Source organism: Pistacia vera, unplaced genomic scaffold (genome assembly GCF_008641045.1).
Source record: "Pistacia vera cultivar Batoury unplaced genomic scaffold, PisVer_v2 Contig498, whole genome shotgun sequence".
In the NCBI taxonomy this organism is placed as follows: domain Eukaryota; kingdom Viridiplantae; phylum Streptophyta; class Magnoliopsida; order Sapindales; family Anacardiaceae; genus Pistacia; species Pistacia vera.
In genome coordinates, this window is record NW_022196332.1 from 1,250,105 (window position 1) to 1,322,193 (window position 72,089).

The window sequence follows — 72,089 nt, forward strand, 5'->3', positions numbered from 1 at the left end:
AGTATAGTTAGAAACTCAATGTTTCCTAGTTCTGCAGCAACATATCAGTTGTCGGGCAGTTTTAATAATATTTGAAATGCAGGTCATCTGACAATATGACTTGTTCCAAAGGGTCGGATTAGTTCAAGTGCTTTTGGAGGCAATTGGCGTTGGTACCTGAAACTACAAATTTGATTAGCCAACATCAGCGCACATAAATCTTTAGGCGGTAACAATGACAGGTCATTTCAATTTATCCTAAATAAGTAAAAGAACATAGGAGATTTACTACCTAAACAATTCGAAAGGGAAACATTTTCTAGGCAATCTAACTATATATGTAATGGTCGAGGTTAAATTCGGAATTTGATTAATACACCGGTCACACAATAAAATGTCCAACAATGTAACTACAGTAACCACACACCACCACTTCATTATGCTACAAAAGAAATCACAGTATTGCATAACTGCCATATGGCCAAAATTTTTATTTGTGAAAAGTTCGGAACAAATTCATATTGCAATAATCAAGATAAATTAGCAGTTTGAAAATATATTATAAAATCCTTTAGTGTCAGACACACTTGCAAATGATTCTATGGCAAAAGGTGCTGGTAATATAAGAATATTTGTGAGTATATCAAATTCAACTTGCTAGGAAAATATTTAGTAATAGCAGGTTTGCAAAAATGGTTCCTGAAACAAAAGGAAAAATTAAAACTGAAAGGTTAAAGTGCAAATTTCATACCTGTTCGCGCTCCTAATCACAATTGTCATGTAAACATATATTTCAACTATAAAACCAAAAACGCCAACTTATATATTAAGGCATGCTGAATATGTCAAAGATTAAAGGAGACTAACACAAATTGACACATTGTTTCCAAAATCCTTGCTGAATTTGAGAGGCAATAGGCATTCGAGCCAAGGCAAGCAATGCTGTCCTCATTCCATCACAAGTGACGGCTACTTTGGGTGTTCTCTAGCAAATCCAGTGCAACATCTGAGAACACAACAACCATCATTAGAGATGATATAGTATCAATTCTAAATAGTGGAAGCATGCAGTTGCATTACATAATACTATATTAAAAGTGCATACAAGGAATTTCAGATTTGTATTCACCAAGCCACTTGTGTTTGAAAGGGTTCATTAGTTTTGTCAAATCGTATGTCTCATGATGGGAATAACAGTGCTTCTTAAAAGAATAATGGGACATTTTAAAAAAAAAATGTATATTAATCTGACCACCAACATGGAATTCAATCCTATACCAAAGGTTTCAATCTTACATAATAAATTTGATTAAAGATAAAGTGCGCTACAATTAGCCAAAATAAAGAATACCTCTACATACCATACAAACCATTGCTTATTAGAGTGATAAGCAATTCCATGGGTCATTTTCATATAAGATTCGTCATCAGTGGCTTCATAAAGGAACTGTACATCTCTTTATGGCCAAATAGAGCGGCCACGTAAAGTGGTAACATCTATTTCTACCTCGGATCATTGCTAAGTTTCTAATCCTTCCAGGACATCAGCTAAGTTTGTATCTCCTCTATCATGTTGGGAACTTCCACCCTCGGGACTCAGCAGAGAGACAATAAGCTGTTCTTCCAGCTCCTTCTTTGTAGTTAAATATCTTTATTCATCTTATTCATCATCACTTGAGCAGTTCCACATTTCCAGACACAGCGCAAGACAAAAAGCTGTATTGCCTGCATAATTTGTAAGCTAAATCTTATTTATATTATCACCAGGTTTTTTAAAAAATCAGTTTGCCAGCTGCAGCTGCAATATTGAGGAGCAGTGTCCCCTTCCTTTGATATCCTCGCTCTTATATCATTTTTATGTTTCTTATAAATACCCTCAGCTATGCTCCAATCACCACTTAGTGCAGCTGATACAATTGTAAGTGTCAATTCTTGGTTGCTTGTCTGTCAAGGGAAGGATATAACAAGTTTCTAAATTGTTAATTCTTTAAAATATGCACCAAAAAATACACATAGCACAATAGCAAGTTTTATCAATCTATATTAAATAGTAGCTAATATCATGCCTTATTTATATGGAAATAGTTTCTTGCCAAGTTGGCAAAGTGATTGGCAATGAAGCTAAAAGATTTCCCATGGTAAAGAATCCATCTGAAGAGACACAATAGCACAGACGTAACATATGTTATAAAATCTACGCATACCAGCCAATTGACCATAAGGTGAAGCAATGACAATTTCAACTTCTTCATTTGAACCATTCGGATACAGAGGTATCCCTCATGATTTCAATAGTCGGCATTTGTTGTAAACCGACAATGAACTTTATATTGTTAGATAAGTTGAATTTGTATATTTCTTGTTTATACAAAAATAATACTTCATCAAATTTTCAAATAGTAATTGATTTGTCAACATTTTAGTTAACATTACCAGATAAAATGAATGATGCGATAATATCATAGAGAAACAAGAGGCTGCATTAGTTATCATATCCATAGTAAAGAATCGTAAAGCAAGAAGAAAATTAGATGCATTTCATCAAATAATGCATAATCTTAGAAGTTCAGGATGTCATTACATTTTGATGTTTTAATAAAACTGATAGTTATATTACTAATTCTACCACAACTACAGAGTACATAACAATGTAAACTGGCGCTTTACATGTTTGAGGTATTGACATGACCTCCCCTATCCTTTGGGGAAAGTGTCTAAAGATCTAAAGCTTTTAATGTAGAAAACACTCCCTTCAAGTTCATTAATTAATGAAAAAACTGTCATCTTAAATCATCTTAATAGCCCTCAATTTTTTATTTACATTGTAATAATTATAAAAGGCTTGAAAGGAGGTCTCCTTACAATTCAACAACTTATGGTTCAGCTAAACATTCCCAAACCTCAGAGAGGTCACTGCAAACTACCTAGTCCAAACTTTACCTTCTCCCCACTACATGATATTTCAATCTAGAAGATAAAAATTTCTGAAAACTTTTTTATTAACTGCACATATTGCACAGGCAAAATTTAAGTGTAACTACTGAGTTATGCAAAAAGTTGGACAAATATTAGCATAAATTTAAGGATACAAGGAAAATTCTACAGAAAATGAAAAAAAAAATTTATAACTTTTTTGCCTCTTCGTAAGGCTGATAAGTATTGCCATGCCCCAAAGCTATTGACAATGGCAGTCCTAAAACAACCAAAAATTGAAACTGAAATACAAAAAAAAAAATATCCATTAAAAAGAAGAACTGGTTTCAAAAAGCTTACCTTTTTGCGGCTTAAGATGCAATCTCTAGCTCGAAATGGGAAAATGAAGAAAGAAAAGCTTCAAGTGAAGAGCAAACAGGAGAATATGAGGTTGAAAGCTGGAAAGAGTGAAGTAAGCAGTGGCAGAGAGAAGAACAATGGCACACCATCACCACCTCAAACAGAAGTCTCAGCAGCTCTTCTGTAGCAGCTCGAGAAAATTTAGCTGCCGGTCCCCAAGTCTGCATTTAAGAAAATGGCCTTGTACTGTTCATAAAATATTTTATAAAGAGAAGATGACGTGGCATAGTTAGGATTAATTAAACACGTAAAATGGGTTAAATGAAAAGATTAAAACATATGTGGGCCGAATCAGAAATAGTGAAAGTTTTCAAAATTTGAAATTCGCAAAACAGCCCCACACTCTATTCACGTGCTTAATCGAAATTCATCAGTTGAAAACGCGATTTCTTGAATGAAAGGAGACGCGATTTTTTCCGATCCAACACCAATGATTTGCAACCCTAAATCAATTTCTGAACCCTAAACCGAAACAGTCGCGATTTTCGGCGATATAGTCGCGATTTTCGATCGATTTGTTGAACCCTAAGAACGATTTCTTCAACTATAAACGGAATCTGCGCGATTCCGGCGATACAGCCATATTCCAATCCAAACTACAAATTTCACACCAAATTCAATCCAAAACCATGGCTGACACTCACAAGACGACGACAACCCAAGCCACTTCGAATCCTAGATTCCGGTGGCTCAAGCAGTTCAAGGCTGCTCCGGTGATCATCTGACCATTGAAGGTGGTCGAACCGTAGAGAGACGCCGGCGGCACAAGAAGAGAGTGAAGAACCAGCACAGGGGTCTGAAGACGAGAGGTCAGGCGAGACTTCAGGCCAGAAGGAGGATTCCGAGGAGAATGCAGGCCAGGAGGTGGATTCCGGCGATAATTCAGGGCAGAGGAGTCGCGGAGGATCCAGGCGACGAGGAGAAGGCCGGCGAAGATAGGGTACGTAGTTTTGGATGTTGCGTTAATTTCGCTTAAGCGATCATTAGTATCGCTTAAGCGAATTCTGGTTTTACTCGTGATCGCAGCAATGAGCGTTAAGAGATATGAGTGTTTACTCTTGGTGGCTTAAGCGATCTTAGGTCTGGCAGAATCACAGATTAAGATTCTCAGTTAACTTTGACGCTTAAGCGATCTTGCATGAGACAGTAAAGACTCTTAAGCGATCCATGATCGCTTAAGAGACTACAATGGTTTTGGTTTATTTTGTTGATGACATTTTTATATATCAATTGTGCAGATTGTGCGGACCGTAAGGTGTAGAGAGTAGAGTGGAGCCTATAAGTGAGAAGGTACCCTACTTCCTGCAGGGTGACGGTGAGGTCGAGCTGGGGGTTTTTGACAGAATAAGGGCCATTTTAGCTAGAATGAGGCATGGTGAAAGAGATTTTGGTGACACTTGTTTCGGTCAGTTTTTAAGAATTGGAAAAAAGTGGAAAAAGTCATTTGGGGGGGAGTGCATTACATGTTGATGCACTCAGTAAAAAGCAAGAAAAAAAATGAAATGTGGTTCGTGGTGGAGGGAAAGCCACTACGGTTTGGTATGAGGAGTATGCGTTGGTGACGGGCTTAGGATGCGGGAAAGTGCCAACTAAGGCGGAGGCAGACGCAGTAAGGAAGAGTGCGGGAGCCATAACTTTGTAAAAAGGTTTTGAAAGGGGCAAAGTCTATTACAGGAAAAGTTTTAGAGAAAGGCTATCTACAGTTCGGTTTTAGTGATGCAGAGAAGATAAAAGTGTGCTGATATTGTTTTTGCATCTTATCTATTGGCTGGTGACTAACAAAAGCTATTGAAAAGATTGGTTGCTGTTTGTAAGCGACTTGGAGTTCTTAATTCTTATCCGTGGGGACGGATATCATTTGAGCGAACCATCAAGAGCCTGAAAAAACCAGACTGGCGTTAAAGCATGCCGAATGGGGGGAAGGCTAAACCAAGCACGTATAATTGTTTGGCTTCCCATGGGCAATGCAGGTAAATATTATAGCTCTATGTTATATTTTTATAATATGTGTGTTTGAATAATGACAGGACTGTTTTTTACATGTAGGCTTGGATGTACGAGGCCATCCCTGTCTTCGCCAAGGGGGGGGAGGAGCAAGAATGTGAAGTGCAACAGCGATTTCCTAGGATGTTGCGGTGGCATGTCGAGAGCTGTAACCATTGGGATTATGGCCAATTAGAGATTGAGATTCAAGCAGCTGGGGTAAGATTGAAGGATTAAGCTTTTGAATAGCAGTTGCTTTTTTATTTTGCTTCAATCTGATTGATTTTTTTTTCTTATTGCAGGGAGTCGTCCGTCCCTTTTGACCCTATTGGGGATGAAGCGGAAGAGGACTATGTCACATCTTTCAAAGCAATGGAGGATGAAAGGGATGAACAGATAGACCGCCTGATGCGGGACCTAAAAGGGGTCACGCATGTGATGGCAGTTGCAGGGGCCATTGCTGACAATGTCGTTGATGCTGAGGATAATGAAGCTCGGGGGGCCGAGGATGAGGAGGAGAGAGGAGGAAGAGGTTCGTAGCCTCAGCAAACCGGTACAACAAGTACCGCTTTGCCGAGACATCGGCGTAGGGAGAATGAGGTTGTTGACCTCATCAACGGCCTGTTTGAGAGTTTTACAACAGCCGTTTATGCAAAGCTTGAGAAGATGGAAGAAACATGAAAGGGTGGAGAGAAAGTGGATAAGTGGGAGGGAAGTAGCTAGAATGGAGGGCGAAGTTGGTACAATGGAGGAGGAAGTTGGTGGAGAATAAAGGCGGTTGAAGTGAAACTGGCTGAAAAGAGAGAGCCGAAAGAGCAAGTTTGTGAAATCACCTTACATGGTAGTGACACAGGTAAAGAAGAAGAAAATGAAGAAACAAATGGAGGAACACAGAAAGGGAGGAGGTTGAGGAGGTTGGTGGTGGAAGTGGGGCGGTGATAATGGAGGAGGGGGATTGGAGGCGAAGGAAGGGCGGGGATGTAAAATTGGAGGAAGGGGAGGAAGTGGGGAAGGGAAATTGGACTCAAATGTCGATTTGTATAGGCCAAAGAGGAAAGGAAAAACTCTTTTATGCCTATTACAAGGATCGGGAATTGATGGCCATAAAAGTGTAAGACAGGGGATTACCCCGGGAATGGTTTCAGAAGTTGTTGACGATGGGGACGTGGCTTGAGGACTCGGTGAGTTATGTTCACTTAATTTTCCTTATTTTTCCTGTGTTTTCCATACTTATCTTGTTGTTTTTAGTGATGTAGCACATCGATGAGATATTGGCGCTGATGAGGCTACGACAGACTAGTGATGGTGATCTGTTGTATCCTGACTGTGCTATCACCGATGGGCGTTTGGGCAAACGCTGTTTCGGCATATCGGTCTTAATTAAAAATGCCGTTGCTAGGGGTGTAGCAAAAGGACCGAAGCAAAAACGATTGGCTGCACCAGAGTCGGATTGCATCCCTGATGATTTCCGTTTGATGATAGGATTATGCAGTACGTAAGGGGGGAGGCCCAAATATGGCCACGGTTGGGCCTTTGTTAAAAGAGGTGTACTGCATCATCCTCGTCAAACAAATGCACTGGATAGCAGTCGCTGCGCATCTAGAGGAGGGGTGTTCTGAAGATCCTTGACTGCAACCCAACCATTTGTCGAGACAAAGCAGTTGGAGGTCGAGTTGGAGCCACTGTCCAGGTTGTTCCCGCGGCTGTTGCGTGACAGAGGGATGTTTGGGCAGTTGGGTGATCAGGTACTAACCGGAAAGTGGCGAATTCAGCGCTCTACCTGCCCAATAAATGAGTCAAGGTAAATTTTGTTTAAAACTAACTTACATAATACATTGTTCTATAAGTTTATTATAATGGTAATGTCTTCTTCCTATTGTAGCGCTGAATGTGGGCATATGCCCTGAAATTTATTCAGTTCGACATGACCAACAGCCCGATGGACAGCTTGAATGACGAAACAATGATAGAAGTCGGCGCGTGGGCTGTCGACTGCTTCCATGGGCAGATGGATCCGTTTTGAGTGACCAGAACCCAATCAAAGGGTATGAAAGTGGACGCTGAATTGTGTTATGTGATGTTGATTCATACTTGGGTTTTTGAGTTGAGTTTATGTGATATACTGTTATAATTATCAATAAGGGTGTATATACATGTTCATTTTCAATGGTGTTTTGATGTGTACTTCAGAACTGCTTATTAATTGTTCTCATTGGCTTGGCTATTTTCTAATTATGCTTCTTCCATATTATGGTGTTTTACACTGCAGGTACTAAGATGGAATGGTCAATCTCCACAGAAAGTCACCGAGGCACCCATATTAGCCGCCCTGTAGATATCATCTTGAATTTGTTGTAGATATCATGTTAAAGAATGGATCTGATATTTGGATATATTTTGTTTGTCCATATAAGATAATTCATCAGCAGTTTCAATTTACTATGTATGGTTGTAGATATCATATGTCTTTTAGTAATAAGATAATTCATCAGCAGTTTCAATTGTTGTAGATATCATATGTCTTTAGTAATAATCGCTTAAGCGACACGAGAGGTCGCTTAAGCGATCATGGTCTTTTAGTCATAATCGCTTAAGCGATATAGGTGGTCGCTTAAGCGATCATAGTCTGGGCAGATGTCATTCTGCCTCGGAAAAGATCGCTTAAGCGATCATAAATCGCTTAAGCGATCATGCGTCTTTTAGTAATAATCGCTTAAGCGATACAGGTGGTCGCTTAAGCGATCATAGTCTGGGCAGATGCCATTCTGCCTCGTAAAGGATCGTTAAGCGATCATCAATCGCTTAAGCGATCATGCGTCTTTTAGTAATAATCGTTAAGCGATACAGGTGGTCGCTTAGCGATCATAGTCTGGGCAGATGTCATTCTACCTCGAAAGGATCGCTTAAGCGATCATAAATCGCTTAAGCGATCATTCGTATTTTTATAATACGCTTAAGCGATAGAGAGGTCGCTTAAGCAATCATAGTCTGGGCAGATGTCATTCTGCCTCGGAAGGATCGCTTAAGCGATCATAAATCGCTTAAGAGATCATGCGTCTTTTAGTAATAATCGCTTAGCGATATAGGTGTCGCTTAAGCGATCATAGCCTGGGCAGATGTCATTCTGCCTCGGAAAAGATCGCTTAAGCGATCATAAATCGCTTAAGCGATCATGCGTCTTTTAGTAATAATCGCTTAAGCGATATGGTGGTCGCTAAGCGATCATAGCCTGGGAGATGTCATTCTGCCTCGGAAAGATCGCTTAAGGGTTTACGATTCGTTCAGAGCACTTGTTCCGTTATTACATTTATATCAAACATATAGTTCCTTTACACGTCAGAAGGATCGCTTAAGGGTTTACGATTCGTTCAGAGCACTTGTTCGTTATTACATTATATCAAACATATAGTTCCTTTACACGTCAGAAGGATCGCTTAAGGGTTTACGATTCGTTCAGAGCACTTGTTGTTATTACATTATATCAAACATATAGTTCCTTTACACGTCAGAAAGAAGCTTAAAGGTTTACGATTCGTTCAGAGCACTTGTTCCGTTATTACATTTATATCAAACATATAGTTCCTTTACACGTCAGAAAGATCGCTTAAGGGTTTACGATTCGTTCAGAGCACTTGTTCCGTTATTACATTTATATCAAACATATAGTTCCTTACAGTCGAAAGATCGCTTAAGGTGTTACGATTCGTTCAGAGCACTTGTTCCGTTATTACATTATATCAAACATATAGTTCCTTACACGTCAGAAAGATCGCTTAGGGTTTACGATTCGTTCGAGCACTTGTTCGTTATACATTTATATCAAACATATAGTTCTTTACCGTCAGAAAGATCGCTTAAGGGTTTACGATTCGTTCAGAGCACTTGTTCCGTATTACATATATCAAACATATAGTTCCTTTACACGTCAGAAAGATCGCTTAAGGGTTTACGATTCGTTCAGAGCATTGTTCGTTATTACATTTATATCAAACATATAGTTCCTTTACACGTCAGAAAGATCGCTAAGGGTTTACGATTCGTTCAGAGCACTTGTTCCGTTATTACATTATATCAAACATATAGTTCTTACACGTCAAAAAGATCGCTTAAAGGTTTACGTTCGTTCAGAGCACTTGTTCCGTTATTACATTTATATCAAACATATAGTTCCTTTACACGTCAAAAAGATCGCTTAAAGGATTACGATTCGTTCAGAGCACTTGTTCCGTTATTACATTTATATCAAACATATAGTTCCTTTACACGTCAAAAAGATCGCTTAAAGGTTTACGATTCGTTCAAGCACTTGTTCCGTTATTACATTTATATCAAACATATAGTTCCTTTACACGTCAAAAAGATCGCTTAAAGGTTTCACGATGTTCAGAGCACTTGTTCCGTTATTACATTTATATCAAACATATAATTATTTAGGAAATATCAGTATATTTTTAATTAATTTTCGACCCATTAAGTGAATTAATTCATAATACCAAGAAAAGGTTCAAAAATTAACAAAACACCCCCACCCCCCAACTTCCAGATTCTGGCTACGCCGACAGCAACGAATGACGGAAATGGCCGGTAATGGTCAGTTGTGACCTTTTCCGGCCATATCCACCGTCGAGTGGCCGGAAAAGGCCACATCTTCCCGTCATGACTTTCAATGAAATGTCCGACTTTGACGGTCAACGACGGCCAACATTTGGCCGTCGTTGACCGACAACGACGGCCATATATTGGCTGTCACAGACGGCAACTCTGGATTTTTCCGTCCTCTACGGCCAGTTCTGACGGATCGTGGGCCCTTTTTCGGCCACATCCGTGGTCGATCTGGCCGGAAAATGCATATAGAGGCCCTATCGGCCAGATCCGACCACTGTGCATCGAAACGCCCTTCCCGGTCAGATTCCGGCTCTGGTGGCCGTGGGTAGGTGGGGGTGTATCTGTTAAATTTTAAAACCATTTGCAGAAGAATCGGTTAAGCGATACAATGGATCGCTTAACCGATCATGTGATTGGCAGAAGCAGATCTGCCCAGGTCATGATCGCTTAAGCGATCGTGATATCGCTTAAGCGAATATTGCCTTTTTCCCCTGGTCGATTAAGCGATCGGGGATCTCTTAAGCGATCATGCACCGGGCAGAATCATCACTCCAGGTGAAGGATCGCTTAAGCGATCCTTTATCGCTTAAGCGATCCATCTGCGAAAACACTTTGTCGCTTAAGCGATACACTTAGTCGCTTAAGCGATGGTGGGCAATAATACATTTGCATCTTTTCTCCTGAATTTGACAAACTAAAATTACAACACGTATTAATTCCATACTTTTCCTCAATTTGACAGCCTAATTCCAAACTAAAATCACCAACAATATTTAGACCATGTATAAGAATACACAATATAAAGGATATTTTATAAAGGTAATAATAAAATTTAAAACATCAAATTTCATCCTTCTTCGAATCGACCCTAATTACTTCTGGCAACTGTCTCTTGTGACCAGGTTGCTTGCAAATGAGCACTTATTCATCTTCTGGGGAACCTCAAAGGCTGATGGAATACGCTTAACCCTTTTTCTCCCCTTTGGCGTCTTCTTCAATGGCGGCTGGAGGATAATGTCAGCCACCTCTGGCGGCACTACCACTGCTCTCTGGAGGCACCGGATATATGTTTCTGATATGCTAGCATGTAGTGATCTGTCATATAGAAAGGGGAGCAAAGTTCCATGTAAATTCTTGAACCAAAATCCGGCTTCCGTGGTGTTTCAGTGCTGCTAGTGCATGAGGACAAGGTAAATGTTGAATGTCAAGCACTTTACAGCTGCAAGTTTTTGTAACAAGGTTAACTAGGGCATCCGGACCATAGCCACGCACAGTAAACTCTTGAGCATTAAGAGGATAGGCAAACAGTGCATTTGACAGTTCCAATGTTCTGCCAATATTTTTCAGCTGACGGAACAAGGGTTGTAGTAAAATATCTGACTCCATACGACGCTCATGGAACCACCGCGACAGTGTCCTTGGATTGCATCAAAGTGCAACTATTGGAAACTCTCTTTCTATTAACAACTTCGAATTTATGGACTCAGCTATGTTCGTGGTCATGACATCAAACCTTCTTCCAGGAAAGTAAGCTCTACTCACTCTCGAAACCAACATCATGCTCAAGATACTTAGCAACTCTAACATCCTTGATTCGGATTTGCTGGAAGTGTTCCTCGAACTCATCAACCCGGTAGCTTTTGCTGCCATGTAGTATGTCTGAAGGAGGCAGCACACCTTAAACTTTTGTTTTATGTTCTCACCAAGGTGCCTCATACAGAATCCGTGATGTGCTTGACGGTAAATAGTGGCAATCCCCTTCTTTATAGAGTTGTGCCTATCGGATATTATGACAACTCGTCACTGTCAGGCACTCGTACGTAACTGCTGAAAAAACCAAGTCCACGACTCGTCATTCTCAGAGTCAACCACACACCATGCAACAGGATATGTGTGATTCTCGCTGTCCTGTGCAGTGGCCACCAACAATGTACCCCATATCTTCCCGTTAGAAAGCAACCATCAACAGCAACACCTTTCTCATGTTTACAAAACCCCTTATAGCAGCACCATAAGCAACAAAAAATATTTAAACATCATATTCCGTCCCACTTCAAAGCCGTCTTGCTCACTTGGTTTGTCAACTCAAGCATATAACGGTACGCTTCTAATACTGCGTACCCGTGCTCCGGCGTGCCCCACAAAATCTTGTGCATGTTGTCTACCTTTCCAGCATTTCCAGTAACTAACAACACATCCCAACTCTGTGCGCACAAGTCTCTGAATGTCTTTAGGAGATGACCTTTCCCTTCGACGAACCGACTTTTGACAATTGTCCAATAACATCAGCGGACGCTTGTCGATGCTCACCTGAAATATGTCCCAAACCACATGTGTGCTCACGGGTATAGTGCTAAGAATAAACTTTTCCGACTCCGCAACCTTCTACAATAAACCCGCCACTTGCAGTTTCGGTCACGACATGCAACCGTCACAGCCAATGAATTTGACTTTTTGGTGATGAACTCAAAATTACCTTTCACAGCAACAAGTTTTAGCTTCCTCACCACTTCCTCTTGTTGTCAAATAAATACCCTATGCGCAAGTCCGATCCATCCGTAAAGACATGAGCTGATCCACTACTACCTCCAATGCCCCCTTTGAACTTGCATAAACGACCATAGTGTTCTCTTCCTCACAATCTACGCCTTCTGCATAATCTGTATTTAAAGGAATCTCTACATCTGTGGGACATCTACGGGGTCCTCCCTCAACATTTTCATTCTGCCCCCCATCACCAACCTCTTCTATAGTGTCCTCCTCACCACCCAATTGACCGTCTACTCTTGATTTTCAGCTAACAAATCAATGGCCTGTAGTTCAAATTACAACAGGCAAATCTCCGCCTACATCCTCGTATCCCTTCCTTGGAACCAACTTCCAACGGTTTTCTACATAAGAAACCCTTAAAATCGGCCTCGAACCACTATCGGCCATATCAATAATAAAAGTTCACACTTTCATCCGACTTTGATACAGCAGGAGGTACCATAATTTTCAGGAGCTCTGCTTAAAACATACCTCACAACTATATCACTACGCGAGCAACTAAATTACCTCTTCTAATATTTCATCAATCAACTCATCAAAACTAACCTCTGTGCTCACAGCAATTGGTGTAACTTCTTTGCTCTTCCCAATCCACTTCCACCTACTTTCTTCCTCCACCCACTCACCAAAATATTCAACACCCAAAACAATTTTTCTCATGTATAATAATAGCCAACTACTGTAATGCAAGAAAACAATATTCTTAAATGCTGTACTAAGGGTTCAATAGTTTAAAAAGAATCTGCACATTCGCATATTGGTCTGATGTATCGCTTGAACGATCATGGTTTTTATACTGGATCGCTTAAGCGATACACCTGATTGCTTAAGCGATTAAGATAAATAACCTTGATCGCTTAAGCGATCTTATGCCATTACTGATCGCGTAACGATCTGCTCCCATACAACAGACTTTAACCAGATCGCTTAAGCGATCTTATGCCACATACCTGATCGCTTAAGCGATCTATCTGCTGCATTACCAGACCTACCGGATCGCTTAAGCGATACACCGGATCGCTTAGATCCATCGTGCCCAGAACACATTTTCAGTCATTCCACCTACAATCGATCCATACCCAGAAAATAAATACCCAGAACTAATTTCAACAAATTTCACTCCTTTCAACCTACATTACATCAAACACAACCCAACAACCTAAACAACTAATCAAAATCATAACCCAAACCCCATCCATTATTAAATCTTTGTAAATCTAATATAAAATGTTAAAAGGGATACACATACTTAGGCGAAATGTCAGGAGAGGAGAGGGGGATCTTTGCCGGGAGAGAGTTTAATGGTGGAGGAAGAAGAAAGTGTAATGGCGGTAGAGATGCGGGAAGAGAGATGTAGAGGAATGAGGAAGAAGAAGATGTACAGGAAGGAGAGAGAAGAAGATGCAGAGGAAGAAGAAGATGTTGACGACGCAAGAAGAAGAGAAGAAGATGCAGGTAGAGATGCGTTAATGGCGGGAGGAAGAAGAAGGTTTTTGGGTTTATTTGTAACAATTTCGGATTTATGGAAATATAGATAATTTTGAAAAGATTACATTAATCCTAATTAAGCACTAATTACCCTTAATCAATAATATAGCTATTTAGTTCATATTTCAAAACTTGATAGCCTTTTAATTAAATGTAAACTTCAAATGTCTTTTTAATAACTTCCCCCGTAGCAGCTCTCTTTCTGTTGAAACCAAGACCAAGACCTACACGGTAGCTATTCACAGAAAGAAAAGGAACGACCTTTACTGATTAACCTTCCGTTTTCAGTATATTACATCTGTACCACTGAAACTTGCCCAAAAGAATTTTTTTTTTTCTTCTACGGTCGACCTTTTACAATAAAATATTCACGGAAAGAAAAGTAACGTTTGACTAAGATGCTATGCTTGTCTTCGTCACTTGTCAACCCTCAACACCGTACGAATGTGGAAACACTGTCTCTGACCGACTCATAATTTTTGACTCTCCAAATCGCACTACACATGATCACAACATCTCTTCAGATCTACATTTAAGCTTTCATCCTCTGCTCCCATGACCAAAGCCGTCAACTTCTCCACCGCTCTACGCACACCCTCTTCTTGGACCCCTGCTCTCCGCAGATGGATGGCGTTCAAGCGACAAAATCTCAGACCCACTCGCCGATGTCGTTCATTAAGTCCGACATTGACTTCGAGCTTCAGTCTCCGTCACGGTGAGGAAACACTGTTCGAAGCTCAAGACGCCGGCATTGAAGGTCAGAATCGCAACTGGAACATTTTGCTGAACTGCTTTCCATTTAGAATTAGTGAAAATTTTCTTCTTTTGGATTAAAACTTGAATTTTGGTCTTCAATTCAGTTATCAAATGGAGGATGCCTTTTTCTGAGGGAAATCTTTAGTAAAGTTCATGGCTTTTTTTTAATTGGAATAAAAAGGTTTTAGTTTTAAGTAATATTGTTATATTTAACAGAGCATGAGCAAGTAGTGGCGGAAAGAAATATACTTAGGGATCAACTGGCTCGGAGAAATGAGGAAATTAAAAAGTTTAAAGCAGTTGTTGATTCTGCATTGAAGGAATTGAGCAATGTATTTACTCGTTTAAAGGAAGTTTCTCCTTCTAATGAAGAAGAAGATGGAAGAAAAATAACTCAGCAGCCGATATCCCCTGAAGTGAAATCAGCTGACAAATGTGAACAACAAAAAGTTGAGCCAAAAACACCTGAAGTAAGAGCAACAGGAAAACGCAGAAACTATATATGGGGACGATCAAGTGGAGATGATTCGTTGCCACCTTCAAAAAAGTCTCATCTCAGCCGGAGCACAGGTAGGTCCTTTCCTTAGTTTTGGATTTTCTTAAGTGTTAGGGGGTTCTCTATGGAGTTTGAAGTTATTTTGCTAGGGAGGATTTTCTCATTGTACTTTTACTTTGTTTAATGAAATTTTGCCTTAATGTAACAGCACGGTCATATTAAATTTCTGGGTTCTAAGTAACTTCTAAAAAGCGTCAAATGATGCATGCTTAAAAATAAAAAATTAAAAAAAAAATTAAAAAAAAAAAGGGTTGCAGCTTGCGGTTTGATTATTATATATTCAAGCTGAAAGCTGCAAATAACCTGCAACCATATATATATATATATATATATATATATCTTAAAATGCTTACTTAAAATGCTTACACAGTTATTTAACCAAATAAGTTCAGTTTTTATAATAAACAGATAGAAAAACCTTAAAAGTACAAAATCATATCATAATTGTACAATTATTTTCTTGTGCAAACATTCAATTGTAGACCTGTTAAGTTCAATTGTGTATGTTAGAAAGTGGCATAGCGAATGGCTGATGCAAGATTAATCTGAAGAGAAAATAGCATCATATTCTTCTAAATATTGAACTTTTGGTTGTTTCAAATGAGCCACACTAATTGTTCTTTCCTTTTTTAAAATAATCCTCTTCTCCTTAACAATTAAATTTAATAAGTTTGTGGAGATGGCAATCTGCAGAATCCCACATATTGAAGAAAGTACTATAAAATTCAAGAAACATTTTGCAAACGGCTGTATAGTTAGGCATGGTTTGAGCAGAAGATAGGAATAACCAAATTTGTGAATTGGAAGAGCTTGTTGTAGCTAGCTTCTGGTAGGCCTTATGCGACTACTGAAATTGGGTCCAAGATGGGTCAGGATTATTAAAGGCATGCAATCTTATGGCAAAATCAACATAAAGTTGGGCTGGGATAGAGATTCGATGGGAAGGTCTGGGTCCTTGAATTAGACTCTTGTTAATGTCAAATTTGGTGTGTCTTTATTTCGGTTGAGATTTTGAGAAATTTTGACTCACTTTATTTGATGGTTTCTTAGTACATTTGATCACTCTTTAGAAAATACTAATACTCAAAGAACGATGCATAGGAATACAATTATTCCTAAAATGATAAGAATAACCTCCTTTTATATATAAGTAGTTCAGTGGAGGAGTCAGCACCTTGGAGTTTCCTAAGCTGATCAGAGTTTTGTTTACTGTAGATCCAATAACAGAAACAAGACTGTGGAATTCACTAGATATGTTCTCTAATGCAATGTATGAAGAATGTGCCTGAATTTAGTGATGAAATAAAGATATTTTTTAGGCTTTGTTAAGTACATAGAGAAGTACTGCGTTTAATTATTATATCATTGCATACCTATGATAACATCAAAGATCTTTTATTCTTATATAGTACCAGATGAAGATTAGGTTAGGTTAGGTTTGCACATTGAATAGATCATTTGTCATGGATTTGGGTAAAACTCTACATTTAGAGACAACTTTGGGACACATTAATATAAGAAAATGATCTACTAGTGTCAAAAAAGTCTCATCTTAGTCAGAGCACATGTAAGTCCTTTCCTTAGTTTTAGCTGTAGAATTTTAAGTCCTTTTGCTAGACAGTATTGTTTCTTTGTACTTTCACTTTATTTGAGAAATTTTTACCTTAATGTAACAGAATATAAATTTAAATTTCTGGGTTTTGAATTTTAAATAATATCAGTGCATGTTTAGAGAGAAACATTTGCAGGTCGGCATGCGGTTTGAGTGTTTTGTTGCTGCTTAAGAAGAAGCTTATTCTAAGCAATTTTTCAGAAAAAACTTGTTTGTCTGTATAATCATATGCATGGGTTGCACGCTTTATGAAGCATTTTAAAATATAAGGGATGAATGGTTCTGTTAAGTTCCATTTTATACATTAGAGAGTGACTTAGCAGATGGTTGAAGCAAGATGAGTCTTAAGGGAAATAATGCTAAGAAAAATATTCTTCTGAAGATCGATCAATGTCGATTATATTTAGGGTTTAGAGTTTGGGGTTTAATGTCTATTATACTTCATTGTCCGTGATTATATATAATAGTAATATTAGCGTTTAGTCTGGCTTATTTGTTAGATTTTGATTCTTCCCCTGCAAGGAATTGTAAATGTATTTAGATCTAAGTTTGATTTAAATGATAAGACTAAATATTTTCAGATGAAAGGAGACATTCAAGTTACGTTGAAGAAGTGGTTTTGAAAACTTACCTCGTTTGGAGCATGGCTTGCTGTATATCTTCAGCTTTTAAAGGAAAAAAATCGGATGAAAAGCCTTGATAGTTCAGTGAAAGACTTGAGGTAACTAGCTTATATACACTTCCAAAGAGAAAGTGATTATGTTTAACAATTTTCTCTGGTGGCATGTTATGTATTGACCAATTACTCAACTGAAAATTGGTAGTCATTTGTTAATATTGATTGTACAACTCATTTCAAGATATAACACAATTAAATATTATAAGATAGTAATTTAACTAATAATTGTGTCCAGTAATGTTCACATTGAATCAAAGGACAACTGTTCACTGGATAATATTTAAATTTCTTGAAGGAGTTTTTTAAATGTTGGGATTTTAAAACCAATCCTTAACAGCCAGGTGTATAGTAGCAATATTAATTAAGAAAACTCATCTTTACTAATGTTCAATTTTTTCTAATACCAATAAAAAATTTTCAATAAAATTTATGTAGATAAAATTTCTCTAGCTTAGCAAGAGAAACCAAATTTATAAAGTACTCTATAGAAACGATGTTACATGAAATTCAGAGAACTTAAATAGAATACCTAGTGACGGAGCCCATTAAGAAATACGAAGGGAACAACTATTTTAGGGTTTTCAAAAAGATAGAAAAGACATCAGAATAAATATTTATTTATAAGAGGTTAATATATAGAAGGGTTTATGTATTATTATTTTGCTTGCATGATTCAAATGACCACTAAAGAAACAATAAATATAGACAACCAACCATAGTAATATATATATATTTTTATTTCATTTAGCAAGGTAAAAAGAGACAACTCACTTCAGTATTGGCTAGAACAAATATATAGAATTAATATGTCGACTTTCCCAGCATGATGTTGTTGATTAATGATAAGATAAGTGTTGTTACATAAATTAAATTATAAGTTAATTAATATTAAAACATAGTATGAATTAATTATAGAACAATCAATCATGTGTAGTTTTTGTTACAAACGAGGAATCCAATCCCATGGATCCTTGGAAATTATTGAGATTTGAATACTTATAAAAAATTTCCTTGAAGATAATCAAAAGATAATATGAATTTCAGTTGGGAGGACTGTTTCCCTACCAAGGTTTGGAAAACGACACTTTCGTATCCTTCAATGTTCAAAATGACACTTTCCTACTCTTTTTAGGTTCTGTTATGTTTTCGGTTAATATTTGATTGAAAAGACAAAAATGCCCTTAAATATTTGACTTTATAAATTTTTTATTATTTTTTAATTAACCAAAAAAATCATAATAAAAAGTCAAAAAAGAAAAAAGAGTTAACCCTAACTAAAAAATTAGGAATAATGCTATGAAATTATTTAAAGTCAAATGATCTTAATATTTATTTATAATGTCATCAATACCCTATCACTATTATTCAATAATTTATTAAGTTTATAATATTTTTTATTTTTACTAATTGATATAGGAAATCAATATTTCTAAATAATTAAATAAACAAAAGGAAAAAAAGTATTTTTTATATTTAAATTAATAAATAATCAAACAAAGATTTTATTTTAACTAAATTTTAATTTATAATAAATTAATTAAGAATAAACTATTTAAGAGTGTTTTTGTCTTTTCAATTAAATATTAACAGAATATACTAATAACACCTAATGAAGAGAGGGAAAATGTTATTTTGAAATAATTTAAACCTTAGGTGAGAAAATGTCGTTCTCCCATTTCAGTGTGATAATTTAAAAGGTACGAGACGGTTGACTTGTCAATGTCATGTGCTTTACCATATATTGTCACATGGCATTCAACAATAAATAATTAATAAAATAAACAAGGATTAAATAATTAATAATTATTAAGTGTTATTATATAAGATTATGAGTCGGTGTAAAGCACGTAGTATGAACTATTGAATGCTGTTTTGTCAGCTCTATTGACTTGTTTGCAAATGACAATTAAATAAGTAATCACATGGAGTTCTTGAGTTGTTTAAATATTATAGTAAACAATTTATGTTAATTCACAGTATAAATTCATCGATAAATAATGCATGTAACATCTATAATAATCTTTTATTAATAACACGATGGGCTGTCTTATAATACCACACAAGATGAGTCACAAATTAAGACTTATCTTATACAAAATGAATCATACAATTAATTAATACACTGAACATCATCAATTTTACAAATACAAATTTGAATTTATGAATGGTAAGATGGATTTTCTTGTTCTCTCTCAATATATGTATTGACGAGGCCCATGTCAAGGATTTATATGTTATCTTAATGATCTTTTCAATTCATCTATTAAATATTAAAACCTTAGGGTGGTCTCATATATATAATCACTGTTTTAGATTTGGAATCAGCATTATTTTGTTCTTCAGTTGCAGAACAAAGATGGCGGACCATTAGATTCTCTATGGCCTAACATAAGGGGTTGCTCCCACTTTGCTTCAACTCGACGGCAACTTTTTGTTCTTGTTAGCTGCATCAAAACAGAGAGTTGTGTTCCTCTCCATACCTCATCTTATTAACCGTTTTTAAGTTTGAAGCAACACCTTTATGTGTTAAAAGTATTTTAAATGGGCTAAATATAAATTTTTGAAAATTTATTTTTAATAATATTATATACTGTAAGGGATATAAAGGCAATATAATAATTGATAAGATTTATTCTCCAAAATATCAATATAACTGCCACTTTTAGTTATAGAATTAAAAATTCAATCATAATATTCAATTGTAATTTTTTTTAAAAATTTTTTTTTTTTTAAGGAAAGCCAAATAAAGGTAACATAGTAGTACCATTCATCATAAGATCAACAATCAATCTAATTAGTAGGACATGGTTCTAATAAACAGAATATAAAGCGCCACAATTAGGTAATTTATTTCCTACTTAATAAAACGGAAAAATGAGTATTACTTCTTATAACATTCATAATAAGAAACAATGAGCGACTCATTTGTTATATTACATTGATGTACAGTAAGTAAATAATGCCACCAGTTTTCAAGGACCCAATGTAACACTTCTCCAGAGGCAGTACTAGTTTTATGCACGTACATGGAGATTGTGAAAATAGCCGTTACCGTAAAAAGAATAGGCATCAATAGCATCCCATCTTTGAAGACAATGAACATAGTTGCAGAAAACATTACCATCATTGCTATTACGGAGGATAGAAGAAAGCTTAATCCCAAAGCCAAATCAAGAGGTACCCGCGCAAAGAAATCTGCTTCTTCACATGGGGAAGAGATAACAACTAGGAACATTACTAGGGACAAACATGACAATAGTAATGCTAAAGTATCTGATATTGCAAAAACTACGAAGGAAGCTCTTCGAACAAAATGTGGAGTCCCTGTGTTTTCATTGGTGCCACCTGGTACAGTGAAAAGTGCAGCGAAAACCACGGTGGCAATAAGTGCTGACCCCATGATGCATGCATTCGCAATGTCCTTGGTCCATTTTTCAGCTTTTTCCCTTAACTCTTTGTGTTGTTCAGTAAATAAAGCTCTAGGAGTTTTCCCTTCATTATTTTTAGCTTCAGCTACCACTGGATGTAAAATTCTCTTCACTTCCTGCAATACTTACGAAACATCTATCAATCAAGGGAAATAAATATTATTTTTTCAAACCAAAGACGGGAGTAAATTAATATTCACCTTGAACCACCCCATCTCCCATTTCATTTTAAAATGTAATGCAAGTGATTCAACATCGGGTCTATCTACTGGTGGCAACTTTGCAGCCAAATGCAAGATATTGTTCCCTTCTTCATCTGTGTCACGAACTACCAAATCCTTAAATTGATCGATGCCACACACCATGCTGAAAATTCCACGGCGACGATACATAACAGCAAAATGAAGTATGGTGTAAAGATTTTCGTTAACTTCAAACATTAGGTCAGGATATGTGCAGAAAATTATGTTTAGGAACCGAAGGTTTCCTTGTTTTGTAGCCTCGAATATTAGAGACCGGGGTTTTCTAATAATTTCCAAAATCCGGGAGTCATCCAGAAGCATAACTTGTTTCCAAAGACATTCGACTAGTTCAAAAGCTGACTCGGGAATCTCTTGACCACTAGCTGAAACAAGTTTAATTAAGCAACATTAGTTTACAGAAAAGTTGAGGATGAGGAAAATATCAGAGAAGCAATTAATTAATTCTAAATCGATAGAAGAACATAATTAACTTTTGTTAACTGAAATTTACTTTCGTCAACATAAAATAGGAACTTGATTTATCTTCTTAATGACACACTAAAAATGCTCATAGACAATAACTAACTTTTGTTAACTGAAATTTAATCTCTATATTTTAAGTTACACATGAGAATTTTCATTTGTATTTAATATTGGCGTGATTCTAGTAGTGCACCCATAAATACCCACAAAGCAGTTGACGACTCGTCTCATATATCCAACACAACCAGCCCAGCCTTTTCGTCCTCCGTTGCTTTCTCTCATTCATCAGTTGCTCCCTCTCATTCATTCGATCCCTCAAGCTCAGCTCATTCCTCACCTTCACCCGCTGCCTCCCAAACAGTGAATGATATCTCTTTATCACCTCTCTTTTTGCTTCATTATCTGCTTTGAAACAAAATGAAATTAACCACCCTTTTTCCTTACTTACAATCATATATTTATATTATGATTAAAAAAAAAAAAAAACTAATTAAGACAATCTGAAAGTGTTAATGATTAGAGAGAACTAACATAGGTAGATAGCTGAATTCGTGCAAATTCTAAAGAGGTTGAAATCTAAAACACTCGTCAATACATTCATTTGTGCCAAGAGATGCAATGCTGTCTCCCCATATTTATCACGAGCTAGAGCTATCTGTGGGTGCCTCTCCACCAAATCCAATGCAACATCTAGGAAGACAGTGATCGGCATATAATTATCTTTGTAATTAGTATGTGATTGAGGACTGTTAAGTTGAATATTTATATGATATAAATTTACCAAGCTGTTTATCTCGAGGGCTCAACCGGGTGGCTTGCCAGCCTAGTTTTTTGGCTGACCAACCATGTTCGATTCGTAAGATAGGATCAGGGAACAAAAATTAGAGTATGACTCAACTTTTAAAACTCGTCTAATTAACTAGCCCAAATATAAATATTAAAACTTACCATACAAACCATGGTTTATCAGATTGACAAGCAATTCGAAGCGATCATTACTATCTAACAACTCATCTCCCGTGGCTTCATAAAGGTACTCCACCATGTCTCTGTCTCCCACTAGAGCTGCCTTGTGAAGCGGTAACATACTATTGTCTCCTCTAATCTTTACTATGTCTTTGTTCTTCTCCATCATATCCTTGACAATTTCAACCCTTTTGGACGCAGCTGCAAGAAAAAAGGCCGTATTGCCAGCATTGTTTTTTACGGCTAAATCCTCTTTATTCATTTTTTCAAGCAGCTTTTTCACAAAACCAGTGTGCCTTGCTGCAGCTGCAACATGTAGAGCGGTGTTCCCATCCTTTGATAGCTTAACTTGTGCATCAATATTATCTTCCTCATAAATTCTTTCGGCAGTGTTCCAATCACCATTCAATGTAGCCACGTACAATTTGAAGTGCCTATTTCTCCTTTCAATTTCTGTCAAGTTGAAAAAAGAACAAGTTTATGAATAAAATTTTTGCTACACGTAATAAAAGAGATGCTATAGCCTATAATCAATATAATAAAAAAGACTTTACCTTCCGAGAATGAGATAGAATTTTGCAACAGTAGCACTGTTTCTTCTTCTATGGTGGAAGAGTCCACCGATACGGTCACATTAAACTCTGATGATTAAAATTAACAGAAGATAATTAAGTACAACTATCAAAGGTTACATGTAGGGTTTTGATATATAAAAAGTTTATTATGTTAACTTTGTCACATTTATAAATCCTCTTGCCAAAATTATTGAATAGACCATTACAACCTATTAAAACAATTTGTTTTTCAAAAAAAAAAAAAAATTTCCGGATAGATTGTTAGCCATATATATATATATATATATTTTCTAGAATTACAAAGGAAATAATAAATGTAATAAGTGACACCAATATGTCTAGGTGAAGATGTCAGGGACACCCTATAAAATAAATAAAATGGTCACATGGTTTGTGATCTCAATTTTAATGAATGTTTTCATTGTAAGGTAGAATTATATCTTGTGTGCTAATATGAATCTTCTATCTTTATTTCCTTAACGAATAAAGAGCTAGCATATCATTTTCCCCCCAAAATTTAAAAAAAAAAAAAAAAAAAAAGATGTTTTTTGCCTTTGATTTATATGAATCCGGCCCATTTTTTTGATCTAGCTATTGTACTATTCACTATTTTGTTAGTCAAAATTTTGTGATAAATCTTGTGTATTTATATAAAAGTAGGTAAACAAAGTTTATTTCTTTTTTGGTGTAGGAAAAACCAAAGCGATTGTTAAAGAAGCGAAAGCATGTATAGAATAGTTTAACATTTAGTTTACATGGTAAGAAGTTTGCAGAAGTGAAAATGAAAGGAACACAAAACGATGCATCTAGTGAAAATACAAAATAAAATAATAGGTAATTTAACAGATAATATTAAATCGTACCAAGCTGGCCTTCATGAGAAATCAATGTGTCATTCTCAATTATTTCATCTGATGACTCATTCTTTGACACAACTGTTATACCACTCACTATTTCATTAGTCAAAATTTTGTGTAAATCTCATGTGTTGCACTTATATAATACTAGATAAAAATTATAATTTTCTTTTTGTTGTAGAGAAACCAAAACGATTATTAAAGAAAATTAAAGACACGTGGAAAGATCTATCGAGACATTACATCTTTAAAAGTATGAAATAATATAACATGCAATTTACAAGTTAATATCGAATCATACCAATCCGTTCTAGAGGAGGAGAACGGATTGGTATGTATTTCATTAGTCAAAATTTTGTGTAAATCACATGTTCATCCATTCTTTCATGTTCCTCATTTTCTTGTGCAATGTTAATCATCTCTTCATCAATAGACATATTTGTTGTAAACCATGTTAGCAACTTTATGTATTTATAGATGTAAGTCGAATTTAATGTGTAAGATTTTCCGATAAATAAAATTTAAAATGTTTCAGTTTTGAATATTGTTAGTATTAATTAATTAAAAAACTTATCAATAATATCAATTGAATATATGCATGTATATATATGTATAAAATGATAAACTGTTGATTCAATGCAATTTAGAAAAATAAAAGTACAATATAATAACATGACACCAACTCAACAACACAAATAGGAAGAAGAAAATAATTTATGAGAAAACTATATTCCGCATTATTACTTCTTATGAATAAAGGGACATATACACGCCTTAAGATAAATCCTAAGTTCCCCTTAATAATCCTTGTTGAAATTGAAAGAATTTTATGAAATAAACTCTTATTAATCTTACAAACTCTGAATCTCTTGTTATAGAAAGTAGCTGCTAAAAATGCAAGGAAAGTTTGTAAGCAAGTTAGCACCGTTTGCTTACAATTTCACAGAAATTAGCATAACAAAATTATTACTGGTAATAAAATATATAATTTTAGTTTATTTGATTTCCAACAGTCAATTTAACGAATTTGAGGAAAATGTGTGAGGAGGCCTATTAGTCTAATATATATTGAAACCTATTGGTTTAAGGTTTTAAGTAGAATGACAACTTAAAATTGATAGTATTAGAGTCAAAAGTCTAAAGTTCTGATCCCTACATATAAATTGGATAAAGAAAATAAAAAAAAAATCTAAATTTGATGTGAGAGGGTCTATTGGTCTAATATATGTGGAGCCCTTATCTAATCGTTTAATATTTTAGGTGAAATAACAACTTAACAAAATGTTAAAATATATATATATATTTTTAAACTAATATTAAATGATTATGAGAACTTTAAAAATTTTAAAATGAAAGGATATTAAAAACATTTCATCTTTAAAAATATAGACTGAAAATAATAGACAAATTATAAACTGTACGTAACATCTTGATCTTGAGGAAGAGATGTCCTAATCTCAACTATTTCTTCATGAGACAGCTGATTTTGTGATGCAATCGTTGTATCCATCACTATTTGATTCCACAACATTTTGTTATACTTATTATGCGCTTATACATATATAGTATAAAAATACAGTTTATAAGATAATATTGTTGAATCATACCATTATGTTCTTGAGGAGATGTGACAAGCTCGTTCTCAATTTCATGTAACTCATCCATTTGGGGTGGAATGTCAACTGTCACTTGATCACTAGTAGCCATTTTTGTGATAAAGCCTGCAAAGAAATTTAGATAATGTAAAGTTGAATTTAATTTACAATAAGACTATATAATTTCAGATGAAACTAGCTGGACTTTAAAATTGAAGAAGTCCAGTAAATTTATATGAATTAATTATAAAGGGATGCAGACTATATATACAACTTAGAATTCACAATAAAGCAGAATATCAAAACGCATCAGCACTTTGTTTATGAGGTTGAGAAATCACTATCTTAATTTCTGAAAGCATTTCTTCACAATTCACATATATTTAACACTGATCTAATTTAAATATTTGGTAGCAATTTATGGCAATCTAAAATAAAATTCAAAAAAAAAAAAAAAAAAAATGATCTACCTCTTTTAATATGGCCTGGATGCAATTCGCAGCTTCAAAAAGAAAAATTCAGAAGGAAAGGATGAGTTCAATTCTTTCAAAGATTCTCCAATGAAGAGCAAAATTTATAAAGAAAGATTTCCAGTGCAGTGGAGGGAAATTACGTGGATAACCCTCAATTCCAAAGGCGCCATGACCCCACCTTAACACCCCAATTATATTCGAATTAATTATTAAAAACTAAGTTTTCACTCTTTTAACCTAATCTTTCAAAGAGTAAACAATGAGAAATGTCAATGACATTAAGAAACTCCGATCTCATATGACCAAAGAAGGATTTTTCTTCAGCACCGTCCATTCGCTACCAGATTATTATATAGTATTGGTCAACTACTTTGTGGTTTTAGTAAAATAAAAATAATGTGAACACAACTGTTTGCTTACACGGTAATAGATAATAGAGTATAGTAGGTTGGGTTGGCGTATTCATTACTGTCAATCAGGGGAAAAAAAAAAAAAAAAAAACAGAGTTTGAGCATGGAGATACCATGAGAGTATTGAAAGTCAGTTCAGTAGAAAAAGAAAAAAAATTGAGAAAGAGATATAGATTAGAGACCTTGGCTGCATACACTCAAAAGTCAAAGACTTAAATGCGTAATGGATCTTTTCAGAATTGACATATATATAACTTATCATAATTGGTTTACTAATCGTGGATGTTTGATACATACAGACTGAGTTGACTTATGTGTAAAATGAAGCTCCGATACACTTACTTGGTAAGAACACTTGAGCTGGTGGTATGCTTCCATTTCCATACCAAGTTTCAAGATACACTTACTTGGAAAGGACTTCGAAGCTGGTGGTATGCTTCCATTTCCATACCAAGTTTCTTCTTGAAATCACTACAGAACAGTGAGATCAAATTACATGTAATTCTAAAATATTATATTTACAATATATAGTACATTAGTATATATTGTTGTGATGTTCGTCAGTTTTGGTAAACAAGGGAAAGGCCAAAAGAGATGAAATGATAAAGAACCTGCAATCTAAACTTCATGCTTTTAACCAAAATGTGAGAGGAAAATATAGGGGAAGAACAAACCACAATTTTAGAATGTATTTGCCATTGTTTGGAAGGTCTATAGAGAATTGAATATTTCTTTAACATCATTTAATTGGTCTAATGCTTTAGATCAACCATAACAAGTACAGGCAAAATGCATATAATTGAGCTCAGATGTTTTAACTGCAGAATTTGTGGAATCCAAACGGACCTCATCATCATCTGAATCAACATTACCTGAAGGAATGCAGAGGAAAGTTGGAAAACCAACTGATGTTATATTCCTTGTTATTAAAAAGGGGAAGCTGAAATGGATGAGAAAATCATACGAACACTAATATACACAAAAGCCTTGGAATTTAAGACGATAGTTTCTTCATTCATGTAATCATGTTTGTATATTTACTGAATGTGTTGGCTTTCAATTCACCAACTTTTTTACAATGCAAAGTCATTACCAAGAACAATGAAAGAGCGGCTCCAATTTGCACCCAAATTCATATTCAACACTCATTTTTCCAAAGTAAAGTCATTACCAAGAGCAATAAACGCATATTCAGAATAACGTAATGCCAATACTACAGTCAGATATGTTATATACGTTGACGGCACAACCGAAAACATACTAATGTGCACTTGTGGTCGCTTGGGACTTTTGTCGAACACCTTATGGACTATCCCAAATAATACATTCAGGACCTTGTTTGAGTGGATTTCATGAACCAAAGTTCTCCAAATGCCATTAATATCACAACCAACAAGCAAACTACAATCAAACACAATACAGTGAATACACAATCGATTTTCACTAAAAAATTACGTCAACAGGAGACTACCTGTTTCACTAGATTAAAGGGATCTTAATTACTCAAACTCTTGCGAAGCTTGTTCTATCATTTGTGGTTAAATATATTTTCTTTGTTGAAAAGAGTGTGTTTTCTTGAATGGAAGAGAGTACTGCTCATATACCAACGAATTACTTGCCAAAGGGGAATTGTTGCTTCAAGAACCAGGTGAGTGGGACAGCAGCAATTATATAAACAATGATGACAAGCGCAAGCATTCCTTGGTCGAAGACAATGAATAATGTTGAACAAAATATCACCATCATAGATGCTATTGACATGGAAAAGTGTCAAAATTCCAAAGGCCAACTTTGCAGGTAACCAGAAAAGGAAATCTTCTTCTTCATAGCTGGAAGTATAAAGGGATAGGAAGATCATAATTGAGGTTAAGTAGGATATCAAAGATACGGCAAATGATACTTTTTGAATAAGAATATGAACTCTTGTATCTCTTTTGTTGTCGATTGGCACCTGAACAGATGTGATATTTTGTTGTTGCCTTCCCTATCTAGAAATGTAGCTGTCAAATCCTAAAACGAACCTATGTCATAAACGAGTTTGAAGATTTATTCATGACGATGTCTGTAGAAATCATAGTCAAGTTTTAATATCGAGCCAGGATATTCATTTGTACATTTGTACACCTAAGCAAGCCCCGAACATACAATGAGCGATAATAGATTTGAGGGTGGAAGGAGAACAAAATTAAATAAGAGATAGGTTGAAATAGTTCCCTCTTTTGGTAGCTAGCTAGGATGCAATCTGCTGCTTTAAAAAAGGGAAGTTTTCACGTGGAGAGTGGAGACAAAGACTGACTAATTAAAATACTCTTTCAGGGGCAATATTATACAAAGACTTCAAAGTCAATAGATGGGGCCATAAATTAATGTCTTTCAATTATATATAGAAGCAGGCTGATGATATTGATGAGTGTGGGTCTATAAGCAAGAAAGACCACATTGGAGCCATCAACCTTATCTATTTCAAACAGAAAGCGCCAAATGGTATTTAATTTAAACATGAATGATGTTATACATTTAAGAATTGTACATCAAGCCATCCTATCACTCTAAAAGCTTTTGAAGCATTTCATTGATGCAATACAAGTAGTAAAAATAATTAAATTTAAAGTGCCATTCTCTGAACCCGTAAATAAAGAGGAAAATCCTAAGTGCAAGCTTTCACAACTCTAATGTTTAAGTGATTGTTACACTTCACTCTTCTCTGGACAAAATGGTAAAGCTAAAGAAAATGGTACTCAAGTACGAATTTCAACAGAATAATTCCTTTGAGCCTGGAAAGTAAGTTTAATTAGAATACTTCATAATTGTGACGGCATATATAGAAAGATAATTCAATCACGAAAAGCAGAACAAATTTATATTATATACTCTGTTCTTTCAAGAAACTAATGTTATATTCAAAACTAGCTACAATTTAGGGTCCACTGTACTGTTGCCTTCCAATTTTTAAGGTTCCATGGTTTTTCTTCGTCGTCATCATCAGCATCAAAAAGAGAGCATTTACTTGTCTTGGAAATGCACTACATCATAAAGAAGTCGCCACTGTTGGTTGGTGAACAGAATGACAGGCAAGGAAGCAATCATGCTAACAAGAGTAGGAATCCTAATCTCTCCATCTTTGAAGACAATGAAAATAGTTGCACAAAACACTACCATCATTGCTGCTATTGACAAGAAAAGCTTTGAGAATCCAACAACCAACTTCCTAGGCAACACATAATGAAAATCTTCATCTGCATATCGTGCAGTGAGAATGGATAAGAATGTTATTATAAAGCAAGATGATGATACCAGCCATATTGCATCAGATATGACAAAAATTCTAAAGGGAAGTTTCTGAATGAAGTTAGGAGTCCGTGTCTCTTCTTTGGTGCCAGGCATTGTAAAAGCTGCAGCAAAAACCAAGGTGGCAACTGATAGAATTTGAGGTGCGCTTGACTTCTCATTCAATAAAACCTTATTGAATATAAGAATTACCCCTTCTTATAAACCAATAGGCTTAAGCGTGTCTAGTCAGTGTAGGACTTCAACACTTTCCTCACAGTCAAACCCATATGTTAAGTCATACCTATTATTGGAGGTAGTTCTCGGCTCTAATTTCTCACCCGTTGGTCAAATACTGAGCTCAAGGCTCTGATAACCATCATCAATACACAAACCTCCTGCCAAAAACCAATTAATATTTCAACCAGTTTTCGATCACAACCCAAACAACAAATCCAACCTCCATCTTTAGCCGCTGCAAACAACAAAAAAATACCCAAGAAATATTTTTCAACCTCAACCAATCAAACCAAAAACACCACTGCCATATCCATTTCATCTCAAAATCTCAATCGCCAGAAAGCAATTCTAGCGATCTTCAACTCTCCAACCATCGCAACTTCAACACACCCAAATAATAGCAGTCAAAACCACAATTCTTCACTTAAACCATAAGTCATTTTGCTACATTTCCAGAAAATACCCAGAAATCCATTCCAATCGGAAATCCAACCCATACCACCAATCTGTTCGAAGCAACTCACACCACCAAGACACCCAATCAAAGCCATCAAATCCATACCATCAAACCCAATCTGAAAAACCAATCGGAAATTCATACCTGAAGCCAACGCCGGTGACACCATCAAAGTCTGAACGTTGCCAGCAGAAACTCGAAGCTCATAGTCGCCGAAAAGAAAACCAATCGCAAGCTGAAACTAGATCGACGCTGATTTGCTGCTGCCGTCATCTCCATTCGCATCAGAAATTGAGTTTGTCCAGTTTGCCTTTTTTCTTTTTCGTTTTGTTTTGTTTTCTGTTTCGTTTGCTTCCTTAACTCTTCAAAGGGTAGAGTCAGAAAGTTGAAAAAAAAAATAAAAAGTCCGTAAAAAAAAAAAAAAAAAGAGGGTCAAATAGTTCCAAAAAAGGGTCAAGGTGAGTAAAAAAAATGGGGAGGATATGTGGAGAAATTCTACAAAACCCGGTCTCAAATTTGGAAGCAAATTACTTAGAGACTACTAAACTCGAAATGCTCGATAACGACAAAAAGCATAAAAGCAGTATTGTCATCACCATTTTTAATAGCCAAATCGTCTTTCTGCATAAAATTTATTAGTTTTTTGACAAACATAAAGGACTTTGCCGCAACTGCAATGTGAAGTGCAGTGTCCTGTTTTTCTGATATCCTAGCTGTTAAATATTTTGAATTTTTCAATGAATCTCCTTTAAAAACTTCCTTATAAGTTGTATTCCATTCATCTTTCAATGCAGCTTTGTATAGTTTTTTAAAGTCTTCATTTATGCTTTGATTATCTGTCAATGTGAAACAAGAACAAGTTTTATGTAAGTAAGCAACTCATTCTACCTAATTCTTTATGCAAATAAATGAAAGGTTGCTCAAAACAATGCATCTGTAAAAGTATAAAATAAAATAATTGGAAGGTAATATCAATACTTACTAGCCAGGTCTTGAGGAGGAGGTGATTTCCCAGTGTTATCTTTTTCTTCAGTACAATCATTTCCTGCAGCTGTTGTATCCCTCACTTTTTCATTAATTAACATTTTGTAATATTTCTTATGTGCTTATGATAAATAACTAATGAAACAAATCAATTTACCAAAGCAATTATTTAAGAAGTTTAATAATATGACTTAGATTATGCTCAAACAATGGATTATTTATTAAAAAATAAAATAATATAACATGTATTTGTAAGGTAATATTGAATCATACCAGCCTGTTCTTGCGGAGGAGATGTCACAAGCACATCTTTCTTGGCATGTAACTCAACCTCTGGTGCGAGGTTAATCCTCACTTCATGATTCAACATCCCTACCAACACATCATATACACTTAAAGTAGAGACACAAAGAGAAATTATCCGAAAATAACGTGAAAATAAAACCAATCCCACCAACTAAAGAAGGAAAAAGAAGAAAAGAGAACAGGTTAAAAGAGTTACCTCTTTGGGTAGCTGGGGTTGGGATGCAATAAGCGAAAAGGCAAATTTGGAAAGAAAGTTGTAAGTGGAGTAGGGCTGCAAACGAACCGAACAGTTCGCGAACGTTTGTTGTTCGTTCGATTACTGTTTGATTAATGTTCGCGAACAGTTCGATATTTGTTCGATAATATGTTCGATCAAGTTCGAACAGGGGTTGTTCGTTCAATTATGTTCGCGAACACTATACGTTCAACTAATCCATCCGTTCGCGAATAATCGTTCGATTGTTTGTTCGTTTATGTTCGAAAAACATACTATGCATTATTATAATTAAAATTTTTTTTTCATTTTTATATTATGTTTGATTTAGTTTGGATGAATTTTTTTTAATGGTAATCAATAATAAAATATTATGATACTTTTGTTTTTCTTATATATATAATATGTTTGGATTTTTATGTTTCCAAATGTCATCAATAATTAAATATATAAGTATATAGCATTTTAATTAAAAAGTAATAAATTATTATGATACATAGCATGACAAATTTAATAACATAATAAATTGTATAATCAAGTGATATATAATATAGTAAATCCAATAACATAATAGTTTCATATTTTTCTAAATGTAATCAATAATTAAATATTATAAGATAACATTTCAATTAATAAATAATAAATATAGTATGGTAAATTGATAAACATAACATATTGTATAATCAAGTGATGTATAGCATACCAAATTTAATAATATAATAGTTTAATTAAATCTAAATTAATCACACATTTGTACTGATCATATATTATAATAAACTCTCATATCACTATGAATTTATAGGTGTTGATACAAAATAAATATGTAGACAGTAATGATAATATATATATATATAAAATTAATCGCACATATGTATTGATCATATATTACAATAGATTTTCATTCTATAAATTTATGGTGGTGTGATACCAAAATATATTGTAATATTTAAATATTATGATAATTTATGTATGATAATAAATATATGATAACCTATAATTTTGGTAATTTCATAACATATTTAACCTTGATTAATATATGTATGATATAATTTTGTATATACACAATTACACATTATATATAACAAATTAATCACACATATTTTGATCATATATTATAATAGGCCATCATTTCACTATGAATTTGGGTGTTGATACAAATATATATATAATATATATAACAATCAATCACACATATGTATTGATCATATATTACAATAGACTTTCATTCCACTATAAATTTATGGGTGTTGATACAAAATATATATGTTATTTAAAATATTTAGGATAATTTATGTAATGATAATAAATATATATGTAAACAAATTCCTTTTGTTTATGTCATGTTTGATATGGAACTAAATTTGTTTTGAACGATTTATTGTTCTATTTAATTTATTTTAAAGTTTTACTATTTATGATGGTTAGTTATTTTAATTTACTGAGTTTTTAATGATTTGTTTAAAATATAATATAGATAGAGAGTTGATTTATTTTCAAATGTTGAATTAAATTATTATGAATTATAAATTGTTGCATATTTGTTTTTTAGAGCATGAATTTGAAAGTTGGTGTATATTTTTTATTCGAACGAGTTAGTCGAACAGGTATTTACAAATTATCGAACGAGTTAGTCGAACGAATTAGTCGAACAAGTTAGTCAAAAACAAGTTAGTCAACGAACAAGTTAGTCAAACGAGTTAGTCGAACGAGTTACGAACGAATACAAATGAGCTTTTTGTTAATCGAACGAACAGACACGAAGCAACAATTGAACATGCTTACGATGATTTTTGAACGGCTTATTCATTCATGTTCGGTTCGATTGCAGGCCTAAAGTGGAGTAGTGTGGAGAGGAAATTAAGCTTAGATACTAACAAGAAAGAGGGCTATGATATTTAGAGATGAAGAATGACGTCAAGTCAGAAACAGTGAAATTTTTAAATATATATATATATTATATATATATAATATTATTATATATATATATATATTTATATATATATATAAGAATGACGTCAAGTCAAGAAACAGTGAAATTTTAATTAAAAAAATATATATATATATATATCTTATTCAACCTGTATCACAAGGTTAAAAACTTTTAGGGTTTTTTTTTTTTTTTTTTTAAAAAAATTTTTTATCTCTCTCAATACTTGTAAAATATTAACCATAAATATAAATCATTTTCTAATCAACTTTAAATCATAGCTATTACATCATAACTTGCTAACGTAAGGTTTGTTTTACTAGGAGATTTGCAATTCGTATAATATGTGATATTAACTTTTAAAGATATTAAAAAAAAAAATCATACTGAAATATATTTATTTGAAATTCTTCAAGATGAATATTTGATGCTATATTAAAAGTTAACCGGACCTGTAACGCCCCACTGAGGTACGTAGTTATTGTTTCCGTCTCTTTCGCTCTTTCTTTGAGTTGGTTTTTGGTAATATTGTTTGATTGAGGTTGTTGTCGAATGCTTTGCCCTGAAATTGGTTGAAAATAGAAGAAGTTTAGTGTTTCAGTCTTCGCCGGGGCGAAGAAGAATCTTCGCCGCGGCGAAGGGTGTTGAAGCCACGGGAAACTGCTGGACATTTCGCCGCGGCGACAGAAGTTTCTTCCGCCGCGCGATAGGCCGTTAAAATGTTTGTTAAGTTTTAGATATTTTTCTCCCTAAGGCTATTTGACCATTCTACCCCTAATTAGCAGGAAAAGTGGGGAGTTAATTGTAAGGATTTTTCATGGAGATTATGTTGATATGGGGTGAGTTTGTAATGAATCAAAGGATAAGTGGAATTCCCAAAGAAAGTGAGGGCAAAATGGGAATGCTTTGGTTTAAATTTCATTAAAAGGAATTAAGAGTAAGCAAACCCCTCATTCTTCTTCTTCTCAAAACGCAACTCTCCATCCTTGCTCCTCTCAACTTCTCTTTTTCTTTTGATCAGGGTTTCAAAGGGTTTTTGAAGTGATTTGGGTAGAAAAGCAACCTAAGACTCTCTAAGGTAATGATTTCTACTTAAGTGTGTGATTTGTGAGTTTTAGTTTATTATTTGAGTTTAAGGTTTTTGTTATTTTGGTTAAGAGTAGAGAAAAGCCAAGCAAACAAGTGAAAGGAAGAGTTGGTGAAGTCTCTCCATCCAAGTAAGTAAATCCTAACCCAAGTTGGATTCAAGATTTTCTTGATTAGGGTTTTGATAGAAATGATGTATGTATTGTGATATGCCATGTATGAAGGCTTAATAGAGATTTATTGCCTTGTGATTGTTAATACCTTTCAATATGAGAAATGAGTTGTTGGGTTGGAAAGGTAGTTTGAAGGAATTGAAGGGGTGTATGGATCCCTTTTTTGGAGTGCTTTCTTTGACAGGTTTTGGTTATGTGAAGGGGTTTTTCCCCATTTTGGATGGTTAGATTGAATCAGAGTGATTTTTATTAGTGCACATGAGTTGTTTGATGAAATGCCTAATAGAGGTTTGAGTATGAGTAATGAACCTTAATTCTTGCACTTGCATGTTGCATTTCTTTAAGTGCATTGTAGTATGAACCATCCATAGACCTAATTGTGCATTGAAAAGTGACCTAAGAAAGTGTAGGAAATTGTGTATGCAATTACCCTATGAGTGAGAGCTTGGTGGGTACAACTACCTTAAGGGTAAGAGAAATTGAAGAATGTTAGAATAGAGTGAATTAGAAGAGTAGTATATTGGGTTGATGCTTTGTGATCATCATCCGACATTATGGGAATCGGTTGATGCTTTGTGATCATCACCCGAATAGCCCTTAAGAGGGTCGATGCTTGTGATCGTCACCCGATGAGTAGAGAAATGGGTAGATGCTTGTGACCACTACCCGTTTAGTTGTTAGAAAGTATTGATGCTTGTGATCATCATCCAACATTTAGTAGAAGTGGGTTGATGCTTTGTGACCATCACCCGATAGTGACTAGAGACGGGTTAATGCTTGGTGATCGTTACCCAAAATTCATGAGGAACGGGTAGTGCTAGTGATCTCCACCGATAGTTAAGAAAATCGAGTAGGTGCTTTGTGATCCTCACTCGGTAGTCACTAAGAACGGTTTGGTACTGTGTGAATTCCACCCTAGCCATGGAGGTGAGATGGTGCTGTGTGAATGCCATCCGACCGTACCTCCGGTAAGATGAGGCCATGATGTTATTAGAAACAGAAATAGAATGAGAAATAGCATAAGGAAGAATTAAGAGTTGTACATACGGGGACAGACAGATAGAGGGTTTTACTTACTGACACATTATTTGTGCTCACCCCGTTATTTTTCTTTGTGGATGCAGCATCTAGTGTTGATGCAGTCGGAGGGGCGTCGGCAAGCGAGAGATAGCTACACTGTTTTCCCCTGTTTTGTCTTTTAAAATGAATCTTTTGTAAACAGTACTCTTTGTGTATAAAAGACTTATGCATTATAATGAAAGAAAATTTTGGGGCCCAATTTTATATTGTTATTATGCATGCATTGTACTAGTTTTCAGCAGTTGTTACAGGACCTTCTAGATATTCATGAAAAAAAAAAAAAATTAAAAGATTATAAATCATCATACAACACATTTTCTCTTCTTTCCAAGACATTTCTTTCTAATATTTTAAATTAAAAGCATTATTCTAGATCTAGAAGAAGGTCAATTTATTTTACAAGTACCAAGGCCATTGGCATGAGGCCTCCGCACGCGAGAACTGCCAGTGATTCTCAGCAAAGCATCAGCTATTGCCTGAGCTGAAGGCTTATATATTTCTTACGAAACAAACAATCTAGAATACTAAGCAATCATGTTGATTATTCATCATGCTTACCGACACCATTTAATATTTGTTTGTTCTAACATGTGTCTCTAAAAGATCATAAAATATTTACTTATCTACAATGTAATATCTATAAAAGACAGAAAAATTACAATTTCTAACAGATGGCAATGTTAAATGTTTTGTCTTCTAATATCTTAATGTGTGTCTTTTGTGAATGTGTTAGGATAATCTGAAGAAAAATTATTTTTCCTTATAGTATAAACGATTGAGAGGTAATTAATTAATGAGCAATACTACGATCCCAAAATTCACATAAAAAATTATATGTTATCTTATTTGATAATATTATGTCATATATGGATATGTGTGGATGCAAGAAACAGCTAGCGAAACGCCACCTCAAGTCAAATTAAGTGGAGCCCTTGACCAAAGTGTGGGGCTATAAGCATGAATCGCACGAGCTTATATCCATATTTTATGCATAAGTGGATCCATCAACCTAATCTCTTTCACATAGAAACGCACCACATGATAATATTTAATTTCTGCATGAATGATGCTATACATTTATTGCATAATAATGACTTCTAATTCACTATTGTATTCTGTACTTAGCCATTGTACCCTTCAAATTGTATTTGAAAAATATGTATTTGTAATGTTATGCCTAAAATCAGGGTTAACTTAAGTTGATATCAGTGAACACCAATCAGAGTTCAAAAAGTCTTTGCACCGTTCAAGATCTACATCTGTCCATGCATGAATTTGGTTCACACACATATCCAATCCCTATTTAATTTAAGAATATTTTTTAAGTTCTCAACAAATAGGGAGACAAGAGAGATTTGCACGACCCCACAAGTCTATATCTTAATTGCCCCACTTCAATTCTATATCTTGATTCTAAGTTCGCTGGCATACACGTAGCTCAATCATTTAAGTAAAGAAAAACATAGGTTCAATCAAATTCAGGTGGCAGACAAAGCAGCAGCTAATTTGGTGAAAAGGATTTTGACAGGATGGATCTTTTTCTCATCACTTTACTGGAGAATTTCCATCAGAAAACGACCTTCAACCAAATCTAACGCTGGATTGATTTGCCCCACACCATACGTTATTCCTTGTCATCTCCTAGTTACACAGAAACTTGCTCCCCATCTTCTCATTACTTTACTATTCTTTCTTTAATCAGCCCACCTTTTCTATATATAAATATGACACCATTTAAATTGTATTATTCAAAGTTTTATATCCTATTATTAATTTATGTAAATGTTCTTAAATTAATACTTCTTAAATTATCTTTAAATTTGAAAGATTACTTCAATGTAACACTTGTTCTTGTTTTATTATGTGGCAAAAAATTCTTGTGTCTCATTATTGATTTTCAAATTTACATCCTTAGCATGCAACTTGACAAGGAGTTTAATGTTTAATTAATAGTGCATAATTAGTGAAAAAAGATGTAAAGGAAAATAGGATTATGGTACGTAAATGGGTGAGTAAATTAAGTTTTTTTTTTTTTTTTTTTCATTTATTAGAATCATTTATCTTAAAATAATTTACATTGTCCTTGATTAGAGAGTACTTGTGGGCGTTTTAATAATATAAATTTCGAAGTTTTAATAAAATGAATAATTATTGAATAATATTATTCAGAAAGATAATTTTATATTTGATAAGATTTATTCACTTAAATATTAATTTTCAATTTTTTATGATTTACATTTCATCTTACTATAAATGCTGCTTTTAGTTATAGAATTAAAAATTTCATCCTAATATTCTATAGCATTTTTAATTTTCGAAAAGACTAATATAAAAGCGCCCGAGTGGCGAGTGCTGGGCGGTGCACAACGGCACCCTTGGCTCGTATTCTGCGCGCCCAATACGCCCTTGGCATGTGTTATTTTCTTTATGTTGCTCTGTTCAATTCCCTGCCATGGGCGGTGCAAGTAATTTTCCCACAACAGTAGTCATTATTGATTTTCAATTTCTTATCCTTAACATGCATTTTGACAAGGAGTTTGATGTTCAAATTCAATAGCACACATAATTGTTTAGAGAAGATGCCAAGTCTAAAGAGAAACAAAATTAGGATTTATGAATTATTACAAGAAGAAATGGGGAACATTTGGAAATTTTTTTTTCCAATTTTTCATTTTATTTTATTTTATCGTCAATGAAGCCAATTTAAGACATCTCTTCATATTTTATAAGAGTCAAAAGTAATGGTAAACCAAATGGTAGTCTTTTTTTGGGATGAACAAATATCTTAAAAGCATACATTTAAATTATTACTATTCTAATTGTTAAGTACATCGAGTTTCTTTCCACCTTTAAAAAGGCTCTTCAGCAGAGGACTTGAAGAGTGAACTCCTGTTATTAACTTATTATTGCTAAAACGCACTACATCTTCAATGATAATTAGAACTTTCTCCAAGAACATGAAGCTCATGAACGCAGAGATACTCCTGATTCAATATTGGGCCTATCAAGTGGTGGTAACCTTGCAGCCAAATGTAAGCTACTGTTCACTCCTTTATCTGTGTTCTGGATTACCAAATCCCTAAATGATCTTATCTCATGTATGATTTTGAAGATTTTATGGTGGCTATACAAGACAGCAAAATGAAATATGCTGTCATGATTTCCGTCAACTTCAAATATCAGATCAGGATATGCACCAAAAAGTATGTTTAGAAACGCAAGGTTTCCTTGTTTTGTAGCCTCAAATAGTAGTGGCCAGGGTTTTCTAATAATTTCTGAAATCTTGGAGTCATCCAAAAGCATAATTTGTTTCCAAAAGCCTTTGATAAGTTCAAATGCTGATTGGGGAATCTCTTCACCGGTAACTGAAAAAGCAAATATGATTTAAGCCAACATTAGTTTACCAAAAAATGCAAAACCACTCCTCATGTACAATCAAGAATGTAAGATAGCTACAATACAATACAACCCAGTGAGAAATTATTTTGGCAGAATATAATTTAGAAAGAAAAAGTTTGATGCTTAAAAATAGTACACCAATATATATAGTTCTCCTTCTCTACATTTCAATGTTTTATAAAATCCTGACTTGGAACTCTTACAAAAGAAAGTTCAATTCTAGATTTTACATTCATAATTAAAATTTTTGATTTTATTGGACGGGACAGTGCATCATAGATATCTTAATTTTCACTTTGCATGATTCCTAATTATTAAACAAAAAATTAATATAAAATCTCGTCATATCAATTTATAAAAAATTAAAATAAAAAAGCAAACAAATACCCACAAATAATGTGAGATGTCAACACCTTCACCCGATCCCTCCAGCCCAGCCCCTTCCTCCTGTGTTTCTCCCTGTCCTTCACCTGATCCCTCCATGGCATCTCATTCCTCTTCTGTTTCTCCTTTCCTTCAGTTGTAGCTTCCCCCAATCTGAATAAAGTGTCCTTATCGTGTCACTAGTATCTTTAATATCTGCTTTAAACAACATGAAAGCACTTTTGTCTTTACGTGCAATTGCTGTGGACCTAAAAAGTCAAGTGTCCAATAAACCTCCTCATGTAAAACTTGGATTTATCTTTTATATATTTAGTGAAAACTTTGAATCCAAATTTCACTTGAGGATCAAAGTTGAGATCTTTGATTTCAATACCATTCTAATACCATGTTAAGTAACCACACTTTAAACTTAGATTATAATAGGTGAGCAACATTAATATTTAAGTCTAATAGATGGAAATATAAATTCTATGGTAAAAAAAAAAAAAAAAAAAAAATTAGGAATAAGAACTAATTCTGACATTCTGAAGGTGTTATATCAACAACACGTGTCAATAGCCAAGAAGTGCAATGCTGTCTCCTCATTTTTATCTCGTGCAGTGGCTAGCTCTGGGTGCCCCTGTACCAAATCCAGTGCAATATCTAGTAATACAACAATCTACATCATAAAAGATATAGATTATACCCTACAATATCAATTGGATCCTACCCTTCTTTAGCTCACCAATATGATCAAATAATAAAAGCCATTTTCAAACTTGTACTCACCGAGCCTAAATTAATATGGAGGAAAAGATCTAGAATACCACAAGACTATCATGTCAGATATTTATGCTACCAATGGATACTTAAAAGTCTAATGGGCCCAATATAAATAATACTACTTACCATATAAGCTGCGGTTTACCAGGCTGATAAGCAATTCGATGCGATCATTATCATTATCTAATATTTTATCTTGAGTGGCTCCATAAAGGTATTGTCCAATCTTTGTTTCCCATCAGAGCTGCCTTGTGAAGTGGTAACATGCCATTATTACCTCGGTTCTTTGTTAAGTCTCCATTCTTCTTCATCATGGCCTTGAGGATTTCAACCTCTCCAGACGCAGCAGCAAGAAAAAAAGCTGTGTTAGCAGCATTATTTTTGATAGTAAATCCTCTATTTTAATCTGTTCAAGAAGCTTTTTGACAAAACCAGTGTGCTTTGCTGCAGCTGCACTATGGAGAGCCGTGTCCCCTTCCTTTGATAGCTTGGTAGTTAGGTCAACTTTAAGTACATTGTAAATTTTTTCAGCTGTGTTCCAATCACCTTCCAGTGCAGCCCGATACAATATGAAGCATCTATTTCTCGTTTCGCACAACAACCTTGCAATCTATGTGCCAAAATCCAATAGGGAAAAAATAATATTGATTAATCTAATGAAACACATTACTATTTTATTTACTTGAGAAAATAAGCCGACATATGAACTTATCAAAATTATGATGCTACAATCATATAATAAAAAGACTTCAGCTCTTAGAGTATCAAAAAACAAAAAAGTTCATATAATCAGAAATGAACGACATTAACAAACTTAGGAAGTGTATATCACATTAGCCCTTGGATATGAAATTTGTAAAAGGGTATTCAGAAAATGTATCTTAATATACAAAGGGAAAAAAAAAACGAACCATCCATTTTTTTATGAGGTGGAGCAATCACAATCTCGACATTTTCTTCAGTTGAGGTACTTCAACATTATCCTTCATTATTTATTTGCTCGTTATTCGTTGTAAATCTACAATGTACCTTACAATGTGTTAGTATTAGACAATGAATTTAGTATCATAAGATGAACCTTATGTTATTATTATTATTATCATCATCATCATCATTTTTGCGAGTATCTATCATTTCAATCCATTTTAACGGATCGGGTCATGTACATAAAGAAACATGCGGGTTTGTTTAATAATGTGAAATCTCAAGGGAGAAAATGTAATTTTTCCTTAGAGAGAAGTGATTTTCTAGGTAAAGATGAAAGAAAAAATAAATAAAATCTTTGACTTCATAGAATGAGTGTTCGAAGATTTAGCTAAACTGGATTCAAATTGGGAATGAATATTATAGAATAACAATCATTTATGTCAAGTACTTCCAGATCTTAGCTACTATAAATTCAATCATCAATATGTTGGCAATGTAGACAGATATAGTAAACTGAAAAATACAAATTAATGGACTTAACTTAAGACTCCACAAATCAAGGAAGAAGAAGAAGAAGAAATGGGTTGAAAGACTCTACCTCTTTAGACACCTTGTATGCAATCTGCAGCTAGCTTATTTAGAAGAAGGGCCTGAAGAGTAAGAGAAACAATATCATATACTGAGGCTGAAGGAACAGCAAGATGATATTTAACTATGAAAAAAAACTAATTCAAACTTTTTTGTATTTTGTAACCTAATTTTTTACTTCAATTATTTTAATTTTTTAGTGGCTAACTGTTAGGTATTTTGTCACCTAATACAAAATCATCTGTATAAAGGCCAAGATAACCCTTGAGAAAAACTTGAAATAATAATTAAAAAGAAAAAACCACAAACAGAGTTTGTTTCTTCAAATTTAACAGAGCACAATCAACTTAAAAGACAAACTCCAGAGCTAAAAACCCTGTAACAACGAAATTGAAAAAGAGCTACAAGAATAAAAGTAAACCAGGATTAGATCCTCCACCAAAAACAAAATCAATCTAAATTGCATGTATTGGTTATATTCAAATCAATAATCCAGCACAACAACTCATTTGAAACAAAATCCACCATAAACCGCAGAGCAAAACCCATAATTTTTACCCATTTAAACAAAACCATCAGACTCGTTTCTTCACTTACCCCACGACTCCGCTAGTGCGCAGGTCATGCATATGCAGCTCCCCACAGCCCCACCCCATGACAGCCGCTCTCCCATGCAGCCTACCGTTGCCCATAACCCACCCGTTATGTCGGACCTCGCAACCTCCATCTCACTCCACTCCCGTCGCATCTCCACCTCACTCGACCCTCTGTTGCTAGGTTTTGGTGATTTTGAGTTTTGATTTTGAAATTTTTTTTACTTTATACAAAAAAATTATAAATTTAGAATTTCGTTAAGCTGTTGGCTTTAAAGGGTTGAGGTGAGTCATGGAAATCAATAGATATGATGTTGTTTTTGGTGGAGACTGTGGCCTGACGAGAGGGATGGCGTGGCGGCCGGGTTTTTGCCGCGGTGATTTAGAATTTAGGTGAAATATATATTATGTATTTATTTTTTAAATAAACTTATATTTCGTTATATTATATCTGAAAAGTCTAATTAGCCGTAAAGAGACGAATATACCCTTTTTTTTCTGTTTTTTCGGTTGATTTTCGCAATAATGTTTGTGAGTTTGAAGGACAATTTTGAGAGTAGAAGAGTGCGATGTCCTTGAGAAGTCATCACTAAGAGCAATGAAAAGAGTGGCTCCAAATGCTGCCATCTTGGTGGCTATTGAGATGAAGACAGCTGCAAGCCCTATCATCAGTCTGTTTGGTAATGAATGCAGGAAATCTTCTTCTGCATAGCCCGAGGTGAGAATGGAGAGGAACATCAATATTGAAGTGGCGGAGCAAAATAGTGCCAATGCATCCGATATGGCGAAAACCAAAATGATCCGTCATGTAGAAAAATAGGCCTGCCTGCAAGGTGGTTGTTTCCACCTGGTAAAGTGAAGGCTGCAGCAAACATCAACTTTTTGTCAAGGATTGCCCTGAAGCATGGAACTGAATGTGCTGGACATAGTCACCCCTTTATCCAAAACGTTCCTTTTGTTTTCAGAAGGAATAAACATTCATATAATGGGTAATGCAGAAGAGTAATGGCGGTGACGAATGGGCAGAAATGGAGTTCCTAACAAGAGTAAATGCACCTCTGCCAAATTCCAAGCTGACTTCCACTAACAATTGCGGAAGGCTTCCGTGCCAATATATGAAGAGCCATCTCTCCTTTTCCATCTCGAGCTAAAGCTAATTCAGGATGATGTTTAATTAAGTCCAAGGCCACATTTGTCAAATTAACAAAAGACAAGCATCATCAATTTGCTCCTCAAGAAGATATAATGTTGGAACAATGAATGAGATTTGATGAAAACTACAGAAGTTCAATTCGATCTTCTTCTTTTAGATACTCTGCCTCTGTCAATTAATAAAGATACCAGACCATTTCTCTGTGGCCTAACAAAGCAGCCATAAACAATGCTGTCGCTCCCTTACTGCCTCGAATCGATGACAACATTTTGTTCTTATTAACCATCACCTCTGCGATCTTCTTGATTCCAGATATGGCAGCAAAAGCCGCAAAACAGAGAGCTGTGTTCCCAACCTTGTTCTGCAGCGCCAGGTCTTCAGGTGTCATGATATTTACAAGCTCCTGTACAAATACTGTATGTCTAGCTCCTGTAGCAAAATGGAGAAGTTTCCTGGTTTCTTGTGATCTTGGCACATACTGCTTGTGGATTCAAAATCACTCTCTTGCGAATTCCAATCACCTTTAAGAGCCGCATTATGTAGAGGAACAAAAGCAGTAAAGCAGGAAAAAACCACAAACAGAGTTTCTTTCTTCAAATTAAACAGAGCACAATCAACGTAAATGACAAATTCCAGAGATAAAAAGTAAAAACCCTGTAACAACGAAATTGAAAAAGAAAACCAGGATTAGATAACCAGACACAATCAATCTAAATCGCATGCATTGGTTATATTCAAATCAACAATCCAGCACAACAACTCATTTGAAACAAAATCCACCACAAACCGCACAGCAAAACCAATAATTTTTACCCATTTAAACAAGACCATCAGAATCGTTTCTTCACTTGCCCCACGGCTATCGTCGCCAACCACGGCTCTGCTAGTCCGCAGGTCGTGCATATCCAGCCCCCTACCCCATCACAGCCGCTCCCCTGCGCAACATTTCGTTGCCTACAACCCACCCGTTATGTCCGACCGCGCAACCCCCACCCCTCCTAATCTCCATTTCACTCCACTGCCATCGCATCTCCACCACACCCGACCCTTCGTTGCTGGGATTTGGTGACTGAGTTTTTTTTTTTTTCACTTTACAAAACATTGTAAATTTAGAATTTTGTGAAGCTGTTGGCCCTAAAGGGTTAAGATTATTAGTTGTGACTTGTGATGCTGTTTTCGGTGGGGAGTGGTGGCCTGGCGGGAGGGATGGCGTGGCTGCCGGGTTTTTGCCGCTGTGATTTAAGAGATATATATTATTTATTTATTTGTAAATAATAATATTTTATTTTTCAGCTCCAAAAAGACGAATATACGCTTTGTCTGTTAATTTTAACAGTAACGTTTGTGAGTTTGAAGGACGAAAATGTTTTTGACCCTAACAATTGTATATAGTATATACGTGTGTTGACTCATAAAGAAACATCTCTAAGGAAAAACATTATGTCTAATTAAATTCCCATGTGAGACACATTAAATTCACAATAAATTTATACACATGTTATTTTTAGGTTCTATAAATATACAGACAAAAGGATTTTATAATTTTATGTAATTGATAAGGATTTTATCTTTTAATAACTATTATTATACTATAAAGATAATATTATAATTGATAAGATTTATTCACTTAAATATTAATTTTATTTTTATATAATTTGTATTTCATCCTACTATAAATGCCACTTTTATATTTATTTATAGAATTGAAGATTTCATAAAAATATTCTATTGTATTTTCTTTTTTCTCACTCTTATTTGTAAGATATGGTTCTATCCTACAAAATTACTATTCTGTTAGATAAATGGCCACAAATATGAGTCTACGAAATAAGTTCGTGTCAAATAAAAATTGTACATGGGTACCTAATTTCAGGGTTTTTTTTTTTTTAAAGGAAAAACCAAAAATAATTATTGTAAAATCACACTACAATAAATAATAACAATAAAACAATTGAGTGACTCGTTTATTGTACTACATTGATACAGATAATGAGAGCTAAAACATAAATACTCATATTTCATAAAATAATGCCGTTATCATTTTTTGTGATATTGTGAGTTGTTTCTCTTCTTTTAAAAAACTCTCACCTGGTATAAGGGCAATATGCATTACATCTCCAAAGCCAATCCAAATTCTGTCGAGGCTTATAGATTGTGAAAAAAGACATTGCCGCAACAAGAATAGGAATCCATAACATCCCATCTTTGAAGACAATGAGCATAGTTGCACAAAATGCTACCACTATTGCTTCTACTGAGAAAAGAAGTAAGGTTAATCCCCAAGCCCAATCAAAAGGCACCCGTGAAAGGAAATCTATTTTTTCACAATGGGAAGAGATAAGTTTTTAAAATGCAAATTGATAAGTTTTTAGGTTATAATAATAAATTTTTTTAACAAAATGCACTAAAATATTGTATCAATAAATCATTTATAAAAAAAATATACCAAACAAATATTCAACTCAAATAACAAAGTCAAAATACTCTACTAAACACATTTTATTCAAATCATATTCTTGTAATAATAACCTAACCCAACTCAACAATATTATTTCAAAAATCCTACCCAAAATAACAAAACAAACACATCCTTCATTTTATCATATGTGCCATAGTTGTGTTTTATTTTCTGTTATAAAGTTTATGTTTCTTCATCATGCATTTATTTTATGTTTTGGATTGTAAAACATATGGAAAAATCTGATATCATACGTTTCATTTTGTAGAAATTCAATTGCATTTTTTTATTTGTAGATGATTTTATATTTATTTGTGAGAAACAAAAAAGAGTGCTTATATAAATGTTTTAATTAGAAGAGTTTTCTAATGTTTTAATTCATAAACAGGTTTCATAGTTTTCCCACATGTCATATCTCGGTTACTCGAGTCTCATGGGTGTGCCCGAAGCTTATGGGATACGAAGAGTTGGGATGTGTCATGTCAAAAATAGTATATTTGACTGAATAATATTTACTTCAATTATCAAGTTATAAGCATATCTATAGTAAATTAGTAATTATATATGATAAATTGAAGAACATTAGTACATTACTTAATTAAATGATTAGATATTTAATTAACTTATGGACAATTTCAAAAACTTCATTTTCACTCTAGTAATTATAATATTATATAATATTTGTATTTTTGGATAATAAAGTTAAATAAAATTTAATTTCCAAAATTAATTCCACAACTATACTTTGATGTAAAATTTAATAATATATATATATATATATATATTCAAGGATCTATGACTGTGATTGGACACAAATGATAATTTTTTAGGGGTGTATTTGTAAATTTTTTAAGGTTTATTTGTCATTTTTTAAATTAATAGGGGGGTCCTTGAAATTTTACAAGGTACCGGGTAAGGAATCAGAACCTGCATTTCAGGTTTCGATTCTAGGAACCTGAGAACCAAGTTTTAGTTCAAAATCTTTGGAACTGGTTGGTTTCGATTCCGGTTCCTCCAAAAAGTGTAGGGTGCTTGGAACCGCTTACCCCTATAATCATATACAATTGTTTTGTCCCATCGTTGATTCATTAGGATTACATAAGCATCCGATGTGATTCTAACGCTATCAATCACATACCTCTCGTTGTTGCGATTTTGCATCAACACATGTTATTTTTAGGTTCTATAAATATTTAATAAAACAATTTTATAATTTTATTTATATTGTTAAATTCTTGAATAAAATTAATAAAATGCTTTATCCTTGTAATTGTGATTGTGAATTTTGAAATAATACTTCAATTTAACACTTATTGTTGTTTAATTATGTTGCAAAGGATTCTTTTGTATCCCAAAGTTCTTGGGAATTATCATTTGGTAATTTGTATCTCGTTATTCCATTTCAAATTTATATCCTTGCATGTATCTTGAGAAGGAGTTTGATGTTCAACAGTACACATTATTAGTTAAAAGAAGATATCAAGTTTAAACTAAATGTGAAAAAAAGAAAAATAGGATTCGTTTATTGTAAACTCATGCTAAAATAAATAATTAGTAGTAAAACAATGACTGACTCGTTTATTGTATTACATTGATATAAATACCCACATTGTACATACTGGCGCTATGATTTTTTCTAATATTGTGAGTTGTTTCTCTTCTTTTAAAAAACTCTCACCTGGTATAATGGCAATATGCATTACATCTCCAAAGCGAGTCCAAATTCTATCGAGGAACTTGTAGATTGTCAAAAAAGTGTTGGAGTTGTTAACTACTTCAGCATTATTGGGTTACGCAGACGCATTCGAGGGTCTCGCTGACCGGTCAACGGGTGGGGGCCCTGCTCCTCGATGAGTGGGCGGGGTCGTGGGGGCAGCGCCCCAAGCCCGTAGGCGATTTGAGCCTTTTCCATGTATAACCGTTGTAGGATTTCTTTAAGTTATTAATTCCTTATTGGGTTAGGCTTAAGAATAGGAATCTTGTAAAACTAGGTTTTGTCACTTAAACCTAGTATATAAACATACTTTTCTCTTGTTATGAGTGTGATAGTAAATCATAAGGCAATTCATTCAAGGTAATGAAATATTGCAATAATACTGACTCGGCTGGACGTAGCCCATATTGGGTGAACCAGGGTAAATCGCGTGTATTATTTTCTCTATGTTTATTATCTGTGATTTGCTTTATTGTTGTTTTGTTCTCGCTACTGTCTCTATTTCATTCAAAAAGACATTACCGCAACAAGAATAGGAATCCATAACATCCCATCTTTGAAGACAATAAACATAGTTGCACAAAACGCCACCGCCATTGCTTCCACTGAGAAAAGAAGTAAGGTTAACCCCCAAGACAAATCAAAAGGCACCGGTGAAGGAGATCTACTTCTTCACATCAAGAAGAGATAACGGTTATGAGCAATTAGTATGGAGAAACAGGACAATAGTAATGCTATAGTATCTAACATTGCAAAAACTATGAAGGAAGCTCTTCGAACAAAATGTGGAGTCCTTGTTTCTTCATTAGTGCCACCTGATATTGTGAAAGCTGCAGCGAAAACTAGTGGCAATAAGTATTGCCCCTATGATATTTGCATTTGCAATGTCCTTAGTCCATTTCTTAACTTCCTTTCTTAACTCTCTATGTTGTTCAGTGAATATAGCTTTAGCAATTTTCCCTTTGTTATTTTCAGCTTCAACATCCACTGGATGCAAAATTCTCTTCACTCTCTACAATATTACGATATATCTATCAATAAAGGGAAAGAAATATTATTTTTTCAAACGAAAGAGCGGATTTAATCAATATTCACCTTGAACAACCGTATCTCAATAGACATTTTGAAATGTGCTGCAGTTGATTCAACACTGGGTGTATCTTGTTCTAGCAACTTTGCAGCCAAATGCAAGATGTTGTTCCCTTTCTTATTTGTTTTCTTAACTACCAAATTTTCCAACGGACCTATGGTGTAAATAATTTTGAAAATGTTATACTGACGATACATAAGAACATAATGAAATATGGTGTAATTATTTTCGTCAACTTCAAACATCAAATAAGGATATTTGTGGAAAATTATGTCTAGAAAATGGATAGCCCACATCTCAGGACGGTCTCAAAAATCGCCACCCATTCGGGTGGGGGATTCTTTCGAGAATAGTCCTTCGAAACCATCAAATTAAGTTGCGGTGCATAGACCACTCTTATGCGATCCAGGTCCCTAATGGTAATCAAGGACCGTGGTTCTCTTCGTAGCTTATGGATTGGAGACCGCGTGGGCTAACCTAACTGTATCAAAGTGCGATTGGAAGAGGCCACTGTGTTGGGATCTGAGCTTTGTGCGATGATTTCCTAGGAGACCTCGGGGGTTGAATCCCCAAGGACTGCCGAGCCTGTGGGCGAATCGAACATGCGATCGATTGTATGACTGCTAGAAGAAGACATGGTTATAGCTCACTTGAAGGTACATAAAACAGAAGCAAACATATGTCAGAGCTCGAAAAACTCGACGAGCAATCCACACTTTTTTCAGTTCAGGCACCCAGAATAGCTCGTATCACATAACGAACGCATGCAACCTACCAAGGATTCTAACAATCGTAGGAATAAACCCTTCCTAAACCCAAGATCGTTAAAGATGCACCCAAAAACCCTATTAAAACCTTAGAACATTCAATGTGGAGACAATAGTAGCCATCATTTGATGCGAAAGTTAGAAAAACGGATAAAGAAAACAAGAAGAAGCCTTATCGGAACAAGAGGAGTGCAAGAACTCACCGGAAAAAGCACCATGACAATGATGAAACAGCAGCGGCGGAATACACAAGAACGCCATAAAACTTTCGTGATTTGGATGAATATTTTGACGACTTCACCAGCTTTTATAGTGGTTTGCATGGGAAACAAAAGGGCGGGGTTCAATTGTAGCCATTGATCCACGGTGAATCTCGATCCTTCATTCATCGGACAATCTCAATCCTTAGACGTGACCACGTGTCGACCATCCACGAGGAGCGATAAACCGTCAGACTGTTACACTGGTAACCATCGCTACACGTTGCCTCGACTTTGCGCGTGGACAGTTGTAGTCGCCCATGTGTGACGAAACGTGACTAACAAAAGCGGCCGCATTTAATGCAACATGACCACACAAAAATTACATAATTGCCCTATCTTTTCATATTCTAAATTTGTCAGGTATCGCAGGAAATGAAAATGCAAGTGTGAAATATGTCAACTAGGTACGAGGTCGACCTTTAAAACTCGACCGAACTTGCATCCGGTGGTCTACTGATGATGCCGAGCTTGACATCAAATCAAACATTAATCTTCGAAGCCTAAAATGAGCATCGAACACTAGAGGGCAGATGTTGTGTGTGATTTTCCCACCAAGCTCGGGCCGGTGCGAGGATGTAGCTCAACTCGGGATCAATCTGACTCTACCGGTTGTCTGACCCAACATAAGCTCGTCGACATATAGCTCGACCCAGCACAAGCTAATCGCAAACAACCCGAATGATCATTCAATCAATTCCCAGATAACTTTAGATCCTAGATATTGCGGGAATGACTAAATCAATAGCAATATTTGCACAATCACAGCGCCTAATTGCGAGAATATCGGAATTGCAGTTCAGATCAATTGTAATTGACAGGCTTTTCGCAAATGTACAAAATCGTACAAGTAATAAAGCTTGAGTAAACGAGTGTCAAATCCCAAGAGAACTACCTACCAAGTACCAAACTAGTCTATTTTATTGCTATTTGATGAAATAGAATTTTAAGAATGAATTTAATGAAAAAGATAACAAACTAAAAATTAAACAAAGGCAGAATTCTATTAATACTATGGTAAAGAAATCAATATGACTAAACCTAGGGCACATATTTCACACCAATTTAATCCTATGCATTGACAATTATTGCTAACCTAATTAAGCTTATTCTAAAGGCCAAATTCCTTGATATTACACTAACTTTCTCTCGAACAATTAGTGAATTAACCCTTAAGCAACAACCCAAAATATCTCTAAGTTGGATTTAGGAGTTAAGAGATCATTATTTTCTATAGAATTTACCAGAGTCTCATAGATCGCTGTAACCTATCTCTAGCTTTCGCTCAATCTATGGTTTTATTACCTTAGACAAATCAGGTTTCATCTCTCGATCTCAACCCAACCCATGATATCATTCAACTCTTGGATCCTTAAGAATTGAAAGCATTATGCACAATAATAAAACTTAGAATTAAATGCTCAATAAGAATTAACAACAAATTAAGTCAACACATATTCATAAATTGGGCTACATCTTTAGTCCTAGAAAAGAGATTTAGTTCATAATTACAGTAATAAAAACAACCATTGTATTCAATAACATGAGTTCAAGAAAGAAAAATAGAAACACTTCTCTAATTTGTGAACAAGAATTGCAAGAATTCCGATCTCCAAAGCAGTAGCCGTCCTTTCTCGCTTTTCAATCTCCCTTAAAACTAATTAAAAATCCTTATTTATAGTGCTAGGGTTTTCAGGTTACTTAGGAAAATAATTAAAATCCTTAACCCTCTCAAATTCAGATTAGGAGAATGTAATAACCCAAACAGGCCCGAGATCCATCGCTGCGGTGATGAGAAATGGTCGCTATGGTGATCATTCTTTCCATCCCTAGAGTCCACAAACTTCAGAATTTGATAAAGTTATCAACACAAACTTTGTAGCTCTTTGAATAAGCTTTCCAACGCCACCAGAATCATCAAATTCTGATTACTACAGCTCAAGTTATGATCAAAAAATCGAAGCATGCTCATCTTGAAGGATTTCTAGATTTTACGTTGTATTTTCGACGCGTCACAACTTTCTCGTTTCAACTCCGATTCTTGCACCGTTTGTTCCTACTCGTCATGAATTCCATCAACATCATTCTTTTTTGTTCAAATATCGGTTTGAACCTGAAAATACTCAAAATACACCTGTGATCCCATAAAAGTTATTTATGAAATAATTAATTCAAATTCCACAAATTAAACATAATTTTCCACAAATAATCCAATTCAATCACTAACAAAATATATACTTTCAAGCTCTTATCAGTAATCCCTTTATTTTTGCTCTTTCCTTTGTATAAACCTTGTATATAAACCCCCTCAAATGATGGAAAGGTGTTACAAAATTTTGATAGAATTCTTATCGTACACTTTCACAGCAAATACAAGAACAGTGGACGTAGGTTCAAGAGTTTACCTCACCGAACCACTTTAAAAATCACTTTGCCATTTGTTTTATTGCATTTATAATTCACCCATCGCTAATTATCCGTAATCACGCAAACAGCAATTCCGATCCCGCCAAGGTCGATCAAATCACTCTAGTTGGTGCAGATTTCTATATCAGCAATTTTTATATAATTTTTATTTCATCTTATTTAAAATGCCACTTTTATATCTAGTTATAGAATTAAAATTTTCATCAAAATATTCTATTGTATTTTTTTTTTTTTCAAAAGGACTAATAAAGGTATATTATTAGTAGCATTCATTGCAAGAACAACCACTCTTATTTGTAATTGCAAGAACAACCACTCTTATTTGTAAGATATGGTTCTAATCCTACAAAAATAATATTCTATTGGATAAATGGCCACAAAGATGAGTGTTAAACATTGGTTATAAGGAATTAACACTCATGCTTTTTTACGAAATAAGTTCATGCTACAATGATTATTTCAGTTAAAAAAAAAAAAAAAAAAACCAAAAATGATTATTTCATCTTGTAAATTCATGCTAAAATAAATAATTATTAGTAAAACTGAAAGTTTCAAAGAAAGAAGAAAGAAAGAGTAAAGAGAACTTTGAAGAAAACTGCAGATCTGATAAATTGAAAATTAATTCGCGTACAGGTGTTTAGCTTCTCTTTTATATTAAGAGAAAGAGAGCTGCTCTGAACCTGCGGTAAAGTAAAAGAGTAAAGTTAAGAGTGCTGAGCTTTAGTAAAGACAAACAGTGACCAGAAACGACAACATTTTGATTTGAAACATGTTGCAATTGCGCAAATGACCTTTTGCTAACATTCCCCCTTAAGCCATACTGTCCCTTCTCAAAACAACTAATTCTGATCATTTTGTGGCTAACATTCCTCCTCAATTCATACTATCTCTTCTTGGATTAATCTCAGCTCTTGCAAAAAAATTCTGGACAGCAAATTCTGAACAGCAAGCAGATTCTGCAATGTTGAAAAATAATTCTGGACAGTTGCAAAACAAAACTGAACAGCAAATTCCGAACAGCAAGCAGTTTCTGCAATTCTCCAAAAATTCTTGCATTTCAATTCTTCTGGACAGCACGCAGATTCTGCAATTTTGCAATTTTCCAAACAATTCTGTATTTCTGCATTTCACTAACAAAAAGAAATTCTGACTCTGCATTTCATCAACAGCCAATTCTGCAATTTGTACAGACAATTCTGCATTTCAACCAAAAAAAATTCTGCAAAAGAAATTCTGACTCTGCATTTTTCAACAGCCAATTATGCACACTCTGCATTTCAACACCACCAATTCTGCAATTTGTACAGACAATTCTGCATTTCAACAACAACAATTCTACAAAAGAAATTCTGACTCTGCATTTTATCAACAGCCAATTCGCACACTTTGCATTTCACAACAGCCAATTTTGCAATTTGTCCAGGCAATTATGCATTTCAACAAAACAATTCTGTAATTTGTGCAGACAATTCTGCAACATTTCAATAGCAGCTAATTCTACAATTCAATCAATCAACCATTCAACAGCAAACAATTCTACAGCTCTCATAGCATAATTGTGCAGACAATTCTGCATTTCATCACAAACAATTCTGTAATTTGTGCAGACATCTGCATCATTTCAACACAGCCAATTCTACAATTCAATCCATCAACCATTCAACAGCAAACAATTCTACAGCTTTGCACAGCAAACAATTATGCATTCACCAATCATCAACCCTTCAACAGCAAACAATTCAATCACCCTTCAACAAACAAACAATTCTACTTCTGCACAGCAACAATTCTGCATTCACCAATCAACCAACCCTTCAACCAAACAAAGAGAAACATTTATGAACTGCCAACTCTGAACTTAAATACTGCAGTTAATTCTTTCTTTCTTCTACTGATCTGACCATATTTATCTCTGCCACATTTAATTTCATTTTCAATTCTGAAATTGAGCACAGATAGGGGCTTGGTTAAAATATCAGCAATCTGAAGTTTTGAAGGCACATATTGCACTGAAAATTTCTTAGCTAGCACTTGTTCCCTTATGTAGTGAGCACAATCTCTATGCTTTGTGCGTGCATGAAAAATAGGATTGGCTGCCAATGCTCCAGCACTGATGTTACACACAGATTACTGGTGAAGAGCTCAAGACAACTCCTAACTCGAAAACAAGCTGTCCAGCCAAGCCAGTTCAGTAGCTGTGTGTGCAAGTGCTCTGTACTCAGCTTCTGTTGAGGATAAAGCCACCACCTTTTGCTTCCGAGAACTCCATTGAATCAAGTTGGGACCTAAGAAACAAAAAGTACCCACTTGTGGATCTCCGGTCATCTAAGTTACTTCCCCAATCAGCATCGGCATAGCACTCTATACTTATAGAAGCAGCTGTTCTGAATTGTAACCCATGAAACTGAGTGCCTTTGATTTATCTTAGCACTATTTTACTGCCTGCCACGGAAGTTCAGAAGGTGCTTGAAGATATGACTAAGCTTATTTACCGTAAAGCTTATGTCCCCGAGTTAAAGTCAAATATTGTAAAGCTTCGATGGTGCTTCTATAGAGACTAGGATCCAGAAATAACTCACTGTCACCTATAAACCATTGTTTCCATAGCCTAGGGTTGGACACGATGAGCATCCTGCATTTTTGTTTTAACAAGAAATCAGTGATATATTTAGTTATTTTAGGTGAAGCCCTTCTAAATTTCTTGTGCTTCCAATCCCAAGAAATAAGAAACTTCCAAGACTTTTTAATGAACTGATGATTCAACCCTTCAATAAGTTGCTGAATTGATGATGTGTTTGAACTAGTAACGAGTATGTCATCCACAAAAAAGGACATACAACCTGAGAGTTATCCTTGTAGATGAACAAACTTGAGTCAGAAATCGAGTTCACAAATTTTCTGTCCAGCAAGGCCTGCTTAAGTTTGTCAAACCAGGCCCTTGGGCTTGTTTCAGACCATAAGAGCCTTTTTAGCTTGCACACATGAAAGGGTACTGAAAACTCTCAAACCTTTAGGTTGTTTCATAAAACTGTTTCACTTAGAATGCCATTGAGGAAGGCATTATTGATATCAATTTGTTGTATATCCATCCTTTGGAGACAGCAAGAGAAAAAATAATTCGGATAGTTGAGGGTTTGATAACAAGCTGAATGTTTCAAAGTAATCCAATCCTGAGTTTGCTGGAAACCTTGTGCTACTAATCTAGCCTTATATTTTTGTAAACTCCCATCAGCATAAACTTGGTTCTAAAGACCCATTTGTTGCCACAATGTTCATATCTGATGTTTTAGGAACTAATACCCAAGTGTCATATTAGCCATTAAAGCATTAAACTCTTCATCATTGCCTTATTCCAGTCAGGATGAGCTAGTGCTTCATTACTGTGTTTGGTTCTGAATGAGCAGTTTTGAAATGACAAAGGCAGTGGTATTTTGAGATGGTGGTTAAAAGCTTAGTGTTAAAGGTAGCTATGGTTTAGGTCATCAGTGTTTTGGGAGGCTGCAGTGGTATGTGAAGTACTAAGGGCTTGTTGGGAGGCTGTCTTGTCTCTAGTTTGTATGGGATGTGTATTGGTGGAAGAGATATGCAGCAGATGTTTTTCAGTAGAAAACTGTGTGAGTGCAAGTTAATACACAGTGGATAGCTAGATGAACTCATTTGTGTTGACCTTTTTATGTCAAAGGAGAAAAAGAGGTGAGATCAACAACTAAAGACAATTTAATAAGTTGAAGAGAGTAGTGGGCATGCATAATGGGGTGCTAGGATTAAATGATGTAAGGATGTATTGGAACAAGGAGATAAGTAGTTGAAGAATGAAGTGAAGGAGAAGAAGATGACTTACCAACTGCTAAAGAAGGATTTGGTGGAGGGCAGTTCTCTGCAGGAGCAACTTTTGGCCTGTTATCAGTTACTGATGAATTGACACAAAAGGAAAACTGGACTAAAGGATAAAGACCTGAAGAACTGAAAGATGCTAGATTTGAGGATTTTGAGAAGTGGAAGGCTTGGACACTTGAAACCGAACCATAAGCAAATGGAAAATCTGTTTCATTAATTGAACACTAGGTGTAATAAAGATTCTACCATCAGAATTGAGACTATAACCCTTGTGAACAAGACTATAACCACAAAAAACACCTTGGAGGAATGAAAACTAACTTGTATTTTTGAAAATCTCTCAGTATGGAAAACAAGCACACCCAAAGACTTTAAGAGTGTGAGTAAGAGGCTCATTACAAAACAAAGTTTGATATGGAGAGATAAATTCAGAACTGATGTAGGTAGTCTATTTATGAGAAAAACAACAGACTCAAAGGCTAACCACCAAATGTAAGGCATAAATGCATGTGCAAGAAGTGTAAAGCCGTTTCAACAATATGTCTATGTTTCTTTCACTCCTACCATTTTGTTGGTGACATAAGCACAAGAGTGCCTAAAAAGTATGCCAGCATTGGTTAGGTAAGGTTAAACCCTTGTATTCACTCCCTGATCAGATTGTAAACATTTCATCTTATAATTGAATTGTCTTTCAACCAAATGATGGAACTTAATAAAAACAGAGTGAACTTCAGCCTTAGTTCTTAAAGGAAACATCCATGTAAATATACTATAACATCAATGAAGTGTATGGTATTTAAAGCCTTCTAAGAAGTGACAGGAGCTGGACCCCCAAATATCACTATGAACTATTTCAAGTGGTTGAGTTGCTCTATTATGGGAAATAGAAAAGAATTTCTGTGTATTTTGCCCATTTTGCAAGCATCCAAAAAACTATGAAGAGTAGAAATTAGCCTTGGTTGAGGTTTTAAGTAACTTAACCAAAATTTTGTGTAAGATTTTCTGCATGGGGATGACCAAGTCTATTGTGCCAAAGTATAAAGAATTATCCTTAGTATTGTGTCTTGAGAAGTGAAGGTGTGTGGATATTAAGTCATATAGATCAGTGGGTTGTGAACTCTGGAAAACTGAACCAGAACTAAGTGACTGTGTGCTTTGAGAAACTAAACCAGAATTAGATGACTGTACGGTTGAATGAGCAGAATCAAATGATGTCTGTCATAGAATGCAAATGAATATTGTTAGCTAGAATCAGCAATCAGAACAAGAGTTAGCAAAAACATTTCTTTTATTCATATCAAGAAATTCTTCTACAAGTACCAGAATCAACAACCATGGCATTAGAGTTGATAGACTTCAATAGAGAAGAATTACATGATTCTGTTCAGATACATTAGACTGACAATCACAGTGCCTAAGTTGCCAGACTTATTACCAACAGCAGTGACTGGCAACTCAATTTTATTGTTCTTACAAGCCTCTAAATTGACAGACTTATCACCTAAGGAAGTACACAATGATTTGGGAGCTAAGGACAAAGACTTAAGCTGAGAATGAGCAAGCTTAGACTAAATGATTGACTAGCTGGAACTGCAACTGATATAGGCCTGCTTTAAGTCCTCCCTGCAGAAGCACGTGCCCTGGTAGCCTTGTCCTTAACAGTGCAATTTGAGTCAAATTCAACAACAACACTATTATCTTGAGTAAGTTTAGAGATACTAAGAAGATTTTTGGTTATCCTAGGCACACATAAAACATTTTTCAAGAAAATGCATTTAGATTGAAGAGATAGGTAAAGAGAGAAACCAACATGAGATATATTTAAGGACTCACCACTGCCTACTTGCATTGATCACTCCCATCATAGCTCATACTGATAGCAAGCTGGTTAAGATCTGAGGTAACATGGTCAGTAGCACCTGAATCCATGTACCAGCTGGATCGGTGGAGTTGTTGAGTTAATGGTCATGGGTGTGAGAGTGAAGGCTGAGGAAAAAGAGATAGTGTGCAGTGTATAGGCTTGGTTTGGTGAGTTAAATGTGGGCTGGGAACAGTGAGTGCTGGCTGTGTTTGGGGAAAATGTGGTGAGTTTTGTAGGTTGGATTGTGAGGACTGAGTAATCTGTGAAGAAGGATGGTGTGTTGATGAAAATTTAATTCATTCCATAGGAGGTAGTTTGGGATTGGGAGAGGTTGGAAAGTTATTGGAAGGTTTGTTATGGTACTGGGAAAAAGCAGGATCAGAACCAAATTGGTGATTGGATGAACTAAGTTGGTGAGGTGGAACTCCATTGTAAGTTGAGTTGTAACAGTGGTAGCACTGTACTGCAGTATGACCTATTTTGCTACAAACTTGACAGACTGGTTTGCCTCTATTGTTTGCTCGACCTCTGCCTCTGTTCATTGTGTTGAAGCTAGGTGGTTGATAAGTAGAAAAAGAACCATACTGACCAAATAAGTTTACCTGTTCAGGTAAACTATAGTGAGGAAGGGGTGGATTAGGAAAACTAGCAGGAGGAGTATAATAGGGAAGTGGTGAGGTTTGTGGTAAAGGTGTTGGTAACTGATTTGTGTGTGACGATGAGATAGGGAAACTAGACGATATTGTCCTTGTGGTGACAGATAAGGACTTATTAGTGGAGGTGTTTAGTGAGGCAACATGTGCTGAACTTAGTGGAAAATCAGGGGAGTTGAACTTCTCTAGTCTCATCTCATACTTCTGTAATACATACTGAGCTTCCTGTAGAGTGACTGAGTCAAATTTTGACTCAATTCTGGAAGTTAGATTAACAACAGCAGCATCAAACTCCGAACCTAAACCATCTAATACATGTTGAAGCAATTCATCATTTGTGATTATGTGACCACTGGCCGACAAGCTCTCAGCAAAACTTCTCATTTTCTTAATGTAATCACTAACACTAAGATTTCCTTTTTGTGTATTTTGAATCAAGTTCTTCAAGTGTAGAGCCCTAGCTTTAGATTCAGTTAAGAATTCATGTTCTAATGCAAACCAAATCTCAGTAGCAGATTTACATTTAGAAACATTACTGAATATACACTCTGAAATTGAAGCTAAAAGCCATGTAACAAGGAACTTATCTGTTTTCTTCCAAGCAATGTAAGTTGGATTGATCTTCTCTCTGGCTAGGGTTTCCTTCGAACTTTTCACACTCAAATCAGATGAGGACTCTTCATCGGAGACAATCAGAGGTTCAGGACAAGGATCAAGACCGGTCAAGTGTTCCTCAAGTTTGTGAGCTTCTACAGCAGATAATACTTGAGATCGCCAAAATTGATAGTTGTCTCTGTAGTTATCCCTTGTCAATTTCGGACTAATCACTTGAAGACTTGATGAGAAAGCAGAAGAGTGGAAACTAGTGGAATTGCTTATCAATTTCTCCATGTTGTTAGATGATTGGAATTTTCCAGGAATCTCAGCCATAGATGTTTGTCTTAGGCTCTGACACCATGAAAGTTTCAAAGAAAGAAGAAAGAAAGAGTAAAGAGAACTTTGAAGAAAACTGCAGATCTGATAAATTGAAAATTAATTCGCGTACATGTGTTTAGCTTCTCTTTTATATTAAGAGAAAGAGAGCTGCTCTGAACTTGCAGTAAAGTAAAAGAGTAAAGTTAAGAGTGCTGAGCTTTAGTAAAGACAAACAGTGACCAGAAATGACAGCATTTTGATTTGAAACATGCTGCAATTACGCAAATGACCTTTTACTAAAAAAAACAATGAGTGACTCGTTTATTGTATCACAAATATAAATCAGTGAATAATGAAAGCTAAAACATAAATACTCATATTTTAAATGATGCTGCTACGATTTTTGGTGATATTGTGAGTTGTTTCTCTTCTTTTAAAAAACTCTCACCAGGTATGTGAGCAATATGCATCACATCTCCAAAGCGAGTCCAAATTTTGTCGAAGAACTTGTTGATTGTGAAAGAAGCCATTACCGTAACAAGAATAGGAATCCATAATATCCCATCTTTGAAGACAATAAACATAGTTGCACAAAACGCTACCACCATTGCTTCTATTGAGAAAAGAAGTAAGGTTAATCCCCAAGCCAAATCAAAAGGCACCCGCCAAAGGAAATCTATTTCTTCACATCGGGAAGATATAACAGTTATGAGCATTAGTATGGAGAAACAGGACAATAGTAATGCTATAGTATCTGATATTGCAAAAACTATGAAGGAAGCTATTCGAACAAAATGTGGAGTCCCTGTTTCTTCATTAATGCCACCTGGTATTGTGAAAGCTGCAGCGAAAACCACGGTGGCAATAAGTATTGCCTCCATGATGTTTGCATTTGCAATGTCCTTAGTCCATTTCTCAGCTTCCTTTCTTAACTCTTTGTGTTGTTTAGTGAATATTGTTTTAGCAATTTCCCCATTTTTATTTTCAGCTTCAGCATCCACTGGATGCAAAATTCTCTTCACTCGCTACAACATTACGATTTATCAATCAATCAAGGGAAATAAATATTATTTTTTTCAAAAGAAAGAGGGGAGTTAATTAATATTCACCTCGAACCACCGCATCTCGATGGACATTTTGAAATGTGTTGCAGTTGATTCAGCACTGGGTGTATCTTGTTCTGGCAACTTTGCAGCCAAATGCAAGATGTTGTTCCCTTTCTTATCTGTTTTCTTAACTATCAAATTTTTCAACGGACCTATGGTGTAAATATTTTTGAAAATGTTATAGTGATGATACATAACATCATAATGAAATATGGTGTAATTATTTTCGTCAACTTCAAACATCAGATCAGGATATTCATGGAAAATTATGTCTAGGAACCGAAGGTTTCCTTGTTTTGCAGCCTGGAATATTAGGGACCAAGGTTTTCTAATAATTTTCAAAATCTGGGAGTCATCCAAATGCATAACTTCTTTCCAAAGGCATTTGACTAGTTCAAAAGCTGAATCGGGAATCTCTTCACCTCTAACTGAAACAACAAAAGTTTAGTTAAGCCAACATTAGTTCTAAACAGAAAAGTTGAGGATCATGTAATTAATTATCACATAAACAATTATATTAGTTCTAAACTGATAAAAGAATAGAAGAAAGGTTACCCAAAAGATAACAAAAATAATTATATTTATACTATAATTCCTAAATAAAATCCAAAATTTTCATCCCAATGTCATTTACTACATCAACTTTTTATTTACATATCAAGAATTATTTATTTTATTAACTCTTTAATACAAAAAGTAGCCTTTGTTAACTAGAATTTAACTTTAGATTTTTAGTCTAAATTTTAAATTGCAAACGGGAATTTTCATTTTCACATATTATTAAGGGTGATTCTAGCAGTGCACCCCAAAAATGTCTTAATTTTCACTATTTCAATATCGTATTTGATAAAAATAAATAAAAACCTCGTCATCCCACCACGAACAAAGTTAAGTAAATAAATTAAGAAAGACAAACGATTAAACAAATACCCACAATTGACTTTCCATTTGGCCTTCTCAGTCCGATCAGTCCAACACATCTTATTCCTTCTCTGTTGCTCCCTGTCATTTAGCCGATCCCTCAAGCTCATCGGCTCATTCTTCTTCCCCAACACTGAATTTATCCCCTTTCTTTTCACTTCATTATCTGCTTTGAAACAACATGAAATCACCTTTGTTCTTACATACAATCGCTTTTGATAATTTACATAATAATAATAATAAAACTTTTGTATAGGCGAAAGAGTATAGTTTTCTCATACTACAAAATAATAATAATAATAATAATAATAATAAAATTTCATAAATTATGGCTTTAGAAGGACAAATTCAGAAAATGCTAAGTAAATAACAAATATTATCTTAACAACTAAAACATTCAAATTAATCATTTCAATTAAAAAAATCTTTAAATATTAATTTAAATTTTATTATATAATTTTGTGATTAACACAGAGAAAAAAAAAAAGTGATCAAGGCGAAGATGTTAATGATTAGAGAGAACTAACATAAGTAGATCGTTGATTTCCTGCAAAGTCTACTCAAGCTCAAATCAACAGTAATCGTGCCAAGTGGTGCAACACTGTCTCCCCATGTTCACCATGTATATAAGCTATTTGTGGGTGCCTCCTTACCAAATCCAACGCAACATCTATGAAAAACAACAATCAACACCATAGATAATATAAAGTGATTATTTTGGTAATTAGATTTACCTAATCATTTGTCTATTAGAGGTAAAATACAATTCTCTTTAGAAAATTGACCTTGAAGAATGACTTAGGTTTTTAAAAGTCATATAATTAGCCCAAATATAAATAATAAAAACTTACCATACAAACCATGGGGTATCAGATCGACAACCAATTTGAAGCGGTCATCATCATTTAATAACTCATCGTTAGTGGCGTCATAAAGGTGTTCTACCATCTTTTTGTTTCCCATAAGAGCTGCTTGGTGAAGTGGTAAAATGTAATTATCACCTCGGTTATTTACGAAGTCTTCATTCTTCTGCATCATATCTTTCTCACAGTTCTTTACCAAGTCTTCATTCTTCTCTTTCAAAGCTTTGACGATCTCAACCTCTCCGCATGAAACAGCAAGAAAAAAGGCCGTGCTGCCAGCATTATTTTTTCTGGATAAGTCCTCTTTGTTCATATACTCAAGCAAATTTTTAACAAAATCAGTGCGCCTTGCTGCAGCTGCAATATGAAGAGCTGTGTCCCCTTCGTTTGAAAGCTTAGCGGTGATATTATTTTTATCTTTCTCGGTAATTCTTTCAAATGTGTCCCAATCACCTTTCAGTGCAGCCAGGTACAATTTGAACCGTTTATTCCTCTTTCTAATTTCTGTCAAGTTGAAAATATACCTTCTGTCAAGTTGAAAATATACCAAGTTTATGCATAATATTTTTGTTAAAGATACACATGCTTCTTGACGTCCAGCAGTCTATTTGGGTGTAACCGTGAGTAACTTAAGAAAATTATATTACATTAATTCCAATGAAATACAAAGCATAGCTTATATAAAATCATATAATAGATCTATTGTAGAGAAATAAATTTGTTTTTCCTTGAAATTCCCAATAGTAACATTAAGATTTAAGACTCCTTCCAAATATCCACATTAAACTCTAAGGATTTAAATTAAAAGAAAAAAAATTACAGTTAGCAAAAGTTAAACTTTGATGACTGATTTTTTTATGCAATTGTTGTATCCTTCCTACTACATTAGTCAAAATTTTGAGATAAATCTTAAGCTCTTATATAATTGTGTAGGACTATTTTATTGGATAGTCTCACCACTATAACAAAAGAAGTTGGTGAGATCGCGCCACAAAAGTATAGTATGTTTAGAAATAAAAAGAATGTGTGTACACAAAATTATTTGATGAAACTTTTTTTGATAATTAATAAAAAATAAAAAATCATATTTTAAATTGAAATGCTTTGTACTTAATAAAATGGAGTAGAGAGTCTTTTTATGCTTGAATATAGCCCTATTTTTTTTCTCTCTTCTATCATTACACCTTCAATATTTTAGGATGGGGGAAACTTCTTTAAATTATCATTAAAGCAGTTTAAAGCTTAAGTTTGTAGATGGAGATTCAACATTAATATTTATTCCGATAAATATAATCCATCTTTAAAAGCATAAAATAAAATGATCAACAATTTACGAGATACCATCAAATCTTACCAACTTTGATATGAGGAGGGGATGCCATATTCTGAAGTTTTACTTGATCAGATGACTGATGTTTTGATGCAGTTATCGGAATGAGGGAATGTTCTTGTGGGGATGTCACAGGCTCAATCCCATTTTCTTGCAACAAAGGGTTTTCCTGTATAATGTTAATACTCGCTTGATGATTAGACATTTTTTGCAGTAAACCCTGCAAGGAATTGTAAATGTATTTAGATCTAAGTTTGATTGAAATGATAAGACTACATATTTTCGGATAAAAAGAGATATTCAAATTACGTTGAAGAAGTGGTTTTGAAAACTTACCTCGTTTGGAGTATGGCTTGCTATATATCTTCAGCTTTTACAGGAGACATTCGGATGAAAAGCCTAGATAGCTTATATACACTTCCAAAGAGAAGGTGATTATGTTTAACAATTTTCTCTGGTGGCATGTATTGACCAATTACTCAACTGGAAATTGGTAGTCACTTTTTAATATTGATTTGTACAACTCATTTCAAGATATAACACAATTAAATATTATAAGATAGTAATTTAACTAATAAATGTGTTCAGTAATGTTCACATTGAATCAAAGGACAACTGTTCACTGGATAATATTTAAATTTCTTGAAGGAGTTCTTTAAATGTTGGGATTTTAAAACCAATCCTTAACAGCCAGGTGTATGGTAGCAATATTAATTAAGAAAACTCATCTTTACTAATGTTCAATTTTTTCTAATATCAATCAAAAATTTTCAATAAAATTTCTGTAGATAAATCTCTAGCTTAGCAAGAGAAACCAAATTTATAAAGTACTCTATAGAAACGATGTTACATGAAATTCAGATAATTTAAATAGAATACCCAGTGACGGAGCCAATTAAGAAATAGGAAGGGAACAATTATTTTAGGGTTTCAAAAAGATAGAAAAGACAACAGAATAAATATTTATTTATAAGAGGTTAATATATAGATGGGTTTATGTATTATTATTTTGCTTGCATGATTCAAATGACCACTAAAGAAACAATAAATATAGACAACCATAATAATATATATATTTTTATTTCATTTAGCAAGGTAAAAAGGGACAGCTCACTTTAGTATTGGCTAGAACAAATATATAGAATTAATATGTCGACTTTCCCAGCATGATGTTGTTGATTAATGATAAGATAAGTGTTGTTACATAGATTAAATTATAAGTTAATTAATATTAAAACATAGTATGAATTAATTATAGAACAATCAATCGTGTGGAGTTTTTTTTACAAACGAGGATTCCGATCCCCCGGATCCTTGGAAATTATCGAGATTTGAGTACTTATAAAAAAGTGCCTGGAAGATCATCAAAAGATAATGTGAATTTCAGTTGGGAGAACGATCGTTTCCATACCAAGGTTTGGAAAATGACACTTTCCCATTTTTCAATGTTCAAAATGACACTTTCCCACTCTTTTTAGGTTATGTTATATTTTCAGTTAATATTTGATTAAAAAAACAAAGATACTCTTAAATATTTGATTTTATAAATTTTTTATTATTTTTTAATTAACCAAAAAGTCAAATAATAAAAAGTCAAAAAAGAAAAAATAGTTAACCCTAACTAAAAAATTAAGAGTAATGCTATGAAATTATTTAAAGTTAAATGATCTTAATATATATTTATAATATCATCAATATCCCATCACTATTATTCAATAATCTATTAAATTTATAATATTTTTCGTAATATAAAGTTTTTCATTTTTACTAATTAACATAAGAAATCAATATTTCTAAATAATTAAATAAACAAAAGGAAAAAAAAGTATTTTTACATTTGAATTAATAAATAATCAAATAAAGATTTTAATTTAACTAAATTTTAAATTATAATAAACTAATTAAGAATAAACTATTTAAAGATATTTTTGTTTTTTTAATTAAATATTAATAGAAAATACTAATAACACTCAATGAAGGGAGAGAAAATGCCATTTTAAAACTTGACGGAAGGGAAAGTGTGTTTCGCCAAGCCTTAGGTGGGAAAAGGTCGTTCTCCCATTTCAGTGTGATACAATTTAAAAGGTAAGAGACGGTTGACTTGTCAAAATGCCATATGCTTTACCATATATTGTCACATGGCATTCAACAATAAATAATTAATAAAATAAACAAGGATTAAATAATTAATAATTATAGTATAAAATAAGTGTTATTATATAAGATTACAAGTCGGTGTAAAGGACTTAGTATGAACTATTGAATGCCGTTTTGTCAGCTCTATTGACTTGTTCGCAAATGACAATTAAATAAGTGATCAAATGGAGTTCTTGTGTTCTTTAAATATTTTAGTAAACATTTTATGCTAATTCACAGTTTAAATTTATCGATATAAATAATGCATGTAACATATATAATAATCTTTTATTTATAACATGATGAGCTGTCTTATAATACCACACAAGATGAGTCACAAATTAAGACTTATCTTATACAAAATGAATCATACAATTAATTAATACACTGAACATCACCAATTTTACAAATACAAATTTGAATTTATGAATGGTGAGATGGATGTCATGTGTTTATTTCATGGCAATTTTCTTGTTCTCTCTCAATATATGTATTGACGGAGGCTCACATCAGGAAGTTATATGTTGCCCTAACGATCTTTTCAATCCATCTATTAAAAATTAAAACCTTAGGGTGGTCTTATATTTATAATAACTGTTTTAGATTTTGAATCAACAGTATCCTGTTCTTCAATCACAGAATAAAGATGGCGGACCATTAGATTCTCTGTGGCCTAACATAAGGGGTTGCTTCCACTTTGCTTCAACTCGATGGCAACCTTTTGTTCTTGTTAACCTTTTTTATCCCAGAGAGTTGTGTTCCTCTCCATACTTCATCTTATTAACCTTTTTTATCCCAGAGAGTTGTGTTCCTCTCCATACTTCATCTTATTAACCTTTTTTAAGTTTGAAGCAACATCTTTATGTATTAGAAAGTACTTTAAATGGGCTAAATATAAATTTTCGAAAATTTATTTTTAATAATATTGTATACTACAAGGGATATTAAGGTAATATAGTATTTGATAAGATTTATTCATTGCCACTTTTAGTTATAGAAGTAACGTTGTAACCTGAGTCTAAACTAATCAATACACAAATCCATCAAACACAAACAAGATTCAAGAATCAAACACACACGCACAAGCCAAGATTTACTGTGGTTCACCTATCCAATAATGGATAGATTACATCCATGTTGAGCTCTGAAATAGGGACTCACTGCACTAGGATTATCCAACAATTACACCAAGATTACACACTCAATCGCCTGAATCAAAGCAATATCTCAATTCAGACCGAATCACTCTAATTCTACCTGTAACCTGCAAGATTTCAGAGAACTATCCTAGCCTCAAAAGGCAACGCAACCCCTTTAACAATCCTGCCCAGATTACAACGAAGAATAACCCCAGCAATTAAAACCCCAAATTGATTACTCATTCACACTATAGAACCCTAACAAGAACAGACTAAAACGCAATACTAACATTCACTATTTTTTCCCTCTTTTATATCGTTGACTATCAGCAATTGTGAGCCACAGGATCTGTCTTGAATCAACGTACAGGATTCATTCACTTAACTAAATGAGAACGACGTCATTTGGCTTTATGACACTTTCAGTCTCCACCTTGAAGCCAACATTTTGCCTTCCCCTTTTATGCTAGACCTCCTTCAGTGCAATAAGTTGTTCCTGTATTTCTTCTCAGCTTCAGAAATTAGCTAACTGATGTGAAGTAAGTTCAACCAGTGCTTGAACTTGGCTATGGTCACCACTTTGGTTCCCATGTCTACTGAATTTTCTTTAGTTGGTACCTTCAGGAGATTAATTTTTCCCTTTGCAATCAGGTCTCTGACGAAGTGATGCCTGACATCCACATGTTTTGTTCTTTTATGGTACACTGGGTTCTTACTCAGGTGGATGGCACTCTCACTGTCTGAGTAGACTGTTGCTATGCCATTCACGAACTTTGCTTCTTTCAGAATTCCTTGTAACCATGTTACTTCCTTGAAGGCATCTAAAACTACTACGTACTCTACTTCCGTGGTTAATAGTGCAACCAGTGGTAGCAGTTGTGCTTTCTAGCTAACACAGTTGCCTCTTAATGTGAAGTAGTATGCAGTAGTGGACTTCCTGGAATCTCGATCACCTGCAAAATTAGTATCTACATACCTAACCAGATCAAGTGATGCATTTCTTTTATAGAAAACCAAACCAATCTGAACAATGCAATTTATATATCTAAGCAACCACTTTAGAGCATTCCAATGTTCATTTCTAGGATTTGACATAAATCTACTCAATAGTGATATTGCATAAGCTAAATCCGATCTGGTGCTTATCATGACATATATTACAGAACCTATAGCATTCGAATAAGGGACATTTTCCATTTTCAGCATATCAGATTTTGGTTTTGGGGATTGTGACTTACTGAGTATGAAATGGTTTGCAAGTGGCATTGTTATAACTTTGGAGTCAGCCATGTCAAACTTAGAAACTAGTTTCTATAGCTATGGGAATTGATGAAGTTTAAGGGTATTTGCACTTCTATCTCTATCAATCATCATTCCTAGGATTTTCTTTGCTCTACCTAAGTCCTTCATGTCAAACTGAACGTTTAATTTGGCTTTTAGTTCATTAATATGAGACATGGACTTACTAATCAGTAACATGTCGTCTACATATAACAGAAGATATAGTGGCATGTTATTGATGCAAGCAAAATAGAAACAATTATCATACATGCTTCTAGTGAATCCACTTCCTACTATGAATGCATCAAACCTCTTATACCACTGCCCAGGGGACTGTTTAAGTCCATACAGAGATTTATTCAGTAAGCATACATAATTAGACAGTTTTTTTATCCTTAAAACCTATGAGTTGACTCGTGAATATCTTTTCATCCAACTCACCATGCAGAAAAGCAGTTTTAACATCCAATTATTCTATCTGTAAGTCATATTGTACAACAATTGAAAGCATGAGTCTAATAGTTTTAAATTTAACTATTGGTGAGAAGATTTCAGTGAAATCAATACCTGCCCTTTGTGTGTAGCCCTTTGCCACTAACCTGGCTTTAAATCTTGGTGGATCGGTTTTATTGATAAAAGCTTGAAAATACACATTTAGTTAGTGGTTTTGGGGGGATTAATTGCGAGAAATTAGGCTTAATTTGGTAAAGTTACTTAATATTTTCATAATTGCCTTTTACGGTATCATGAGTGTTTTTGAGTGTTTTTTAGGTCACTAGTGCTTAAATGTTATGCTCGGATGAAGAATCATGTTGGCAATGGAATGAGTGATGAGTGGAAACAAACGGATCAAGAATCGGAGTTGAATTGAAGAAGTTATGGAAGTTGAAGTAAAGAGAAGATTCTAGATTACGTTCCAGCTTGAGCATGCCTCAGTATTTTAAGAATATCTTGAGTTGCAGAACTTAGCTTAAGACAATTCTTAGACCGTTGGAAAGCGGATTCAACGGGATACATTTTATATGTTTACCACTTTTCTAAATTTCATCGTTATCGAGTTCAAAAATCACCATTTCTGAAGAATAGTAGAATGATGCAGGAAGAAGGGCAGCAGCTACTGTACCGCAGCACACTTTTTCCAGTAGCTAGTGTGCCACGGTACAGTCACAGAAGTTACTAACTTGTTATCCCTTTTTAGGTAGGAGAACAGGGTTAAGAGTTCTAAATCAAATAGAATTAAGGAAAAACAAATCCTAACCATTGTAGGATATAAATAGAAGTCTTTTAGCATTATTTGGAGGATTCTTTGGTGAGAAGAAAGGGAGAAAAATCTGCAGAGAAGAGAAGTAACAGAAGTTCTGGAGCTTTGATTCACAATATAAAGAAGTTTTCCTTGTTCTTTTCTTGTAAACTCATGATGAATGTTTTAATAAAGATGATTGTTTCTTTCATGTTTATTATGAACTAAATTTATTCTCTAGGGCTAAGATGTAGCCCAATCTCTTGATTATGTATTGATCTTTGATTGTTAATTTTTATTAAGAATTCTTCCTAATTTTTACTATTATTCCTAATGCTTTTGATTCTTAAGGGCCCAAGAATTGAATGAACTAATGGACTAAGTTGAGATCGAGAGATGATACTTAGTTGGTCTACAGTAGTAAAACCATAGGTTGAGCGAACGCTAGAGATAGGGTACTGCGACTTGTGAGGTTTTGGTAAACTCCATAGAGCGTAACGATCCCCAATTACTTAAATTTGATTAGAGATAATTCAGGTTAGTAATTAGGGGTTAATTTGATAATTGTTCAAGAGAAAATTATTGGAAATTTAGGGAGTTTGACCTGTAGGAAGAACTTAACAAAATTAGTATAAGAGATAGATACATATGAATAAGAGTTGGTGCGAAGTCTATGCCTTAGGTCCAGTCATCTTGTTTTTACCCAAAGGTTTATTTTAATTGTTCTCTTTTCAATTTTCTTTTTAAATTCAATTGTTAATTTAGTTTAGATTTTCCTTGATACAATTTGGATTGATCAAATAGTAATAGGATAGTTTAATTGGTAATTGATAATAGTAATTCCCTTGGGTTCGATATCCGTATTTATAAACTTTATTACTTGCACGATTTCGTATACTTACGAAAATCAACAACATTTATTTATCCCTTCTTTCAGTTTGTAAAGCCACCTGCATTCCACCAACTTCTGATCTTTGGGCTTTAGGACAAGTGTCCAGGTGTTGTTCAAGTGCAATGACTCCATTTCCTCTTTCATTGCAGCCACCCACTCTTTGTTGTCCCTTGATCTCAATGCTCAACATAAGTATCAGGTTCAGATCTGTGTATCTCTGAACCAGCTAGGAGTGTTGTATAGATTAGGTTAGCATAGCTGTACCTTGTGGGAGGTCTGATTTCTCTCCTGACTCTGTATCTAGCTAATTGATATTGGGCTAGATCACCATGTTGATCCACTTCAATGTTTACAGGAGGGTCTTTTTCATCCTCCTACTCTTGGGTTTGCAATAGCTGGTCTTCAAGTGGGTCAGTCTCATTTGTTTGAATATGTTGATCAGAGTAAATTGAAGGCTCCACCTCAAACTAAGTTATCCCAGTTTGTCCAAGATTTTTAGAATCTTCTTGTGAGCTACCTGCATTGTTAGTACCAGATTTGCAAGGAAAAACAGCTTCATTGAAAATCACATCTCGACTAACAATTACTCTAACCCCTGGGGCAGGCATTTCCCAAAGCCTATAGCCTTTGGTTCCTTGCTGATACTCTAGAAAGACATACTTAAGGGGTCTTGGCTCTAGCTTCCCAACCCGGGTGTGTGCATATGCAGCACATCCAAACACTCTCAAGTGTTCAAGAGATGATCTCCTCCCAGACCACCTCTCCTCAGGGCACTTAAAATCTATGGAGCTTGAGGGGTTTCCATTAATTAGGTAGGTTGTTGTACCTAGTGCTTCCCCCCAAAAGGTTTTGGTAGACCATCAATGAATAAAAGACATCTAACCCTCTCTAGTAAGGTTCTGTTCATTCTCTCAGCAACCTCATTTTGCTGAGGGGTCCTCCTAACAGTCGTATGCCTTAAAATTCTCTCTCATACACAGTAAAAGTCAAACTCCAAGTTATAGAATTCTAATCCATTATCAGTCCTAAGGGCTTTTACTTTCCTATTAACTTGGTTTTCAACCAGGTTTTTCCAGCCTTTAAACTTAG

General features: G+C 34.6%; 2 protein-coding genes across 2 annotated transcripts; one reads left to right on the plus strand and one right to left on the minus strand.

Annotated features, from left to right (window-relative positions):
• Positions 1 to 14,374: 14,374 nt before the first annotated feature.
• On the plus strand, positions 14,375 to 17,704 carry LOC116105393. The gene is made up of 3 exons (XM_031391824.1): positions 14,375 to 14,695; positions 14,911 to 15,264; positions 17,444 to 17,704. Exons 1-3 carry the CDS (start codon positions 14,494 to 14,496, stop codon positions 17,560 to 17,562), a joined length of 675 nt encoding a protein of 224 aa, XP_031247684.1. The 5' UTR covers positions 14,375 to 14,493; the 3' UTR covers positions 17,563 to 17,704.
• Positions 17,705 to 20,422: 2,718 nt separating this feature from the next.
• Positions 20,423 to 25,602, minus strand: LOC116105375 (ankyrin repeat-containing protein ITN1-like). The gene is made up of 5 exons (XM_031391804.1): positions 25,509 to 25,602; positions 23,215 to 23,301; positions 22,643 to 23,113; positions 21,170 to 21,594; positions 20,423 to 21,085 (listed from the first exon to the last, which is right to left on the minus strand). The coding sequence occupies exons 1-5, from the start codon at positions 25,600 to 25,602 to the stop codon at positions 20,423 to 20,425; spliced, it is 1,740 nt and encodes a 579-aa protein (XP_031247664.1).
• Between the last annotated feature and the right edge of the window lie 46,487 nt (positions 25,603 to 72,089).

Coding starts and splice junctions, on each gene's coding strand:
- LOC116105393 (XM_031391824.1), top strand. CDS start 14,494: ATGACCAAAGCCGTCAACTTCTCCACCGCTCTACGCACACCCTCTTCT. Junction 14,696..14,910: donor TCAAGACGCCGGCATTGAAG/GTCAGAATCGCA, acceptor TATATTTAACAG/AGCATGAGCAAGTAGTGGCG. Junction 15,265..17,443: donor TCATCTCAGCCGGAGCACAG/GTAGGTCCTTTC, acceptor AAATATTTTCAG/ATGAAAGGAGACATTCAAGT.
- LOC116105375 (XM_031391804.1), bottom strand. CDS start 25,602: ATGGATACAACGATTGCATCACAAAATCAGCTGTCTCATGAAGAAATA. Junction 23,302..25,508: donor AGATCAAGATGTTACGTACA/GTTTATAATTTG, acceptor TTTAATCATCAG/AGTTTAATGTGACCGTATCG. Junction 21,595..22,642: donor GATAAACCATGGTTTGTATG/GTAAGTTTTAAT, acceptor AACTTGTTTCAG/CTAGTGGTCAAGAGATTCCC.